At 38.3% G+C, this 60,948-nt stretch overlaps 1 protein-coding gene, 1 long non-coding RNA gene, 5 other non-coding genes and 1 gene segment (V, D, J or C); 3 read left to right on the top strand and 5 right to left on the bottom strand.

Annotated features, from left to right (window-relative positions):
• The first annotated feature begins 4,225 nt into the window (after window positions 1-4,225).
• On the top strand, window positions 4,226-5,294 carry LOC134311408 (uncharacterized). Of its 2 annotated transcripts, none has more exons than XM_062993048.1 (3): window positions 4,226-4,735; window positions 4,814-4,969; window positions 5,063-5,294. In XM_062993048.1, exons 1-3 carry the CDS (start codon window positions 4,465-4,467, stop codon window positions 5,284-5,286), a joined length of 651 nt encoding a protein of 216 aa, XP_062849118.1. In that variant the 5' UTR covers window positions 4,226-4,464; the 3' UTR covers window positions 5,287-5,294. The 2 variants fall into 2 exon arrangements, with proteins under 2 accessions (XP_062849118.1, XP_062849117.1); XM_062993047.1 differs by having other exon boundaries at window positions 4,811-4,969.
• A 562-nt stretch (window positions 5,295-5,856) lies between these two features.
• LOC134311822 (T cell receptor alpha variable 14/delta variable 4-like) lies at window positions 5,857-10,864 on the top strand. The segment is given in 4 exon segments: window positions 5,857-5,860; window positions 7,016-7,029; window positions 8,914-9,082; window positions 10,509-10,864. Coding segments are annotated over 4 exon segments (543 nt in total).
• On the bottom strand, window positions 5,869-5,940 carry trnap-ugg (transfer RNA proline (anticodon UGG)). Its single transcript has one exon. It is a non-coding gene; the product is annotated as a tRNA-Pro (tRNA).
• On the bottom strand, window positions 6,547-6,618 carry trnap-cgg (transfer RNA proline (anticodon CGG)). The gene has a single exon. It is a non-coding gene; the product is annotated as a tRNA-Pro (tRNA).
• Window positions 10,865-31,114: 20,250 nt separating the features above from the next.
• trnap-agg (transfer RNA proline (anticodon AGG)) lies at window positions 31,115-31,186 on the bottom strand. The gene has a single exon. It is a non-coding gene; the product is annotated as a tRNA-Pro (tRNA).
• A 1,070-nt stretch (window positions 31,187-32,256) lies between these two features.
• trnap-agg (transfer RNA proline (anticodon AGG)) lies at window positions 32,257-32,328 on the bottom strand. Its single transcript has one exon. It is a non-coding gene; the product is annotated as a tRNA-Pro (tRNA).
• Window positions 32,329-36,965: 4,637 nt separating this feature from the next.
• Window positions 36,966-37,047, top strand: trnas-gcu (transfer RNA serine (anticodon GCU)). The gene has a single exon. It is a non-coding gene; the product is annotated as a tRNA-Ser (tRNA).
• An 8,619-nt stretch (window positions 37,048-45,666) lies between these two features.
• LOC134311407 (uncharacterized) lies at window positions 45,667-46,551 on the bottom strand. Its single transcript, XR_010011410.1, has 3 exons — window positions 46,464-46,551; window positions 45,809-45,958; window positions 45,667-45,706 (listed from the first exon to the last, which is right to left on the bottom strand). It is a non-coding gene; the product is annotated as an uncharacterized LOC134311407 (long non-coding RNA).
• Between the last annotated feature and the right edge of the window lie 14,397 nt (window positions 46,552-60,948).

Raw genomic sequence — 60,948 nt, 5'->3', positions numbered from 1 at the left:
TGAGAACAGTGTCTACTCCACTTTCAAAAAACACAAAGTAAAATACACAAGGACCACAACTGGAAGAGATTTAAGTCAGAAATTATTGGTTGCCATCATTGGTTTTTATCGACCACTGTGTTCCTAAGGATGATAACACATGGGAAATTGTCCTGCTTGTTAAAGACATTGTTGAGCTAGCTATGGCACCAAGGCGTACTAAAGAGACACTGCATTTCCTGGACTGGAAGATAGCAGAACACAGAGATCTGCTGCAGTCAACATGTCCAGGTTTTCATTTAAAGCCAAAGCATCACTATTTAGAACATTACCCTCAGCTTGTAAGGAAAATCAGTCCTCTGTCTGGGGTGTGGACAATGCGCTTTGAGAGAAAGCACAAGTTTTTTAAAAAGGCAATTCGAGATGCTAAAAATTTCAAAAATGTTGCTATGACACTTGCTACCAAACACCAGAAAGCACTCAGTTACCACCTTGACTGCAGCTCATTTCTCAGGCCATCAATTGAGTTAACAAAGGCTGTCCCAGCTTTGCTTTCTTCATTCCCACTGAGTGTTCAGAAGGTAATCACTCAAAACTGTCCAAAGCCAGGGTCGGTTCTTGTTGCACCATCTGTCTGGGTAGATGGACTCAAATATCATCCAAGCATGATAGTCTCAGTTGGCTCCTCCTCATGTCTTCCTGGATTTGCCCAGATAAAGAAGATTCTGTCAGTAAACTCAGGAATTCAGTTTGTCTGCTATAAAATGAGAGCATGGTATTGTGAACACTTAAGATCTTATCAGCTTCAGAGTTGAATGACGTCCTCCCATTATCAGCATACCGGGTACAAGGACAACTTATGGTAACACTGAAACAATGTGTTATTTGTTAAATACCTTTGTTTATTTGTCCTAGATGGCTGTGCACCAAACATTTACCATGAGGGATATTGTCTCTGAGGGAGATATAAGAAAGATATAAATGCCAACAAGACCTGACACAGTGGAATATTTGATTGGCTGGCTCAGAGACACTCTATATGTAAACTACAGCTTCTCCCTACAACACCAAGACCCTGAATTCAACAATGAACTTTGTAAGCCTACAGATATTTCCACACTCCCAGAGAAGCCCAGCATTAAAATCATCCCAATGATCAAGCTTGTACCAATGACGTCAACAAATGAATCGGTTATTGAAACAAGCAGCCATGCAGACACTGATATCCTGTCTGCGTCTTCTGGATAGAAGTCATCACTGGCCAGAGGTATTTCACATTCCCAAATTCACTGTTGACGTGGAGTACAGGCTACATCAAGGTAACCTATTGTACCTCAGGGATGGGACCTTCTAAAGTGACAAAAGAACTGAAGCATGCTATTTTGGAGAAACTGGCTGAAACAGTGTATTAATTTAAAGCTTACCCAACAAAACAAGATTTTGAGAATGATGCAAAAGCCTTAGTACAAGCACACCCATGTCTTGCAGAATCAGGATCACCTTCTGGCTGTGAAGGTCTTAGGTATAAGATGGGTAATTATACAGTAGAACCAAAATGCTCCTGCTGGGTCGACTTGATGTTTCTGTCAATGCTGGTAAGCGTGGAAGGCACACTACAAATGGTGACCCTCCCAACAAAGACATCAAGAAGCCAGGGAAGGGGGAAATTACTCACCTACTTGAATATCCAGAGTGGATGGTTGACCATAACCTAGAAGGAGCTCGTCAGATTCTGGTGAATATAATGATGAAGGCAAAGCCAAATATGGATGTGACATTTGCTCTTTGGAGAAAAGTGGTCATAGACAAGCCTGCCATCATCCATGTGGTACATCATTGGCCACACAAAGTCAGGTTTGTATGATTGTTTTAAGTATTAGGAAAAACAAATGATATTTTTGTGTTCTAAATGGATGTAGAATTGACATACATGGTTTGCTACATTTTATGTTTCAAATATATTGTGAGTTCACCAGAGTGGTTGGAAAAAATCTTAGAGAACAGTTATTTGATGCACGTGACGACTTCTCTCCAAGGCTGATGGACCTCTTTAGAAAAAAAGGACTTACTGGCCAGCTTTTCTCATCTGACCTCTCCTTTCCCCCTGTCTATTCTGTTTCATCTGTTCTCTTACCATTTTCAATTGTCACTTGCTTTAATGTATTTTTTCTGTTTGTTTGATCAATGCACACACTGTAAATACATTTGATGTGTTTTGTGCTATATCCACTATTTCGCAGACCACTGAGCCAACAGACATCAGGTGTCTTTGTCTTTGAGGGCTGCCAGTCATTCAATCTAGCTGCACTAGATTGGCTGTTAATCTAGGGGGGTGCTGGACGGGACCTCAAAGCTGATGCAATTACGACCTCTGCTGGCTGATTGATGGCGCCTGCACAGAGACAAGGGATAATGTGTTGATCAGAGTGTGTCTCTCAGTACACAAAGCTGATCCACATATGAACTTGCCTTGTGTAGGTGAAAAAAACGCAGTCGGCTACTGCACACATGTCAGAGGGGACGTGTGTCAGTCTCGGCTCTCCTCAACCAGGGTGGAGATCAACAAATGGCCTGAAATTCGGCACAAGTTTATAGTACACATGTACATGGCTTCCCGATATTAGCAAGATGGACAGTTTGGCAACATTTGTTAAAATCTGTTTTTTAGTGGACAACACAAATTGTCACTTTCATTCTTTCTAAGGATGTGACTGACAAGGACTTGTCCAATCAAATTTCAGTGTAACTCTTTTGTGTTGATCAGAAACAACCTCAGCTAAACCCATCCAAAGTAGGGATTATCTTGGAAGGCAGTGTGGTAATGGATGACCTGGCTAACCTACCCCAGGCCTTCTGTCTTATTCTCGGCCTGATCTATGCCCTGCACCTGGACTACCCTAAATACATGAAAAACACTTTCTGCTTTATTCAGCGGGTAATGTTTAAACTGGGTAGTCGTGAGCTGCCATCCAAAATTAAAACGTTAAAAAATCATGGTTACTGTTTCACATACCATTTTCTTTTATTTTCTTCTCTAAATGTTATGGTCTACATTTTGTGGGCACACCAGTTGTAATGTTTTGAAGCCATTTTTAAGTTTTAGTAAAGTGTAAAGAGCTGTTTGTGCTTTCATCAGAACGTTTGTGCAATAACTAGAATATTACGTGTGCCCTATATGATGTGCCCTTGTATTTTATATTTCAAGTAAATACTTCTGAACTTAAATAAACCGCATATACATTAATGGTTCCATCCGTCTATATACACTGATCAGGCATAATATTATGACCATATTTCCATTGCTCCGTGGTCCAGTTTTGATGCTCTTGTGCCCATTGTTGGCACTTTTGGCAGTGGACAGGGGTAAGCATGGGCACCCTGACTGGTCTGCAGCTATACAGCCCCAAAAACAACAAACTGTGATGCATGGTGTATTCTGACATCTTTCTATCAGAACCAGCATTAACTTCTTCAGCAATTTGAGCTACAGTAGCTCGTCTGTTGTATCGGACCACACGGGCCAGCCTTCACTCCCCACGTGCATCACTGAGCCTTGGCCGCCCTTGACCCTGTTGCTGGTTTACTACTGTTCCTTTGTTGGACCACTTTTGATAGATACTGACCACTGCAGACTGGGAACAAAATCTGCAGTTTTGGAGATGCTCTGACCCGGTTGTCTAGGAATCACAATTTGGCCCTTGTCAAACTCGCCCAAATCCTTACGCTTGTCCATTTTTCCTGCTCCTAACATCAACTTTAAGGATAAAATGTTTACTTGCTGCCTAATATATCCCACCCACTAACAGGTGCTGTGATGAAGAGATAATCAGTGTTATTTACTTCACCTGTCAGTGCTCATAATGTTATGCCTGGTCTGTGTAGTTATCAGATTTTCAGATTGAACCTGTTTCACCATCCAGCTCAGATCCTAAGGATTAACACACAAACACACACACACATACAAAAATCTATTCAGGGTTTGGTCAGTAATATTAACTTCAGTTAGATTTGCAAAAAAATGCTTGTTGGTGTGTGTGTGTGGGTGTGTGTGTGTGTGTGTGTGATCTCTGGGGGTGTCCACATACTTTTATCTATACAGATCTACACTGGGCGTGTCCACATCTGAAGTGAATGTTAAAGACACTGAGTGGTGCTGTGATCATCAGCTCTGCTCTCAGCTCCAGCACACACTGTGACATCATGATGATGTCACAACATTCTACAAGCTCTGATTTGAGCTCCTGTGCTGGTGCTGCTTCACTTTGAGACGGAGCATCAAAGCAGCAGCAGCTAAAATGTTCTGGTTTAAGAAGTTGTGGTGTTGTAGCGCCCCGGCCGACGAGGATGAGGAGCCACACAGACCCAAACCTGAAAAGAAGGAGAAGAAGAAGAAGAAATGGTGGCGGAGACTCAAAAAGAAGGCGAGGCAGGAGGACACAAATGTGGAGGAACAACAGGTAAATAGGAAACAAAGAGAACGCAGGGATGAGTACCCAGTTTCTGCAGGACCAAGGGCAGGAACCAGAGGTACAGGTGGTACAGATGGAAGAGAAGAACCAGGTGGAGCCGAGCATGGAGGAGAATCAGATGATGCTAAACGAGGAGAACGCAGGGATGAGTACACAGGTTCTACCCGACCAAGGGCAGGAATCAGAGGTACAGATGGTACAGATGAACCAGGTGGAGCCGAGCATGGAGGAGAAGAACATGGAGAAGAAGCCAGAAGAGCAGAACCCGGTTATAGAAGGGATTGAAGGTACATCTTGAAGTGGGGTTTGAGCTGTGTGGTGTTTAATCCATCATGGTGCTGAATCAGGTTTCATTTCTCCAGCAGATCCACTTCAGGCTGTTCTGGAAAAGATCTTCAGGTCCTCTGATGAAGTGGTGCAGCAGCAGAACGTTCAGGACGAGCACGTTCTGATTGCTCCCACATTTATAAGCCAACTTGAAGAGTGTGAAAAACTGATGGAGACCACAATGGAGAATCAAGGTGGATTATTTTCAGATTTAGATCTTTATTCTAGTGAGCAGGTGAAGGCTGGAGTGTTCCTGTAACGTGTGTGTGTGTGTGTGTGTTGTATAGGCATGTTGGACCCCGCCGGCGCCCCTGTGTCCCCCCTCTACATGCTGAAGATAAATAGAACGAGCCGCTGGACCGTGCGCCCTGTAATGGTGCTGCCATCCTCACAATACGTCTCATCGGCTCTGCTGTGTTCTGCACTGCTGTGGCGTCCTTCAGAACGTCCTCGCTCCACAGGGATCGTCCAGAAACTTTTCCGTCATCAAAATAAAAATAAAGTTCATTAAAAAATAAACTGCTGGATTTAGTTCTGGTGCTTATTAAAGGTGAATTGAGGAATGTTTACTGGCTCCTGGGATCATAAACAAGGTGAAAACATCTAAAGAACATGGAGGAACCAAACTGAACTGCCATCTTCAGATGTTCTTCTGCAATTTTCTCAGACATTTAAATCCCTAATTATTGTTTAATATTCTTGTTATAATTTTCACACTTTTACACACAGAACATTTAGCTGCATTTTTGGTTTCACTTACGTTCGAGCTGTTGTTCACGTGACACATCTCGTTTTACGGCCTGTCGTCCAATGTGTCTACAACTGGAAGATGTGGATGTCAATCAAATGCGATAGACCAATTAGAATTGACGCAGAGTTGAGATTTCCTGTTAAAGTTCTGTCACGTTTGTAGATTAATAAACCCTGCTGGATTTTGAAGAGGATGTCTGTGGCTAAACGGGAAACTGTGTGGTTTGGCATCCATGTGGAAAGCTGTTCAAGTTTTGTCATTTAATCGCCCCATTTTATTTCCATTTGCACAGTGGGATTAGAACCTGAAGAGGCAGTTGATGAATTAAACATGGGTAAACAAGGGCTCGTCCGGGATTTGAACCCTGGACCTCTCGCACCCAAAGTGAGAATCATACCCCTAGACCAACGAGCCAGCCAGGACTCACGCTTCTGTGGCTAAGCGTCAAAACCATGTCGACAGGTTGCACTGGGAAGTGTATTCATGACAAAACAAATTTCAGTGCAGAGCTTCATTAAAGAATTTCTAACAGTTTAAGCATGAGGTGTCATTAAAGACTCGCTTTGTCACATTAAAAGACTTGGAAGCATTTGACAGAAGCTGTGTGCAGTCCCACTGACTTTATGCTTCACACTGTTTACGTTATGTATCATGTTTATCCACCCAAACTGTGCAATACAAACGTTGTGACGCTGTCTTTAATCGGTTAGTTATACAAGAGATTTTGCAACATTTACATTACCATGATATTTTATCTTGTCGTTTTGACTTCATTCTCCTTGCTGTTTGGATTTCGTAACATTTTCAATGCTTTGAATTTGCCCAAAGTTTCTAAAATCTGTAGAAGAAAAAAAAACTTGAAGCTGACTGGAAGAATTGTTATGAAAGGTATTTACATCCACATAAGCTCACCAACTTCAACCAGTGTATCAGCATGTGTCATTTTTGTTTGATCATTAGATTTTAACGGGACACTTGATAAGTTTTTTGTATAGTTCAACAAAGCATTTAACTTAATGAGGGCTCATCCAGGATTTGAACCCAGGACCTCTCGCACCCGAAGCGAGAATCATACCCCTAGACCAACGAGCCAGCAGGACCAACAGACTTTGTGTTACTTTGATCTGTGTGACTGACCTTCAAAACTATGTTGTCTGGTTGAGCTGGTGTGGTCGGTGCTTGCATTACAAAACTATCAAAACCTCCAGTATCAGTACATAGACTGGTTATAACCTCTTTTTTAAGAGTTACAACATGAAAAATATTTAAATTAATTAATTAAAAATGACCATGACAATCAGTTGCTAGTAGGAATTTCTTGAAGCTTTTGACAGAAGCTGTCTGTTTTTTGTTTGTTTTGTATTTAATGCTTTGTTGCATTGTAACATTATCTCAGATTTAACGTCTATCAAATTTACGTGAATATTAAAATAACCGAATTGATCAGTTGTAGAACAGCTAAAAACTGTTTTTTTTTTTCTGCACACAGATGTAGGAAGGAAAGTAAACACATGATGACAGACTCCATCTACATTTTACTAAACACTGTAACAGAGCTGCACTGTTGGAAAGAGAAGCTGAAGAAAGGAATTGATTCAAACATGTATAAGAATGATAACAGGCTTTAAGCTGCACTAGTCTGCAGTTCAGTCATGGCATTGCTTGGTTTTGTTTGCCTTCTTTCAGTCATTTTAGATGAGAAATAATATTATATCTAATGTATTGTTAATAATCTACTGTTTTTTGTTTTTAATTAAATTAACATTTATTTTCCTTTTTTTAAAGTTTATACAGTGGGGCCAAAAAGTATTTAGTCAGCCACTGATTGTGCAAGTTCTCCTACTTAGAAAGATGAGAGAGGTCTGTAATTTTCATCATAGGTACACTTCAACTATGAGAGACAAAATGAGAAAAACAAATCCAGGAAATCACATTGTAGGATTTTTAAAGAATTTATTTGTAAATTATGGTGGAAAATAAGTATTTGGTCACCCACAAACAAGCAAGATTTCTGGCTCTCACAGACCTGTAACTTCTTCTTTAAGAAGCTCTTCTGTCCTCCACTCGTTACCTGTATTAATGGCACCTGTTTGACCTTGTTATCTGTATAAAAGACACCAGTCCACAGCCTCAAACAGTCAGATTCCAAACTCAACCATGGCCAAGACCAAAGAGCTGTCGAAGGACACCAGGAAGAAAATTGTAGACCTGCACCAGGCTGGGAAGAGTGAATCTACAATAGGCAAGCAGGTTGGTGTGAATAAATCCACTGTGGGAGCAACTGTAAGAAAATGGAAGACATACAAGACCATTGATAATCTCCCTTGGGGTCAAGATCTCATCCCGTGGGGTCAAAATTATAATGAGAACGGTGAGCAAAAATCCCAGAACTACACGGAGGGACCTGATGAATGACCTGCAGAGAGCTGGGAACAAAGTAACAAAGGCTACCATCAGTAACACACTACGCCGAGAGGGACTCAAATCCTGCAGTGCCAAGCGTGTCCCCCTGCTTAAGCCAGTACATGTCCAAACCCGTCTGAAGTTTGCCAGAGAGCATATGGATGATCCAGAGGAGGATTGGGAGAATATCATGTGGTCAGATGAAACCAAAATGGAACTTTTTGGTAAAAACTCAACTCGTCGTGTTTGGAGGAAGAAGAATGCTGAGTTGCATCCCAAGAACACCATACCTACTGTGAAGCATGGGGGTGGAAACATCATGCTTTGGGGCTGTTTTTCTGCAAAGGGGACAGGACAACTGATCCGTGTTAAGGGAAGAATGAACGGGGCCATGTATCGTGAGATTTTAAGCCAAAACCTCCTTCCATCAGTGAGAGCATTGAAGATGGAACGTGGCTGGGTCTTCCAGCATGACAATGATCCCAAACACACCGAAGGAGTGGCTCCGTAAAAAGCATTTCAAGGTCCTGGAGTGGCCTAGCCAGTCTCCAGACCTCAACCCCATAGAAAATTTGTGGAGGGAGTTGAAAGTCCGTGTTGCCCAGCGACAGCCCCAAAACATCACTGCTCTTGAGGAGATCTGCATGGAGGAATGGGCCAAAATACCAGCTACAGTGTGTGCAAACCTGGTGAAGACTTACAGGAAACATTTGACCTCTGTCATTGCCAACAAAGGTCATGTTACAAAGTATTGAGTTAAACTTTTGTTATTGACCAAATACTTATTTTCCACCATAATTTACAAATAAATTCTTTAAAAATCCTACAATGTGATTTCCTGGATTTTTTTTTCTCATTTTGTCTCTCATAGTTGAAGTGTACCTATTATGAAAATTACAGACCTCTCTCATCTTTCTAAGTAGGAGAACTTGCACAATCAGTGGCTGACTAAATACTTTTTGGCCCCACTGTACCTCTGCACAGACTATTACACCAGTTTCTACCACTGAAAATGTCTTGGAGGGAAACTCTGTTACTTTATCCTGTAATTACAGTGGATCTGGAAGAGATGAGCTGCAGTGGTATCGTCAGTACTCCACATTCAGACCAGAGTTCATTATTCTGGTTGCTGAATATAATAAAGAAGCTGCAGGTTTTCTGCAAAGATAAATGAAGCTAAAAATCGAGTGGATCTGAACATCTCCTCTGCTGCAGTATCAGATTCTGCTCTCTACTACTGTGCTCTGCGGCCCACAGTGACAGGAAATCATAACATACTGTACAAAAACCAAACACCTACATTACATGTACAATATTCTGAATAAAACTTGATATCATAATATTATATTAATGTGATATAGATTGTACACTTATTAGAGATTTATTTTATAGTTCTATATATAATGTTAACCATAATATAACCTTATTCTGTGCTTACAGAGCACTGTAATAATATCATATTTTTAGATATTAAATTGTATCTGTTATTAATTAATGAGTAATTATGAATAATTTTTTAGTCCTACATTAGGTTTTGTGTTTTTTCTTATTGGTGTAGTTGTATGTCTGTTGTCTGAACAAAATGAATGTTAATTATGTATTTTTAATGCTAACTGCATAATTATAAGGCAGGAACATGTAGCACATGGACCCTCTTTAATGTATGCATTTATTCATTTTAAGAATTAATTTATGTGGTTCAGCCTCCCAAAAGCCCTGGGCAGAAAAAAAAAAAGTGTAATCCAATCTAATACTGTTGCTTAATGTAAATAACACTTAATGTAAATAACACTTAATGTAAATAACACTCACTCTTGATGACATCATTAACATGTGCTACTGATCTACAACTCATCCGCAACAGCCATTCAGACATTAAAACACACTGATCTACTTAAACTTTTATCATTTTAAAAAATCATCTACTGCTGCCACATCTAAAAACACTGTTTAAACACAATAAAAATCACTTTATAAATTATAAAGTCTGCTTCACAAATATTAAGAGGCATGAATGCACCTAGTCATGTACAAATATGATGTAAGTCACTATTTATTTATTGTAAATAACACAATTATGTGAAATAATAGTAGCATGACAGTCATTTGTCAAGAGTCAACATACTTGTTCCTGCATTAGGTTGTGATGTAAATACAGCTAAAAAATTATAAAGTGCAGCATTTGCATTTAAAACACTAATGATTAATTACATTGGTTTCCAAAAGTTCGTGGCATGGATTACTTAAGATGTTGGAAACAGATGCATCTAGATGCATGACATATGAAGGCAGGGTTAACATAAATGCACATGGATTGGGGGTGGGGTGGGGTTATGTTCTTTCATACAGTATAGACAATTTTTAGTATGCCAGATGTGAATCTGATACTCAGCACAATGATGTTAGTCCTTCTCTTCGTTTTACTCATTACTGATGAAAATGGTAAGTGTTATATAATAAGTATCATATTTCAGTGAGTTTGTATTAAATCCACCATAACAAGCATAATAGCAATTTTTACCTAAATGTTTTTAATTCAGAATGAAATAAATGTTCTATATTGTTAACATGTTTTATAGCAGAAGCTGCTGAGAGTATTACAGCAGATAAACCCAGCTTATTATCAAATGAAGGCAACAACATCACACTATCCTGCACATATGAATCATCAGTTAATAGACTCCACTGGTATCGACAAAAACCTGGATCAACACCAGAGTTTCTTCTGCTGATTTATGAGGGTTTTGTCACCAAGGCTTCATCACCTGACCCAAGAATGTCCATCAAAACTAAAGAGAACAAGAAGGTAGAACTGGAGATCGACTCTGCTGCAGTATCTGACTCTGCTCTGTACTATTGCGCTCTGAAGCCCACAGTAGCAGGAAATTCAGCTATACTGTACAAAAACCTTCTCTCAGAGGAGGAGGAGCTATAAGCATGCTTAAAATTTTTTTTTTTTCATTTGCTTTCTCAGTTCTTAGCCTATGATCTCATATAACTATAAAGCTTAAGCACAATCTTTCTACTGTTAATTTGAAATTAGATCCAAGCAAAAATATTAAATAGGCAGGTATAGAATAGAACTTTTTTTCTCAATTAACATAAGATAAATCTAAATCAAAGCAATATTTGGTGTGATTACTCTTTTCCAAAACAGCATCAATTCTTCTCTATACACTTGCACAGAGTCAGGGATTTTGTAGGATTATAGTCTGGTGTATGATTAACCAATTATACCAAACAGGTGATAATGCCCTTGTGAAAAGAGTATACTTAAGTATACTAGTTTTTAATATACTACAGTGCACTAAAGTGTATTATTGTCACACTAATGATTAATACACTTAAAGTGTGCTAAAACTGAACCACTATGTTTGTACTTAATATACCATAGTTTGGTTGTACAAAAATACAAAAGTTCAACTTTAATTGTGTTTAATGAACTAAACTGGGGCGGAACGGTGGCTCGGTGGGTAGCACTGTCACCTCACAGCAAGAAGGTCCTGGGTTCGATCCAGGCAGAAGGTCCGGGTCCTTTCTGCGCAGAGTTTGCATGTTCTCCCCGTGTCTGTGTGTGTTTCCTCCAGGAGCTTCGGTTTCCTACCATAGTCCAAAAACATGAAGTCAGGTTAATTGAAGACACTGAATTGTCCTATAGGTGAAAGGGTGTGTGGATGTGTTACTGTGTGCCTTGCGCCCATTGAAAAGCTGGGATAGGCTCCAGCACCCTCTCTCGACCCTGATTGGATAAGCGGTTAAGAAAGTGAGTGAGTGAGTAAGTGAGTGTACTAAATTGAGACTATTTTAAGTATATTTAATTAAACGTAAGTTTACTACAGCATGTGTATCTACCTCCATGTTTAACATACACTTAAAGTGAAATTAAAGCACATTTAATCAGTATTCTAAGTGCATTTTAAATATAGACTTTAAATATATTTACTTTAGAGTAAAATATACTTCTACTTCATGTCTTTCTAGACCTGATTCTTTGTCAAGCATAGCAATATATTTATAAGCCAAGCACTGATCTCTGTTTTTCAATTTTTGCATGAAGGCACCATCAACCAACCAGCAGGGGTCGCTATTACATTAGTTTTAAGAAATTGTTCTATATTTGTTGTTCTCTCTCATAATTTAGCTAATTTTTAATGAACTGTCTTATGCTGCTCTCTTTGTTTTTATCTTAATTATTCTTGATGTTGATGTACTATTTTGATTTTGTACTATGATTTGTATGGTGTATGTACGTATTTGTTTTGATTATTTGTCTTATGTAAAGCGTCTTTGAGTATCTTGAAAAGCGCTATATAAATAAAATGTGTTATTATTATTATTATTATTAGTTTTGAGGAGCCAGTAGCAGACATGAGATTTGAACGCATGAGTTAGACATGTCAGTTCTTATGTGTTAACATGTTGTTGAAGTGAATGTTTTTACATGTTTTTTTTTATCTGCTTTAATTGGTAAGTGAAATTGATTTGTCATAATAAAGGTTTGTTAAATAAACTGTTTAGCATTATTTTGAGCTCTAGTCACTTAAAAATACACTTGAAATGTATATTTTAACTTGTTCATTCATCAGATTCTTATCAGAAAAAAAGTTGCAGAGCTCATTAGGTGAAACACAGGATAACACCTAATTAGTTTGATTTTTAAAAACATTTATCTAATGCAGTTTACACAGGTTACTATTTGAACTATGTAAGTACATGTGTAAATGAGTATTTATGTAGTGAATTGTTTGCAAGTATAATTACTGCATCATGCGAAATCCATTAATTCCATGCAAAGTAAAAATACATAACAGTATTTAAAAAGTACCTGAATATGTTCTTGTATTTGATTAATTTAAGAAGAGCTTCAGTTACTTTTCATATCTAACATGAAATTAACATTTCATCTGAAATTTTATTAAAGTTATCTGATTGACTTTGACTGTCATGGTTGTTGGTGCTGGATGGGGGGATTTAAGCATGTTAGAAACTGTCTAACAAACACGACTGTCTAGATACAAAAAAAGTTATTGTAGAAGCTCTACAGGCAGAAACAGATTGGCATAAATGATCAGTTAGCAATGTGTTTATTTTTGCACACACAGATGTATGGAGGGAAAATAAACACATAATGGCAAACTTCATCTACCTTTTGCCTAACACAGTGGCAAAGCTGTACTGTTTGGGGAATAGAAGAAAGGAAATGGTTCAGACAAACATAAGAATGATAGCAGTCTTTTGGCTGAGTGATTCTGCAGCACAAATATGGAATTACTTGGATTTGTTTGCCTTTTTTCATTCATCCATTAAGTGGGAAATAACATTTAATGTGCATTAAATACCATTTCATATATGATGATGATATTCTGGTCTTCAAATAAGAGGACACTTGGCAGGGTGGCAGCATGGGCCAGATGGACACCTGCACTGGGTTGAAAGTTTGGTTTTGGGGGAGGGGGTGCTGGCAAAGTAATTTCATGTTTTCGTTGGCACCATGGCAATGTGTATAAAGTAGGGTTTTAGCTATTTGATAAATGCATCAATAACCATGAAACCATGTTACTGAAAAAAAATTACTAAAAAACTTTTAACAAGACAACTAACAAATGCATTTATGGTCAGATAATCTCATTACTTTTGTGCTGATGTTAATACCAGAGGAGGTACTGAGTCAGCAAAGCGTTGGGGTACGTAAATATATTATATATTTATATAACAGACCAGCAAAACCAAAGCGTAGTGTTTATTTCAGCATTTAACAGAACGATACAGATTAAAATCAGCAGCAGTGTATGACAAAAATTACTGTAAACAACAAACCAGAGAAAAAGCATCAGTGCACATAAAAACTACTACAGTATCTGTGACTTGTGAATGAAGGAGTAAGTAGGTAAGCAAGTAAAAAATATACCTGGTCTATAAGGTGCCGCAGATCTTAAAATGATGATAAAATGCATCAGGACCTGTTACTTAATTAGAGGAACAATTGAGAAAATATAATTTGTTGACAAATGAATGGCTTCCATTTGCAGTATATATAACAGGTAGTTAGACAAATAGAATATTTTATCTATGTGAAGTGAAAACAGTGTATTTGATTAAAATATTAAATATGGCTGTGACTGATTAATGTAAAGCCTCACTTTCGTTCCCCACTCAAATCAACTGAAAATAGGAGGAGTTTGTATAGAACTGTAAAGAAGCACAATCACCCCGTCCTTCCTTCACTTCTCTCAATACAAACATGATGTTCCTGTGTTCTCTTCTTCTCTTCTCAGCTATACAATGTAAGTACATCTCATTATTTTTATGCAGTCACAGTACACAATGTGTTTTACTTTTACTGTATTTATTTATTACATCACATAAAGCATATTTATCTGATTTGCAGGGAAGAGTTTGGCACAGTCAATAAAACCACTGAATGAGGTATTAAATGCAGCAGTGGGTCACAGCATTGTTCTCTCTTGTGAATATAAGAGTGCTGATTATCTGCAGTGGTATCGTCAGTATCCTGGATCTACACCAGAGTTTATTGTTTCTATCTTTAAAAGTGAGACCTTTAAATAATCTAACATTCCTGGTTTAGCAGCTACAATTAATGGATCAGAAAACCTTGTGAATCTGAAGATCTCCTCTGCTGCAGTATCAGATTCTGCTCTGTACTACTGTGCCGTGAAGCCCACAGTAACAGGAAACTTCACTACGCTGTACAAAAACCAGTGTATACAGATCACAGACTGAGTATCACATGCTTTAGCTTCTGAGCTTTAGGTTCACCTACCCTGTAGTCCTTTATTTGGCCATGTTATAAGCTAAACCAACAACATAAATAAATGTTGTGGGTATACAATTACTGATTACTGTAAAAGACTCACTAAGAAGATGCAAGTTCTTACAAAGATTTAATTGCAGTTGGTACTGCAAAGGGTGACACAACCAGTTACAGGGTGACAGGTTTTGAATTGAAGTCTTATCTTTAATAAATTGAATAAATGCATTTTGTGCCATGTTGTCTTTCGCTTACATAAAAATAGTGGGATCTGAGACATTAAAATGTGACAAATTAGCAAAAATATCAGGGGAAAGAAATCTGTACAAGATTATTATTAGAATTCTCCAGATAGCCAATCATGTTGCAGCTGTATGCATTGTACAGACATTGGTCAACAGCTACAGTTAATGACTTTGTCTCTGGCATGATTGTTGGTGTTGAATGGGCTACTTTAAGAACAGCTGCAATCAAAATTGTTTAACCCCCAATGCAAATTTGATTTATTAGCACCATTTGTAAACTTTCAGTTGTCTGCGATAAACCAATCAAAATTAAACAAACAATTAAGTAGCTCAATATAACATCAACACAAAATGCTACTGCTGTCTCAGAATTATTTAACCCCCTGAATACAATCCCTCACAAGAGCACATTTACAAATCAGATATTGTCTCCATAATAATCTCTGCTTCCCTCTTCATAAAGGGGTGCGCATCATCCACAATGGGCATAAGATAGTAAAGGTTTACATGATTTTGTGCAGTTTGAATAAGCTAATCAGCTCAGGCCCTGTGTGGTATAGTCTGTTAGCCCCAAACTACTGGAGTTTGTTTCTGAATATTATACATTTACATTTTCAGCATTTAGCAGACGCTTTTATCCAAAGCGACTTACACAATGAGCTGAACACGATGAGCAATTGAGGGTTAAGGGCCTTGCTCAGGGACCCAACAGTGGCAACTTGGTGGTGGCGGGGCTTGAACCGGCAACCTTCTGTTTACTAGTCCAGTACCTTAACCACTGAGCTACCACTGGCCCACATTATAAATGTGAGAACTTGCAAACCAATACAAACCACAAGAAGTAGTGATGTGTTTTCTACATGTGAAAAGAGAATTATTCACACAACAACGCTGTTTACAAAATTATACACAAGATGGCAGAATCATCTACATACAAAACACTGAAACAGCTGCACAGTTTAAACAGGAAGTCAAGTTAAATGGTTAGAATGCAGAAGAAATGATTGCAGGCTGAGCAAAGTCATACTGCACTTCAACCATGACACTGTTTGCTCATCTTTGCCTTTTTCATATTCTGTTAGGTAAGAAATAACTTTAACTTGTGGTAAAAATGTGTTGTTGTTTCTTTTTTTGTAATTTTTACACTATACTTCAAAGAAAGCAAGATTAAACTGATACTACTGTGCTCTGCAGCCCACAGTGACAGAAAATCATTCTATACTGTACAAAAACCAAACACCTCAATTAAATGTTTTTTTTTGTTGTTGCATGAAAGGGAAATTGTTTTAATTTTATCAGGTTTAAAGTTGAACCTGAATGGCATTACTGGTGCACATATAGTTCTTTATTATTTCTCTAGTTCTGTTTTATAATACAGTACAGGCTAGTTCTCTATTAATGACTCAACCTAAAATTAAATAACAAAAAATATATCTGGGGATGTCCTATTCTTTAATCTGAGTTTGTTAGTATTGCTTAGATTATGGTATATTACAGTTTTTCTGAATTGATAAAACACTAAATCCTATTCTTAAAACACATCTGTCAACTGCCTCTTTTCACAAAACCTTAAACAATTTTCACCAGTGTCCAATCAGTGATTAGGGTTGAACTTGTTTGGTAAACAGGATAAAAAATCAGTTCAAATTCATGTGGCATTTCTGCTATATTGTGACTTTAGCAATAGAGGGCAACAATAGAAGAGGAAGATTACGGCATGTCAGAGGTGGTGGGCGAGGAGAAAGACGAGAGTGACCAAGAACAAGTGCAGTCATATCAAATGAAATTAGAGCAACAACTATAGATCATGTTTTGGTCCATGGCATGACTATGAGGGAAGCAGGACAACATGTGCAACCAAATTTGAGTAGATTCTCTGTGGCATAGTCAGGACGTTCAGAGAAGAAAACAGGTACAGTAATGTGTTTTTGGGACCTGAAAGTTACAGTGCAGTACAACTATACAGGAGGATAGCTCAGTACATTGATGTAGCAAGTATTACAGTATGTATACCTCTAATATTGTAAAATGACCTCTATTTGTAGAATTGAAAGACAGCCACATGAGGGTGGAAGGTCACGTCTGTTCTCAGAACAACAGGAGACTCATACTCCAGTCAATGGATGCAGCATGCAAGAAGCTCGGAAATGCTAAAAGTCTCCAGCATTATTTTGGTAAAGAATAAATAATATAAAATGATGTGTGTACAGTGTTGCTGCAGCACCTGCACTTCCTGTGTGTGACTTCCTAGAGACTTGTTTCCTCATGTGATGAGTTCAGCACTATTATACAGAGTCCTCACAAAGCTGTGATCAGAAATGGCTCCACTATGTAACTTACTGCGCATTGTGAGATACACAGCACTGATTCTCACTGTAGCATCAGGTAATTTATAATCATTTTAATCAACACCCATGTTATTAAAATGTGTTTAATTTCTTTACAATTTAAGTATTATTTAAAAACATTTTTTTTTCTTTTAACAGGTGGTTTTGCAGGTAGAATTTGGCCAATAAATTCTGACATTGTTGCTAAAGAAACAGAAACTGTTACTCTTCAATGTTCATATGAGTCAAGCAGCAGCAACACTTGGCTTTACTGGTACAAACAAAGTCCTAACAGCGCACCTCAGTATTTACAGCGCAAACAAGAATCAGGTTCTACTGTATTTACTATCAGCAATGTAAAGCTGACAGATTCTGCTCTCTATCACTGTGCACTAAGAGAAGCAGCCCAGTGATACAAAGCTATTGAGATGCTGTACAAAAACTCTCTTATATGAAGTTACAAGATCAAAGTTATTTTCACACCTTATCAGTTAACCACACACACACACACACACACACACACAGAGAGAGAGGGTGTTTAGGTATAAACACTGACAGGTGAAGTTAATAACACTGATTATCTCTTCATCACAGCACCTGTTAGTAGGTGGGATATATGTATTAGGCAGCAAATGAACATTTTATACTTAAAGTTGATGTGTTAGAAGCAGGGAAAATGGTCAAGTGTAAGGATTTAAGCGCGATTGACAAATCGAGCAGCTGTGGGATGTTCTGGACAAACAAGTCCGATCGATGGAGGCCCCACCTCACAACTTACAGGAGTTAAAGGATCTGCTGCCAACATCTTGGTGCCAGATACCCCAGCACACCTTCAGGGGTCTAGTGGAGTCCATGCCTCGACGGGTCAGGGCTGTTTTGGCAGCAAAAGGGGGACCAACACAATATTAGGATGGTGGTCATACCCGATTAGTGTAGTATCAAGAATAAACTGTAAACATTGTGTCACTTCTGAGTTGTTTATTCTGGAATTTTTATGGTTGTGTTTTATGGCAGTGGAATCTCATGAGTTAAGGCACTGGACTAGTAATTAGAAGGTTGCTGGTTCAATCTCCACCACCAAGGTGCCACTGCTGCCATGAGCAAGGCACCTAAACCTCAATTGCTTGCAGTGTAAGAAAGTGTGAGAAAGTTTAGAGGATGGAATATTCTGTGTATTGTGATGTTCAGCTTTTCATAAGTGTAATGACATGTGGAAGCTTCTCAGTAGCCTGGTCATCTTGTTCCCTATTTGGCTAAAGCGCTGGACAGGGTGTGATGGGTCAGTAATGATTTACTCCAGCAGTGTGGGCAACTTAACACTAATGTTCTTCTCTGCAGACCCTGATAATGTTCTGCAGTCTGTGAGTGTCGCGCTTGGTGGCTGAGCTGTACCACACTGTAATGGACATGGTGATGACATTGACTTTATGATGGCAGTTTATTTTATTATTATATTATTATAGCTCCTGGGGCAGCTTAAACTTTCTTAGCTGATGCAAGATTCAGTAACAAGTGTAAGTCACTTCAGATAAAAGCATCTTCTAAATGGCATAAACATAAAATGCCACCTTTCACTGATTGGTCTACAATTTCACCCAAGTAATAAGTTGAGCGTTAACTGAACAAACTGTAACTTTTGGACCCAGCGATCCAATAAATCATTTCTTCAGCTGCACATGCACAAACATATAAATCCCATAGCAAGTCAAATACCCAATTACATGATTTGAATAATCAAGTTACTGGCCAGAAATCCAGGTATCTTAATCAGATTGTTCATCAGATAAATATTATTAAGGCGGACAAGCATCTACAACCCCAAATCAGAAAAAGTTGGGACAGCATGAAAAATGCAAATAATTATAAAAAAAAAAAAAAAACAGGGTTTCTACTTTGACTTTTACACTGCCTGGCCAAAAAAAAAGGTCACCACCTGGATTTAACTAAGCAAATAGGTAAGAGCCTCCCATTGGATAATTACTGCATGGGTGATTATGTTTCAGCTTGCAACAAGTTATTTAACCCTAACTGATGCAGTGAGTAGCTTCTCATTTGTTAAACAACCATGTGGAAAGACACATCCTGTGGTCGTGGAAAAGATGTTAATCTGTTTCAGAAGGTGCCACAGCGAATGCGTGCCGTAATCAAAGCTAAAAGCGGTCCAACGAAATATTAGAGTGTGTGACCTTTTTTTTGGCCAGGCAGTGTATAACAAACAATAGTAATGACCTGTGTAATAGTATAGCATTTTGCATTTAATGCAAAATTAATGCAAAACTTGCTAACTATTTATTTATTTATTTATTCTGACAGTGTTGCAGCAGAGATCGAAAACCCGAGAAAGAAGACACAAACAGTGTAGTCTAAACAGGAAGTGATAGCTGTGATGAAACATTTTAAGCCTCATATAACCAAAGGAAAACTGGCCACCTTGGCAGAATGTCAGCAGTGCAAGGATGCTGAGGAGCCTGTGTTAGCAAGCTGAACTGTACAAAATATAAGAGATTTGGTTAGAAATAGAGGGGTCACATTTAAAAGAAAAACCCAGTCGAACTAAAGAATGTTTTTTGGAGAGATGCCAGAGTGCAGTTTTGTTTCCATTATGTATTTTTTTATTTTTTTATTTAGGAGTCTAAGAAAAGAGAGAGTTTTTTTTTCCCAGCAGCCTAGTAGCTGTTTTGAAGATCCTTTTAGTTTTAAGGATATTATTAATATTGTTAAACTGAAGTTGTAGTTCAGTACTACAGTATATACATTGTGTCTTGAGATTTGGACCTGTTCTGCTTAATCATGCATGTCTTGACAATGCACCAAGCAGTCAGGTTTGTGTTTGTGTATAGTCATGAACCAGTAAAGCATTGCTTTCCTTCTAATACATTTCTGTCCATGTTTGTGTATTGTTAAATCAGTGTCCTAGTAAAAACTAAAGTATTTGAGTTCTGCATTAAAAAAAAAAAAAAAAAAAAAAAAAAAAGATGTTTCCAGCATCTCTTTAAAGCAAAGGGAAAGGTGGGTCCCTCTAAACCATGTTATAACTGGTTTGCAGGTAGAGGCCTGATAGGACATAAAAACCCGTAAGTGTGTGTGTGTGTGTGTGTGTGTGTGTGTGTGTGTGTGTGTGTGTGAACTAATTTGTGTCATGTTCAGGAAATAAATGGTGAAGATCTCCAGTTCTGACCAGGTGTGGTTGGTTATTGTGTCCTCAGCTGTCCGACCTGTTGACGTCTGCTACATTAGCAACATCTGGTGAACCAGTAATGGGTGTAAAAGGCCCATCCCCTCTAATGGAACTTAAGAATTTTAATATTATCACAGGTTTCGTTCCTGAGTACCAACACATGGTCTGCTTAGGAACCACTAGACAGCTTGCATCTCTCTGGCTAGACAGTAAGCACCATGAGAAAGACTGGTGGTACTTGGGCACAAAAACCAGATTTATAGACAAGCAACTGCTTGCCATTAAATCACCAGTAGAGGTCACAAGGGCACCAAGGTCAATATTGAAAAGCAAGTGAATGGAGGTCATTTTTGCTCTGTTATGCAATGCCTGTCTTGAACAACATTTTGAGATATAATAAATATTGGAATCATCTATTTTTATTAGTGTTTGCACTGCACATTCTTCTCAAGGATGCCATCAAAGTGAGTCAAGTAGATATGGAGATATGTTTTAAGTTTGTTTAACTTAAAAAAATTATATGGTGCTGCTAATGTTTCTTTTAATGTTCATTTGTTGATGCACCTGACAGAAAGTGTGCAGAACTGGGGACCACTGTGGACAACATCAACATTTCCATTTAAATCATTTAATTTCTTCTTTCTTCTCTTCTTAGGTTTTTAATGGAACAACCCATGTGTTTGGAATTATTTTGAGCTCTAGTAACTTGAAAATACACTTGAAATGTATATTTTAACTCGTTCATTCATCAGATTCTTATCATAATTAGGGTCATGGGGGTGCTAAAGATTAACCCAGAGCCAATTAGGTGAAACGCAGGGAGACACATAATTAGTTTTATTTTTAAAAGCATTTATTAAATGAAGTTTGTACAGGTTACTATTTAAACTCCACAAGTACACTGAATGAATATTATGTAGTGAATTGTTTGCAGGTATAATTACAGCATCATGTGAAATCCATTAATTCCATGAGAAGTAAAAATACATAACATAGTATTAAAACAGTACCTGAATATGTTCTTTAATTTGATTAATTTAAGAAGCGCTTCAGTTACTTTTCATATCCAACATTTAAATAACATTCCAGATAAAATGTTAATTTCGTTATCTGATTGACTTTGATTCTGGCAAGGTTGTTGGTGCTGGATGGGCTGAATAAAGCATGTCAGAAACTGTCTAACAAACACGACTGTCTAGAGTTTACATACAAAGATTTAAAAAAAAGATCTTGTAGAGTCTCTACAGTCAGAAACAACCTGGCATTGTTTATTTTTGCACATAGATGTAGGGAGGGGAAGTAAACACATGATGGCAGACTCCATCTACCTTTTGCCAAACACAGTGACAAAGCTGTACTGTTGGGGAAGGAGAGGAAATGGTTCAGACAAACATAATAATGAAAGCAGTCTTTGGGCTGTGTGATTCTGCAGCTCAAATATGGCATTACTTAGATTTGTTTGCCTTTTTTCATTGTTCCATTGGATGTGAAATAACACTCAATGTGCATTAAATACCAATTCATATAGGTTGATTATATTTTGGTTTTCAAATAAGAGGACACTTGGCAGGATGGCAGCATGGGCCAGATGGACACCTGCACTGGGTTGAAAGTTTGGGGGAGGGGGGATTGGCAAAGTAATTTCATGTAATTGGTGGCACCATAGCAATGTGTATAAAGCAGGGTGAGTAAGTGAGCGAGTAAAAAATAAACCTGCTCTGTAAGGTTCCTCAGAACTAAAACTGATGAGCAAATGCATCAGGACCTGTTACTTAATTAGAGCAACAATTGAGAAAATGCAATTTGTTGACTCCCATTTGCAGCATATACAACAGGTAATTAGATATAATGTTTTTTTTTTTATCTATGTGAAGTGAATACATATTCAGTATGGCTGTGAGTGATTACTGTAAAGCTCTGCTTTCGTTCCCCACTCATATCAACTAAATATAGGAGGAGTTTGTATAGAACTGTAAAGAAGCAGAATCACCCCGTCCTTCCTTCAATTCTCACAATACAAACATGATGTTCCTGTGTTCTCTTCTTCTCTTCTCAACTATACAATGCAAGTACATTATTTTTTACGTCACAGTACACAATGTGTTTTCCTTTTACTGTATGACTATTTATTTATTACATCACTTAAAACATATTTATCTGATTTGCAGGGAAGAGTTTGGCACAGTCAATAAAACCACTGAATGATGTATTAAATGCAGCAGTGGGTCACAGCATTGTTCTCTCTTGTAAATATCAGAGTGCAAATAATCTGCAGTGGTATCGTCAGTATCCTGGATCTACACCAGAGTTTATAGTTTCTATCCTCAAAAGTGAAACCTTCAAACCATCTAACATTCCTGGTTTATCAGCTACAGTTGATGGAACAAAAAACCTTGTGAATCTGGAGATCAACTTTGCTGCAGTATCAGATTCTGCTCTGTACTACTGTGCCATGCAGCCCACAGTAACAGGAAACTCCTCTACACTGTACAAAAACCAGTGTATACAGATCACAGACTGAGTATCACATGGTTTAGTTTTTTAGATTCATGACAGACTTATAAAGTCATGTTATTCATATTAAACACACAGATGTTTTTACTGACAAACTTTGTAGCATAAAGTATAAAAATAATAAAATTCTGCATCAAAAAAGGGGACACACTTTATACATTTTATACACTTTATTACACATTATAATCATTTGGAAACTGAAAATACTAATTGTTGCAGTTTTGTAAATGAAATTTTTGCCCATTCTTGCTTGATATAAAAGCTTCATCTGGAATAAAAGCAGGTCAGTTAAACACAAGCACTCACAGTCTACAAACCTTCACTGTTGTAGCACATGCAGAACGAGGCCTGGGATTGTCTTGCTAAAATAACTATGAACCTGCTGGTAAATTATGTCACCATGATGGCAGCACACGTCTCTCTACAATCTCAATATACACCTCAGTGAAGAATGTGAAGAAAGATGTGAAGTAATGATGGAGGGGTAAATTTCATGTACATGGACAGAGTCTGACAGCTTTAGAGCCAAAAAGGCACAAATGTATTGAATAATGACATTATCAAGTACAAATAATTTATCTTACATGTTTTATCTGCAATATAGACTGTTTTTGGAGGTCTTTGGAAACCAACATGGACTCTTTTACTCCAGCTTCAATAAACCAGATCAGATTTTGAAGCTAAACATTTGGGATGGTGACTGTAAACAACATTTGCCACATGAATACAATGTTGGTAACGGGATTTCAGACCTGCATTCCCACTTACACTCACTGAAACTTTTAATAAAACAATGTAAAAAGCACCATATTTTTTGTTTTGCAGCTTTATAACTTTTAAACTTGTGTTATAGCTCGGGGTGCTGAGAAATTGAGAAAATCAGCTTTTCAGAGAGTCTAAAACGCTTATCATTAAAAAAAATGTGACTTAATGTATTAAAAGAACAACATAGAAACACTAAACCTCTCTTAATTATTACTGCTCATCAATTCTCTTCACTAATGGCAGTAGTTGGGCAGCTGTAGCCTAGCAAGTAAGGTACTGGACTAGTAATCAAAAGGTCACTGGTTCAAGCCCCACTACTGCCAGGTTGCCATTGTTGGACCCTTGAGCAAGGCCCTTAACTCTCGATTGCTTAGACAGTATACTGTCACAGCACTGTAAGTCGTTTCGGATCAAAGCGTAAATGTAATGAAACTCCTCGCTTGTTTTAGTACAATAAGTCACATTAAGCTTTGTGCGCCGCCACACTTCATAGAAATGAACTGCACAGCCAGTGCAAAAGTGCTCATGTGAATGCACACTTACTGACCTCGCTAAGGAATACAGTATTCCAAGATCAAGCATCTCCACAATTAATTTTTATTGTATTTTTATATTGATTTTTAACTGTTTTGCAATTGTATTGCAGTGTTTTTATATTATATTTGTGTTATTTGTAGTGTATGTGTCAAAAACAACCCCATTATTTTACATTAAACTAAAATATTTGCAGTTCTACGGGACCATGGAACATATTAACATGTTTCCCATACATCCTTATGGGGAAAAAATACCTTGAAACTCAACGCCTTTTAAACTCAATGCCACTCCCAGAACAAACTGATATTGAGTTTCAAGGTACCACTGTACTATCTTGGTACCAGATACCACAGGAGATCTTTAGATGTCTTGTGGAGTTCATGACTCGACTGGTAAGAGCTGTTTTGACATTTTAGGTGAAGCCACAGTCCTCACTAGCTCATTTTAATTTAGCTCACTAATCAAAAATAAGTAGCTCAAATAAGTGGCTGACATAAACTCTATGTGTAAATACACTTTTCATACACTATTTTTGCACAATTAATAGGTGTCACACAGCTGTCAGTCATAAGACTTTATAAATAAATATACAAAACGCAGAGCTTATAAAGCAGTTCTGCAGACAGAAAGAAGTAAATAACTGCATAAATGATCAGTTGTACAAATGCACACAGATGTAGAGAGAGAAAGTAAACACATGATGGCTCCATGACTCCATCTACATTTTACTAAACACTGTAACTGCTGTATTGTTAGGAAGGGAGGTTACTGAGAGGAAACGGTTCATGTATTACAGCAGGCTATGAGCTTTATGGTTCTGTAGTTCAGCCATGTCACTGCTTGGAGTTGTTTTCCTTCTGTCCATTGTTACAGGTAAGAAATAACATCACATTTACCATGTTTTAAAGATCTATTTGTTTATACATATTTGTCAGCAGAACATTACTTAATCAATTTAAACTTTAAAATATGAATTAAAGTGTTTCTTTAAATAGTATCTGATGGTTTGATCTGATCTTTACAAGGTTTCTTCTCACATTACTGGTCTGGATAAACAAAGATGTCCACAATACTTCTCTTTCTCTTTCTTAACAGGTTTTATCTCCACACAGACAATTAAACCAGTTTATACCACTGAAAATGGCATGGAAGGAAACTATGTCACTTTATCCTGCAATTACAGTGGAGATATTGGAAATAATTACCTGCTGTGGTATCGTCAGTTCTCCACATTCAGACCAGAGTTCATCATACTGGTTGAGGAATATAACAAAGAAGCTGCAGTTTCTGGGTTTTCTGCAAAAATAAATGAAGCTAAAAATCGAGTGGATCTGAAGATCTGCTCTGCTGCAGTATCAGATTCTGCTCTCTACTACTGTGCTCTGCGGTCCACAGTGACAGGAAATCATTCTATACTGTACAAAAACAAGCCTAGTTAGATGATTCAGTTCCTTTAAAATTCTTCTCATGATTACATGAATAAATTACATAATTCTTACTGGTATAAGTAGGCACAGAAATATACAGTGGATATACACTGATCAGCCATAACATTAAAACCACCTCCTTGTTTCTACACTCACTGTCCATTTTATCAGCTCCACTTACCATATAGAAGCACTTTGTAGTTCCACAATTACTGACTGTAGTCCATCTGTTTCTTTTCATGCTTTGTTAGCCCCCTTTCATGCTGTTCTTCAATGGTCAGGACCCCCACAGGACCACCACAGAGTAGGCATTATTTGGGTGGTGGATCATTCTCAGCACTGCAGTGACACTGACATGGTGGTGGTGTGTTAGTGTGTGTTGTGCTGGTATGAGTGAATAAGACACAGCATTGCCGATGGAGTTTTTAAATACCGTGTCCACTCACTGTCCACTCTATTAGACACTCCTACCTAGTTGTTTCATCTTGGAGATGTAAAGTCAGAGATGATCTTCTAGACCTTCATCAGAGGTCATAAGGACGCTGCCCACAGGGCACTGCTGGCTGGATGTTTTTGGTTGGTGGACTATTCTCAGTCCAGCAGTGACAGTGAGTTGTTTAAAAACTCCATCAGCATTGCTGTTTCTTATCCACTCATACCAGCACAACACACACTAACACACCATCACCATGTCAGTGTCACTGCAGTGCTGAAAATCATCCACTAAATAATACCTACTCTGTAGTGGTCCTGAGGGGGTCCTGACCATTGAAGAACAGGGTAAAAGGGGGCTAACAAAGCATTTAGAGAAATAGATGGACTACAGTCAATAATTATAGAAGTGCTTCTATATGGTAAGTGGAGCTGATAAAATGAACAGTGAGTGTAGAAACAAGGAGGTGGTTTTAATGTTATAAAACATTTACACACTAGTGGTGTGCATTACTGCAAAATGTGGTATCGATTCGATACCATATAAATACAGGGCCAGTATTGCTGATACCGATACTGTTTAATAATTAAGGTAGATGCATCATCAAATTGCTAAATGTGAATGAACTCTCATGATCTTTAAGTGTTTTTGTGATTTTTCCTTTGGTTTATTAATTAGTTAAAATCCAAGACTGAATTTATGCAAAATTTATAAGTAAATAAAAAATATTTATCATCATATATCATATAATAATTATCATAATAATAGTTTTTGTTCAGAAACAATAGAACAGTAACAAAACTATTTTTCCTCATACATTGTCATGTCTGGATTATTTCTTAAATAAATAAAGTGCACAAAAGTATCACTCGAGAACAAATTAAAATACATTCTTTTTTTCAGGTACAAAAATTAAATAAAGTATAAATAACTAAACAATCCCCAAAGCCTTGAGTTCAAAGAAATATTCCCATAAGTCCCCCTGTGGGCCCTGTCCCCCTGTGCAGAACAGAGGTTTTGGTTCAGGAACAGTATCATGTTCACATTTTTTGCTTTTACTGCACATCACCTGTGACTTAGTAACTGTCCTGCCTTTGAAAAAATCCTCTCGGCTGGCACTGATGTTGCAACCGCTCCCGGATGTTTCTTGGCAAGTTTGCTCAGAGAGGGGAATGTTTTTGGGGTGCATTGTTTTTCCACCAAAGTAGTGGATCCTGATCCCGAGGAATTGGCCTCTCTTCTGAGTACCTGCGCATTTCAGTTAGGGCATCAGTCCCAGTTGTCCGATGCTGCTGAGATGCAAGGACTTGAGAGTCAAATTCTGTCCATATCCCACCAGGTGGGGATGCAGCAAAGTGTTTGAGCTTAATGCAGATGATGAAGATGCTGAGGTCTGACTCACTGACTGCATTTCAGTGACAAGTCAAGCTTTTACAGGCTCAACATTCGCAGAGTCACAGAATCCCAGGTTTATTAGTCTAATGTCCAGGTAGGTGCTGACAGTAAGACCATAAAACGTCTCAATAGCCCCGAAACGACATGGCATTCTAGGTATACTGTGTAATTTTGATGTGTAGCACAATGGAGTGAATGGCAGCATGTTCGGTCCAGTCTTGGATTTCTGCTAGCTTGCATCAGCCCTTCAGACCAAATACAGTATTTGCTAATGACATCTGTATTTCTATGCACCTGAAAGCAAATCAGATCTTAGGAGAAAGTCAGTAGATCATGGACTTTAAAGAACTATACTTGATTCATGGGTGCGGCTGCTTAAGTGCTACCATGTATGGTGATACTGCAGAAGCCATGCATAGGTGCTTTGTTTACGCTTGATGAGATATTAAACTGATGCTGGCAGGATGTTGTGATGTGACACAAGAAAAGAGGCTTTGTCCAAAATTAACAAACTAAAGTGTATATTAGTATCTTATTTTGGAAATTACAAGGGAAGCCATTGTCTGTCTACATTACAATTAGAAATACAGCTGTTACCAGGTGCAAAAAAATTCATGCTTTTACCACCTCTCCTTTTAATTACAGCAACACCTTATTTTCCAGAAGTTTGAGGGAGGGATGGATGGATGGATGGATGGATGGATGGATGGATGGCTGGCTGGCTGGATGGATGGATGGATGGATGGATGGATGGATGGATGGATGGATGGATGGATGGATGGATAGATAGATAGATAGATAGATAGATAGATAGATAGATAGATAGATAGATAGATAGATAGATAGATAGATAGATAGATAGATAGATAGAGAAAACTGAGTCAGGAAGGGCATCTAGTTTAAAAACTGTGCATCAAATATGCAGATGAGAAGTCAGATTTACATACTTGGTCGAGGCCCCTGTTAAATTATGGCTACTTGTACTGCAGGGTACCGGTAGAACTATGCTACTGTTAGACCAATGATGAAACAGAGGAAGAAGAAGAATTACTGATGAGTCCATGTTTACCATGGTCTTTCAGCCTCTCATTCATAAACTACTGCTTGAATCTCTAACATTTCTTTACAGTACTTGTAACTTCACTGTTATTATTGTTATACTAAGATTTCTGAATCTCACAGTCTAGTGTCGGTCTCAGAGGAGGTTTGGTTGTGAGCTTGGTTACTATCAAGATTTCAGGTTTGTGCAGTTAGAATCTTGCAACAAATGTATAACCTAAACAAAAAGAGAGAGTTTAATATACACTAATATTTAAATACTGACTAATAACAGGGCACATAAACTTCATACATAAAATTCTCCACCAGTGTTTTGGTAAAGAATAAATAGTTTAAAATGACTAAAGTTATAAAGTTGCAGCAACACCTGCACTTCCTGTGTGTGACTTCCTAGAAACTTGATTCCTCATGTGATGAGTTCAGCACTATTATACAGAGTCCTCACAAAGCTGTGATCAGAAATGGCTCCACTGTGTTACTTACTGCACATTGGGAGATACACAGCACTGATTCTCACTGTAGCATCAGGTAATTCATTACCATTCTAATTAATGCCATGTTATTAAAAATTAAGATTCTAGTTTAGTTTTCTTACAACATTTTTGTCTTTATAACAGGTGGTTTTGCCGCTGTAATTGGTCCAACAGACAAAGATTCTAACATTGTTTCAAAGGAAACAGAAACTGTTACTCTAAAATGTTCATATGAATCAAGCAGCAGCTACATTCAGCTTTACTGGTACAAACAAAATCCTAACAGTGCACCACAGTTTTTACTGTATAAAGGTGCAAAAACCTACAGTGGGTATCAGAGCACTCCTGATGACCCTCGATTAAAAACAGAAACAACTGGGGACTCCACCATACTGACCATCAACAATCTAAAGCTGTCAGATTCTGCTCTCTATCACTGTGCTTTTACTGAAGAAGCCCAGTGATACAAAGCTATTGAGATGCTGTACAAAAACTCACATATTTGAAGTTCCTCAAAGCTCAGAAGATCAAAGTTATTTATTCTTACACCTTGTTATCAGTTAACAGCATTCACTCACATAAAAACCACATGCACACAGACAAGATTTTTATTGTTTCTCTCTCTCTCTCTGTAGAAGTGCATACTGGGAGCAAGTGAGCGGAGTGGCAATGGCAGCAGGTGCAGGTGATTTTAGTTTCTTCACGTGGCGTCAAACAGTTAAGGTGGCGTCAGAAGTTGTTGGACATGACTGTGTTATATCTGGGTCTAGAATGAACAGCACGATTGTTGTTTTCCTAAGTACAAAAGAAAAACAAACTAGTAAAGAACGGTGTAGTTATAAGTGGCTCACATGTTAGTGTTCTTCCCCTTCTTAGGCCGGCAAAAAGAATCACCATATCAAACGTACCGCCGTTCATTAAAGACGAACAGCTGATAGAAGTTTTATCCAGATATGGAAAAATGGTTTCCCCAATGAAAAAGATCTTGATTGGGAGCAAATCTCCACTTTTAAAACATGTAGTTTCATTTACATGTGGTGTGTACATGGTTCTTAATGATAATAATACAGATTTGAACCTGTCCTTTAGTTTCCATATGGATTATACAGTAGTACAGTAGCTACTACTGACACAATTAAATGTGTTGCGTGTGGCAGACCTGGGCATCTTATTAGAGCATGCCCAATAAAAAATAGAGTCAAGTCAAGAGTCAAGTCAGGAGAGTCTTTATTGTAATTTCAGCTATATACAAGTACATATTGAAACGAAACAACGTTCCTCCAGGACCAGGGTGCAACATAGAACAAAAGTGCAAGACAGTACAGTACACAGTGCAGATAGACAACAGTACAATAAATACAAAAAGACGTTTCTAATCTAAAGAGACAAGTGTTGGAGTAAATGGTACGTGAGGTTGAAAAGCATATTCTGATATGCAGTTAGCAGCATAGGGTTTTTATAGTGTTGTGTAGGCATGTCCATTCCCCCGGTCTACATGCTGAAGCTGAAGAGAACGAGCCGCTGGACCGTGCGCCCTGTACTGGTGCTGCCGTCCTCACAATACGTCTCATCGGCTCTGCTGTGTTCTGCGGCGAGGATTCGTTCAGTCGGCTTTCAGTGAGAGAAGAATCTCTGATTTTAAAGCAGTAGCATCCATCTCCGGGGTGTCTGAGAAAGACATGGACGATTGAGTGGAGAGCCGGAGGAACTTGCAGCCGAGGCTGCACAAGGCCTAGTACTTGGAGGTCTGGTGTATTTATATTTATGCAGATTCGCTGCCATTGACTAATACAGTATATACACCACCAGTGAACTTCAGCAGCAATGAGGTCTGGAATGACATGAGTTACGTTGACATGAGATTTTCCTTGTCGTGTTGACTTCATACTCTGCACTGTTTGACTTTCCTTCACAATGACAGTGCTTTACATTTAAAGCTGTTCAAATTTTGCCATTTAATCACCCCGTTTCATTTCCATTTGCACACTGGGATTAGAACCTGAAGAGGCAGTTGATGAATTAACGATGTTTACAGAACTATGAAATAGGATGTGGATAAACAAGGGCTCGTCCAGGATTTGAACCCGGGACCTCTCGCACCCTAAGCGAGAATCATACCCCTAGACCAATGAGCCAGCCAGAACAGACACCAGGGCATTTCTTTGACCTCCGTGGCTTAGCGTCAAAACCATGTTGACTGGTTGCACTGGGAAGTTTATTCATGACAAAACAAAATTCCATGCAGAGCTTAACAAAACTTAACAACGAACTACCTAAATACAGTATTTAGGTAGTTCGTTGTTAAGTTTTGCTCTGTTAAAGTCTCCTAAGATGATGAAAACAGAGTCTGTGTGTTTGTGCTCCACGCTGAGAATCTGATCAGCGAGTGCGCTCAGTGCCTCGCGCGCGCACGCTTGAGGTGGAATGTAAACAGCAACAAGCACAACTGATGAAAACTCCCGCGGACAATAAAACGGTCTACAGTTCAAGAAAAGTGATTCCAGATTAGGGCTGCATGTTCTCATTAACACTGTCACATCTGTACACCAGCCTTGGTTGATATAAAAGCAAATTCCGCCGCCTTTTTTCTTGCCGGAAAGCTCTGCGTTTTGGTCCGCTCGGTGGAGATGAAAGCCGTGCAGGTGGAGCGCGCTGTCCGGGACGGAATCGGTGAGCCAGGTCTCAGTGAAGCACAGTACAGCAGAGAGAGAAAAGTCCTTGTTGGTACGGTTTAACAGTGAAAGTTCGTCCATTTTATTTCCTAAAGAGCGAAGGTTTGTCATATGGATGCTGGGTAGCGGTGTACGAAGTCCGCGCTGTCGGAGTTTGACGAGCGCTCCGGCGCGCTTCCCACGTCTGCGCATCCGCCTGCGTCTGCTCAGGAGCGCAGCCGCTCCGCTGACCAAAATGTCCAAAAAACTGTCCGAAAATGAAAAATCAGGAAATATACCTGGTGGCATGAGCTGCCTAATGTTCAGCAGATATTCTGCGCTGTATTGGAGTGTGTTTGGATCACACATGCCATAACAAACAAACAAAAACAAACAAAGCACTACGGAGCTCCTAACCAGTGTCGCCATCTTGGATGATGGCTCACCAACTTCTGCCAGTGTATCAGCATGTGTTATTTTTGTTTGATCATTAGATTTTAACAGAACACTTGATAAGTTTTTTGTATAGTTCAACGAAGCATTCGACTAAGCAAGGGCTCATCCGGGATTTGAACCCGGGACCTCTCGCACCCTAAGCGAGAATCATACCCCTAGACCAACGAGCCAGTGGGAACAAGAGGCTTTTTGACAAGTCAACATTCTTTAGTGAAAGAGCAGGGAATTGTGGGTCTAGCTGGACAGTCTGGAGGTAGTATGTGAGAGGAGAACAAAGGACAAAATTAGGGCTATCCTGGATAATCCTTCTCACCCTCTCAATGAGGAACTATGGCAGTTCTTTCAGTCATAGACAAATTCCACCGAAGAGCAAGATGGAGCGCTTCAGATGTTCTTTTGTGCCAACAGACTGTATAACAATAGCAGAATACACAGGCTGTCCTCACACTGTTGAACCATAGTAGTATAATAGTAATTTTTTATAATTTCCTTATTTTTTATTTTATTATACTCTATTTTATTTACTCTATTTACTGTACTTACACTGTACTGGAGCTGCTGTAACACTCGAATTTCCCCCATGTGGATCAATAAAGGAATCTTATCTTATTAAAGAAGGGATCAACCCGGATTTTATCAGGAAACCTACACAACCTTAACTTTTGCAGGATAAACGTTTTTAATGACTCATTAGTAAATCGTAACACAACACCCTGTCCATAGATCTGTATTTTTACATTTCTGTGGAAGAGATGCGTCTCGCTTTAAACCCAAAACTTGCATGTTTGCTAATAGACGCCGGGGAAAATCACCCAAGTATGACTGATTTCAGAGAGAAAATCAGGCATGGACACATTTTTTTGACACACACGTTTTATACTGTATTCATTAAAGTGATAATGGAAAGTGAGACTTTTGGAATAACCATATCTGATTGGTTGACACTATGGCAGGACTTCTAGTTGCTGCAATTTGATCAGACAAAGAGTTAGAAGAGTTTTCACAGGTCAGTACTGCAATCTGATTGACTGTTAAAATGTCATGAAACACATCTGTTCTGTTCACATTGTAACACTGGACACAGGGAATAATGCTGAAATCCTTATAAACAGTGACCAGAGGTAAAACTTTAATCTAGATCTCCAGGAGTCCTTTTGCTGTGCTGTATTCAATCAATCAGCTACACCATCCTGCCATTCTATATTGTAACAGTGACATTCTATGAAGTTTTTAATCAAATACATCCAGACATATATTATACTTTTTGTGATCTGGATCAGTTGTCTGTGTTAATTAGTATTGAATAAAACAGTCAGTTAGTGAGCTGTTCAATCAGAAGAATTATATAGGAAAATAAACAGAAGGTGGCAGCATCCATCTACATTTTACTATAATCTGACCAGCTGCAGATGTGAAGAGGAAGTCGAAGTAAAGACGTTAAAGAGTTCAAACCTACATAACTGCAAGATGAACAATGTAACACTGTAATTCAGTCATGACACTGCTTACACATCTCTGTGTTCTTCACATTATTTTAGGTAAGACATCATGAGCTCTTGTTCAATATTTTTATTTATGTTTATATTCAACATCAGCTAAATACACACTAATATTTTACATTAATCTTACATTTATATCTGATAGGAATAAAGAAAAGAAAGAAATCTGATTTATCTTTTTCCTTTTATACAGGTTATAATTCTGCAGCAAAAATTCAGCCACTTTCTACAACTGAAAATGTCCTGGAGAAAACTTCTGTTACTTTATCCTGTAATTACAGTGATGGTGGTGCTGATGATTATCTGTTCTGGTATCGTCAGTACTCAACATCCAGACCAGAATTCCTCATTTTGATTACTGAACTAAAAACTGAAATAAAAGCTGATCCTCCAGTTCCAGGAATATCTGTAAAGATAAATAAAGATAAAGATCGAGTGGATCTGAACGTCTCTGCTTCAGTATCAGATTCTGCTCTCTACTACTGTGCTCTGCGGCCCACAGTGACAGGAAATCTTTCTATACTGTACAAAAACCAAACATGTAAATAAACTTTGTCATTTCATTAAGGGTATTCTCTTTTGTCTGAGTTTCAATACAAGCTTAAACTTTAGGTCCACAACAAAACAAAACATTTATTCTACTGATGCTTCACTCTTTCTTCTGAATTTGTCACTTTTCTTCTTTTAGTGGTATTCTTTAGATAATAGTAAGGCAATGGTAAAATCATGTATTATTTAAGCATTTAGCCATACGTACATTTGGAATACATTCTTTGTGGTAATACTGAACAATTAACAACACTTAAATACTTTTAACAGAATAATGACAATGTACAAATCAGCAAAATATTTTAATTTTATGTTCATAGACCAAGTCTGATAAGTCTTGTGGTTTGTGACATGGTGCATTACAATGCAGTAGTCATTATACACACAATACATTAAAAAATATCATTAGGGTTCCACATTATATTCTAAGCTAAACCGACTAAGAAATAATAATAGATTCTTTATATGGTCATTGTACTTTTGTCATTGTCACATTTTTTGTTTTAAAATTCTCCACACATTCTCTATTGGGGACAGGTCAGGCCTACAGACAGGCCAGTCCAGTACCTGTACCCTCTTCTTCCACAGCCATGCCTTTGTAATGTGTGCATCATGTGGTTTTGCAGCGTATGTTGCTGTAGTTATACTTATCTGCATCAAAGCTGCCATCACAGAAGTGTAAATTACCTTTGCCAAGAGCACTGAGACACCCTCATACCATGATAAAACCTACCATTTGAACTTGTTGCCGATATCAGTGGTTTTTGTAAATGTAACTCTGGATTGTACGGAAGCGTATTGCTGCCACACAGATAAAAAAAAATACCATAAGTATGTCGTTATAACGAGAAAGTATGTTGTTATAATGAGAAAGTATGTTGTTATAACGAGAAAGTATGTCGTTATAATGAGAAAGTATGTTGTTATAACGAGAAAGTATGTCGTTATAACGAAAAGGTATGTTGTTATAACGAGAAAGTATGTCATTATAACGAGAAAGTATGTTGTTATAACGAGAAAGTATGTCGTTATAATGAGAAAAGATGTCGTTATAACGAAAAAGTATGTCGTTATAACGAGAAAGTATCTTGTTATAACAAGAAAGTATGACGTTATAATGAGAAAATATGTCGTTATAATGAGAAAGTATGTCGTTATAACGAGAAAGTATGTCGTTATAACGAGAAAAGATGTTGTTATAACGAGAAAGGATGTCGTTATAATGAGAAAAGGATGTCGTTATAACGAGAAAGTATGTCGTTATAACGATAAAGTATGTTGTTATAACGAGAAAAGATGTCGTTATTGTTATAATGAGAAGGCGTTGGACCCAAAGATGCAGAGAATAATGTTTTTATTGGTAATAATAATAAACAATAAACAAAGACAAAATAGAGAAAACAGCAACAAAAAACAATTCGGGAGAATCCCGAACGAAGCCGCTGGCGCCGCAGGCAACTGAAAAACAGAAAAACAAACACAAGAGAAAATCGAGCGCGAGACGCGAACCCGGGTCACCCAGACACGAGGCGTTCGCATATCTCGATGCACTACAATAGAGCGAGAATTAAGGGAGCCCGAGCGCTTATAAAGAGCGCCACGGGAATGGCTCGCTGATTATTCACACAAAAATGAAAACTAAGGAATGCAAGAAACGGCTTATGATAAAAGCCGATCCGGCCAAGTCACCAGTAAACTAAAGAACTGGGAAGGAGCCGGAATAAAAAGGGAAAAGGTTATGGAAGTCAAACAGCGGATTCGAAGCCGGAGCTGAGGAGAAAAGCACTGAAGCTAAAGAGCTGATTCGAACCGATGCTGAGGGGAGCGTAAGCACGGAGCACGTAACCCACTCAGCCAATCGGGACACGATGAATCTGCTAATCCTCTGGCTTAAGAGGTGCTGAGGAAAGGCAGTTAGCCTAGCCGTTAGCCCGTCGCTAATGTTGCAAGCGGTGAGGCTGGCAGTGAACGCCAAAATAAACAGCGGCACGGGGACCGCACGTAATCGCACCAGCTATCCCTGACAGAGAGAACCAAAACCCTAATTAACCTCGGCCTTACGACCTACACACCCCAACGCCCTAAAAAGCGCCAGGGGTACCAGGCTGTCCCTACAAAAGACCAGCTATGTGCTACAGCCAAAACAAAGGAAAAGGTGCGACACCTGCAGCCTGGCGACGCCCCCTTAAATAGGGAGATCGCAGGTGCAGGTCGTTCGCCCCTAACAAGCTGGCCTACTATTTGAGGCCAAGCTCTTTGTTGTTCTGTAACGCCTGCGACGCTGGGAACTGGTGGTGTGTTCACCAGACGTCGCAGGCACCCTAACAGTTATAATGAGAAAGTATGTCGTTATAACGAGAAAGTATGTTGTTATAACGAGAAAGTATGTCGTTATAACGAGAAAAGATGTTGTTATAACGAGAAAGGATGTCGTTATAACGAGAAAAGTTCATTACCTCGAATGCTGCATAGCTGATGGAAGCGTAGCTTTTAAAAGTGCAGGCAAATCCCATCCTCGTGGAGGTGAAAGTACTTTTAAAAACTCTCTCAAATGACCTCAGTCTGCTTTGAGAACATTGCAGCCTATTGACCATATGTGGAAAAGCAAACGGACATAAGAGTAGTAGTTTAGATCATCTGGGTTGCCTCTTTCCACCTGTTTTCAGGCCAATCCAGCCCTCTGAAGCTCCTCCTGCCACACTTGATTACAAATGACACACCTGCAATAGCACTCCCGGTAACACCGCATAGCTTGACCAGACGAGGTGGCCGAGTGGTTAAGGCGATGGACTGCTAATCCATTGTGCTCTGCACGCGTGGGTTCGAATCCCATCCTCGTCGAAAACAATACCTTGTAAACTCTTAATGTATGTTCAATAATCCAGTTCCACAAAGTGGAGACCATTAAACAATGTGTGGTTACTAATCTGTATGTAATTAACATTGTATTAAAAGAACGGCTGTATAAGATGAACTGTTTCTATTTGGTGTTACAGTTGTGATTTTTTTGTGAGTAGTGCCAATATGTTGTAAAGGTGAGAGCTTAATTATCAGAGCTGAAAGCAAGAATTTCAGGGGTTGTATGTGTTTGAAATGTGTTTCTGGGCCGATTGGTCGGATTGATCAACCCAGACGGCTTGAACAGCTACATTGCCTTTAAATAAATATCTGGGTGTTTACCAGAATGTGCACGCACACTGCATTAGTACATTATTTGTTAACAGTCAGTTTTTTCTTATATATATATATATTCTTTGATATGCTACATGACCATCGTCCCATTGGAAAAACTTGCCCTTGATCCAATATGGCGGCTTTCAAGATGGCGGCCATGTTCCAGACATAGCCTAAAAGATAGACCCCCTCACCCATTACTTGCTGGGGTATTTAGATATATCATTTTCCCTTTCGTTTCTGAAATAAAAGAGTGTCCTGAGACTTTTGACTCACCCTGTACATATTTTACAGTAAGTACAGTGCTGTTGTGATTATATGGTAAGCCTTCTATTTTTCCTTCTAAATGCTTGTGTGCAGATTTTTGACGAGTCTTTCAGTGCACTTTTTGCAAGTGTCTTCTGGCGTATTGCTTACCATGATAAATACTTCACTTATTATTAACCAAATGTACTAACAGTTATGTGCCGGTAGTGCAATACATTAAATACATAATAAGACATAAATCAAGAGTTTAAGTTAATGTTTACATCAAATATAAAATAGACAGCAGTTCTGTAAGAATAAACAGATTACATATAATATTTGCATAAATGTCACACCAAGCCTCTGTGTGCTCTGGTGCTTTGATGTGCCACGCCCCTCTCTCCATGAGCACACTAAATCTCCTGCCACGCCCCAGCACATGATTGGTTCATTTGAACTAATTGGCTCCAGCTGCCCTGTATTTAAGAGGTGCACTGGAGCACACACACTGGGAACTGTTTTGTTATAATGTTGCTATGTTGAACTGCTCTGGTGTGGACTTTTGGTCAGGACTCGGTTATGCTCTGTTATGCTCTGTTATGCTCTGTTATGCTCTGTTATGCTCTGTTATGCTCTGTTATGCTCTGTAAGGCTCTGTAAGGCTCTGTAAGGCTCTGTAAGGCTCTGTAAGGCTCTGTTAGTTCTGTAAGGCTCTGTTAGTTCTGTAAGGCTCTGTTAGTTCTGTAAGGCTCTGTTAGTTCTGTAAGGTATGTTACTAGCTCTTGTGTTTAGCTCTCGTTACTAGCTATGTTACTAGCTCTTGTGTTTGGCTCTCGTTACTAGCTATGTTACTAGCTCTTGTGTTTGGCTCTCGTTGCTAGCTATGTTGCTGGCTCTTGTGTTTGGCTCTCGTTGCTAGCTATGTTACTAGCTCTTGTGTTTGGCTCTCGTTACTAGCTGTTGTGTTTAGCTCTCGTTACTAGCTATGTTATTAGCTCCTGTGTTCAGCTCGCGTTACTAGCTATGTTCCTAGCCCTTGTGATTAGCTTTTGTTACTAATAAATTCTTAGTGTTTGCATCTCTGCGTGTGTGTCCGCCCCATTGTCTTGCCTTAGCCCCCGAGCGTGACATAAATAATCAGTTATACAGTACAAATAGATGGTAGGTTTTGTTCCACACAGATGTAGTGAGTGTAAGTGTGCACATGATGGCAGGCTCCATCTACATGTTACTAAACTATGTAACAGGGCTGTACTGTTGGAAAAGGAAGTTAAAGAGAGGAAATGGTTTAATTATGCATAAGATATGATAGCAGGTGTTGAGCTACATTATTCTGCAGATCAGTCATGGCATTGTTTGGATTTCTCTGTTTTCTTTCCATTGTTTTAGGTGAGAAATAACATCACATAAAACATGAGAACCTTTATCCAAACCTTAAACAGAAGTTACAATGTATCTGCTGCTAGATTCTTTTTTTACACTCATATCTTTTAATAATTAAACATTGTTCTTTCTCTGTCCACAGGTTTTAATCACGCACAGGAAATTAATTCAGTTTCAGCCAATAAAACTGTCTTGGAGAGAGACCCTGTTACTTTATCCTGCAATTACAAAGGATCTGGTACAAATTACTTGCAGTGGTATCGTCAGTTCTCCACATTCAGACCAGAGTTCATTATTCTGGTTAGTGAGCTTGATAAAGAAGCTGCAGTTTCTGGGTTTTCTGTAAAAATAAATGAAGATAAAAATCGAGTGGATCTGAACATCTTCTCTGCTGCAGTATCAGATTCTGCTCTCTACTACTGTGCTCTGAGGCCCACAGTGACAGGAAAGCATACTATACTGTACAAAAACCAACACCTAAGTTACATATTTTAGTTCCTTTAGATAAAATATGTATATTTCGGTAGCATCTTACATTACAGATCGATTAATAAGTGGGTAATGATACGCTAATATTAAGGCAACAAATCGTATTTACTCAGAAATTAAATGTCAGTTTACTAGAAGTTAATTAATAATAATGCAGTAGCTGTAACTAGTTGATTATGAAATCATAAAGTTGTATTTATCTCAAAATAAATCTAAAACTTTTTAATGAATAATAAGTCAGTAATTGTTGCCGAAATAAGTCAATAATAAAATGGTAAAATAAGGGCTCTTATTTAGTTTTGGTATAAGTTTGAAGCACATGGCAAGGTTGAGCTACAAGTCAACCCCAACCACTGCTCATTTAATGACAGACACTAAATCTTCACCACCCTTCCTATAGGGCAACTGTAGCCTAGTGGTTAAGGCTAGTAATCAGAAGGTTGCTAGTTCAATCCCCACCACTGCCAGGTTGCCACTGTTGGGCTCTTATGCAAGGCCCTTAACCCTCAATTGCTCAGACTGTATACTGTCACAACTGTAGGTCGCTTTGGATAAAAGCATCTGCTAAATGAGCCCTTCCAACGAAAAACCATATATCAACCATTTGTCCTGTTTGGGAGAAATCAATTTTTTTAATTTTTTTTTCTGTGGACAACTTTTTTTACATTAAAAAACTAAAATGTGCTTTATGCAGACTTGCATTTCTTCATTCATGAAAGTGATTAGAAATAACACTTATAATAATGCTTTATATTATTGGTTTTATTTAATAGAATGTGGAAGAACAGTATCTCCACTGCCAAAATCAATTCATGGAAAAACAGTATATGTGACATTAACAAATATATTAGTTCTAATCTTTATTTTGATTCTTTGCATTTAATTAACTATTAATATTTTATATATGACATATCATGCATATATAGTCAGTTTTAAGTATGATTTCTGTAGATGATTAACTTATTTGCATTCAGAAATACATCATGAAAACATACTAGGCACTTTCTTTTCAATAGAACTCTATATAATCTATATTTAATTTAGGATTCTTACATTACATAAACAATACATAAAACACCCCCACTAAAACCCCCATGAAACATAACTAATATAAAACAATGTAATATTAAGTAAAATTTAGATCAATCTGATTATTATTCACATTCCAGAGATTCATAAAAAGATCGAGCAGAAGTTGGTAAGTAGTTCAGCATTGTCATGAGGTCCTTGTGCTTCTCATTCTTGATTGGCAATGAACTCTCATATGCCCTGGGATAGTGTCTGCTGAAAACTGGTGCTTGAGGCCTAGCTCCTCGTTTTGATTTAGTGACTGTCCATGTCTTCCACCCTTCATACTGACTATGGCTCTGTCTGGTATGCACATTCCAAGGATCATCAGCTGAAATGCATATTGCAGATAAATATAAGTAGACTAGATAGATAGTTAGATAGTTAGACAGACAGACAGACAGACAGATAGATAGAACTATATATAACTATAAATACCGGTAGAGAAATTGGACTGATAACCATAAAAATAGTGCAAGTATGCAGAAAAGTAAATAGCAGTGCAAATATGCAAATAAGTGGTGGACAGTAGGACAGTAAGTAAGTAAGTAAATTTGATTCATAAAGCACTCTTAAAACAACTTACGTTGACCAAAGTGCTGTACATCGAATAAGCATACATAACATTAAGCGCTTTAAAAACAAATAAAAGCACTTTAAACTGAATCCTGTGCTGAACAGGCAGCCAATGTAGTGAGGCAAGGACGGGTGTAATATGGTTTCTTTTCTTGGTATTAGTCAGTAACCTTGCTGCTGCATTCTGGACTACCTGCAAGCGACGCAACAGAGACTGACTAATCCCAATAGTAGTATGTACATGTAAAGATTGTAAGGTGCTGCATAATGTAATAGGCATAGTTATAGTTACAGTAATAGTATAAACTAATATATACTAATATATTAACTATTACAGTGTAATATAATAGTAGAAATATAAATAAATATAATATAGTGGGCATGTATACAGGGCTATGCTAATATAATATGTGGTAGTGCATGATATTAAGTTAATATAATATACAATGGTATATTAGATAGTATTATAACATTATATTACCACATATATAATATATATATATAAAAAAAAAGTATTACTATGTGTAATAATGCTAATGTTGTGCATAAAACATGTTCTAAAGGCAGAAGTACACACACATAGAAACACATAGTTACATTATCAGATACCTGTGAGTTTGAACCACATCACTGAGGTGATCTGTAGTCCAGTGGTTCGTTTAAGGACAGAGTCTGGTAGTAGCCTGAAATCATCACACTTCATCTCAATGACTTTAAATGGGTTTTGTGTTCTTGCTTGTTTGATTATCTCAGTGACATCAGAGGGTGTATAAAGTGTAGACACTTTGCGTCTTCTTTCAATTACAGAGAAGGCACGATCACATGGAAGAAAAGAATGACCAGAGACCATGAACTTCTGTTCAATCTGAGTAAAGTAACACCGTGATATGAGCATTGACATTAAATTGAGCATCCTCCAGTTGTTGTTTTGGCCACAACACCTGTCGCTATATATGACAAGCTTGCGCTCCTTGGATATGGGCAGTTGAGTAAAATTTGTCTGCACCCACTTATAAACACAGCTAGCAACTTCAACAGATCCTCTGTGTGCAATCCCCTCATGCCACACACACATGGTTGCTGGTTCTTCTGTCCCAAGTTCTTGGATACACAAGTTGTAATTTGCCAACTGCCTCTGGTAGTAGATGTTGGAATGGGTCAGATTGGGTGTGTAAATGACACCTTGTAAATCAATACAAATTACATGGCAATTACTGTTTACTTTAGCCCACTCTGTATCAACCTGAAGTTGGGTGTAGGCTTTCTCAGCTTTCCGATGGTGCAGCTCACTTTCAGTTAACACTTTTTTCCTTTCCTCTTCGGATGATACAGACGACAATTTCATAAAAAAAGCATCACATCTTGAACATGTGTCACTTCTGGGTTGGCCAAATGTAAGGTTCTGCTGCTTGAAAATGTCACGATACAGCCAGAATTTAGCTGGAGACAAGGAATTCTTCTCTTTATACAATTTGTACATACGTAATAAATTCAGATCAGGACTTAGATATTCCCTTTCAACATCACCCCGAAGTCTCGAATAGTGGTTCTGCTGCCTTGGAAAAGACAATATGTGCTCACTGATGCTTTGTTTTACTGTAGACTGTATCCGATGTGGCCTAAAGGTCAATATGATACACATGCATTAGGTTCAGGATGATTTTAGAATTTTAGTTGTATGCATAAGTTTGAACACTCCTGGCCAAAATACAGTGTATCACAAAAGTGAGTACACCCCTCACATTTCTGCAAATATTTTATTATATCTTTTCATGGGACAACACTATAGACATGAAACTTGGATATAACTTAGAGTGGTCAGTGTACAACTTGTATAGCAGTGTAGATTTACTGTCTTCTGAAAATAACTCAACACACAGCCATTAATGTCTAAATAGCTGGCAACATAAGTGAGTACACCCCACAGTGAACATGTCCAAATTGTGCCCAAAGTGTCAATATTTTGTGTGACCACCATTATTATCCAGCACTGCCTTAACCCTCCTGGGCATGGAATTCACCAGAGCTGCACAGGTTGCTACTGGAATCCTCTTCCACTCCTCCATGATGACATCACGGAGCTGGTGGATGTTAGACACCTTGAACTCCTCCACCTTCCACTTGAGGATGCGCCACAGGTGCTCAATTGGGTTTAGTCCATCACCTTTACCTTCAGCTTCCTCAGCAAGGCAGTTGTCATCTTGGAGGTTGTGTTTGGGGTCGTTATCCTGTTGGAAAACTGGCATGAGGCCTAGTTTTCGAAGGGAGGGGATCATGCTCTGTTTCAGAATGTCACAGCACATGTTGGAATTCATGTTTCCCTCAATGAACCGCAGCTCCCCAGTGCCAGCAACACTCATGCAGCCCAAGACCATGATGCTACCACCACCATGCTTGACTGTAGGCAAGATACAGTTGTCTTGGTACTTCTCACCAGGGCGCCGCCACACATGCTGGACACCATCTGAGCCAAACAAGTTTATCTTGGTCTCGTCAGACCACAGGGCATTCCAGTAATCCATGTTCTTGGACTGCTTGTTTTCAGCAAACTGTTTGCTGGCTTTCTTGTGCGTCAGCTTCCTTCTGGGATGACGACCATGCAGACCGAGTTGATGCAGTGTGCGGCGTATGGTCTGAGCACTGACAGGCTGACCTCCCACGTCTTCAACCTCTGCAGCAATGCTGGCAGCACTCATGTGTCTATTTTTTAAAGCCAACCTCTGGATATGACGCCGAACACGTGGACTCAACTTCTTTGGTCGACCCTGGCAAAGCCTGTTCCGAGTGGAACCTGTCCTGGAAAACCGCTGTATGACCTTGGCCACCATGCTGTAGCTCAGTTTCAGGGTGTTAGCAATCTTCTTATAGCCCAGGCCATCTTTGTGGAGAGCAACAATTCTATTTCTCACATCCTCAGAGAGTTCTTTGCCATGAGGTGCCATGTTGAATATCCAGTGGCCAGTATGAGAGAATTGCACCCAAAACACCAAATTTAACAGCCCTGCTCCCCATTTACACCTGGGACCTTGACACATGACACCAGGGAGGGACAACGACACATTTGGGCACAATTTGGACATGTTCACTGTGGGGTGTACTCACTTATGTTGCCAGCTATTTAGACATTAATGGCTGTGTGTTGAGTTATTTTCAGAAGACAGTAAATCTACACTGCTATACAAGCTGTACACTGACTACTCTAAGTTATATCCAAGTTTCATGTCTATAGTGTTGTCCCATGAAAAGATATAATGAAATATTTGCAGAAATGTGAGGGGTGTACTCACTTTTGTGATACACTGTACATGTTCTTCTACAGAGGAGACATGACGATTTTCAGAAAATCTTAGAGCATTTCTATTTACTTACTTTTACTTTACTTTAGCATTTGGAGAAAAAATAAGAAATAAAAAATTTAATATGGCAGAACATTTAGACAGAACATTTAGACAGAACATTTATTATCTTTTTAAATTTCTATGTTTCTGATGGAGGGCTTGATGATGGCTACACATTAACAAATGGGCAGCATGCTATAACTGTACATCAGCAAGGTGAGTTGTTATTGGTGGAGCTAAACCCCACTCAAATAATAACTGATAAAATGGCCAGAGAGCGTAGAAGGAAGGTGTACATAATAACCTGGCAACTCAGTATACACAGTGAAGTAGCAAAAAAACTGGTACACCAGTCTAATACTTGGGAGGTCTCCCACAGGACATGGACTCCACAAGCTTGTGAAAATAGTCTGTAGGCAATGAACACCATACGTTCTGCAGAACAGTCCACAATTCTGCACCACAGCACGTTGCATAGTATCACTTAGGTGGGAATGGCAAAACCCCAAACTCAGATAAATGTTCCTCTAACCATAATTTGCTGTTCTAGATGTGTTTGTCGGCACATTGTCCTTTTAGGAAAAGGCCAGACCCATATGAATGAATGCAGTACATGAACGGATGTAACTCATCAAAAAGGCACACATAGTGTTCACCTGTCAGAGATGTTTGTAGATGTACCAGGGTGCCAGCTAAACAAACCCCATACCATTATGGAGCCACCACCAGCCTATGTATTTTAAAGTGATTGTTCGTGATCTATTTGCCTACTGTGCTTACACACAGAGGAATTTGTCCTCAGCATTTAACCCATCCATGCAGTGAAACACACATATAAACATACACTAGTGAAGTGAGCACACGTGCCCAGAGCGGTGGGCAGGCCTGTCCACAGCACCCGGGGAGCAGTAGGGGTTAGGTGCCAAGGGCACTTCAGCCGTATAATTGGCGGGACCAGGAATCGAACCGGGGACCTTCAGGTCGCAAGGCTTGTTCCTTAACCCCAAGCCTACGACTGCCCCTTTTGCATCTGTACCAGCTTTTTTGCGCACTACAATGTATACACTCACTTATTATAACACTCACAATAACAAGTGAAAGGTGCATTACCTATTCTTATGTTTGCCTCGTCCATCTTCTAAAGGAAACCTAGCCTCAGTAGCCTGGTCTGACTCAAGTCCTTCATTTTGCCCTAACTCACATTTGTGCAACTTTTCCTGAATAACCTGTCCAAACAATAAACTAGGAACATAATATCTATATAATTTCCTATTGTTACTAATAGGAACATTAAATTAACAATATAAAGCTTATATAGTCTAACATACCTGTAAGCGACTGTTTGTCAGCTGATACACTGACATGAATGTTGTTTTGCAAACATTTAGTCTCTGCCCTGCTTGCTGAATATAATAGAAAAAACTCTGATGTTTTCTGTGTTCACTGTTTTCCTTGGAGCGTCTTCGCCTCACTTGGTGCTAGAATGCAGGCAGCACTAATGTTACATTAATGGCATGATTGCTGTTCTTAAATTAAACTATGTAAATCGTCATTTTAATCTTAGGTCAGTTTGGGGTCTGATCACTGGACCTGAAATCCCATGTACTGCACTATTTTCTGTGTGCCAACACACTTCAACTGACCAGATCAGTACCAAGCTTTTATCTGAGTTGAGTTGTTTTAAGCAGGGAAGACTGAAGGGCAGGGATGTTCAAGACTGAGGGTATACTTACTATTACTATAAAGAAATACATATTCTAAGTAGTTTGAGGATCACCTGAATCTTTTAAATGCAATATGCCATGTATTCTTTTCAGGACAGCGACACAACCAGACAGTTTTTACAATGTAACTGTTCACGTTTACTTTACTTTCACTTTCATTTCCTAAAGCATTGCTTTACAGCCTATGCACAACATCAACGGAGTAACAATGTATGCAAAGTTGTCAGCATTGATTAAAGATTGCAATTACATGGCTCACCTGTTCCATGCCCGAGAGAATCAAAGCTTGCTGCTTCTCATATGTACTGGAGTAAAACAGCGTGAAAAGTTGTAACTTGCGTGTATCAGTGAGTCTGACACACTGCCGCTTACAGCCACTCCCACACACTTTGCCCTTGCGAGCATAATACATTACAACAAGTTAGAAACAAGTAACATCCAGATAAACGCTAATCGTTTGTGCGTAAACACAATGTATAACGTTATATTAATGTTGCCACGTGAGAGTAGTTTTATAAGTAGAGTAAAAAATTCGCCAGCCTCTAGCTGTTCAGCTTCATGAGGTACTTATACGGTTATTCCACTTACGTCTTTCGGTGGATTTTTCCCTGGTTTTTCTTCGCCCTTTCTGTTAATATATGGTTTTCCTGCATTGCGTAACATCTTTCTTTCTTTGTCTTTCCATGTGTTCATTTTCAGCTTTCTTTTTTTCCCTATATTTAACCGATTTTCGTCAGCCGCACTTAGTACCACTGCTTGTCCGTCCATTTTTGGCAGCGGAGATAAACGGTTTTTCCGCGTGAGCACTATTTAAAATTTAAATTATGACCCTAATTAACGGACTATGTTGTAGCGACTGCCTTAATATTAAATAAAGAACATCAAACAATGCCATGCCATGCCGAAGTGATTTTTACAAAAAATGTCACATGTACGGTTTTTCGTTGGAAGGGCTCAATTAAATAATGGGAAAAGCCCTGGGCTAGACGGTTTTACTTCAGAATTTTATAAAACTTTTAAAAGTATTTTAACACCAATTTTACACATGGTTTTTACAGAAATCAAATGCACCCAACAACTTTCTGAAAGTATGAAAAAAGGACTAATTAAAATAATATACAAAAAGAAAGGAAACAAAAATAATCTTAAAAATTATAGACCAATCAGCTGCCTCAACACGGATTACAAGATTTTAGCAAAAATTTTAGCAAACAGACTAAAAGAGGTTTTACCAGATATTATTAAAACAAACCAAGCGTACGGTATCCTAAACAGAAATATTTCAGATAATATAAACAATATAAGAGACACCCTGTGGTTTATGAAAGAAAAGCAAATCAAAGGGTATCTTATTAGTATCGATTTCAAAAAAGCTTTTGACCATGTAGAACACAATTACCTTTATAATATACTAGAAAAATATGGATTTGGAGAAAATTTTATCAACTGGCTGAGATGTCTCTATTCAGATTGTCTTAGCTGTATAAAGTTAAACGGGTTTTTAACTGATTTTATCAAGATTACGAGGTCAATTAGACAAGGATGTCCTCTATCCGCTCTACTATACTCGCTAGCAGCTGAACCATTAGGGTTAACAATCGGAATAGACAAAGAAATAAAAGGAATACAAATAAAAAATAATGAACAAAAAATCTATCAATATGCGGACGATACCACTCTAATACTAAGAGACATTGAGAGCGTAAAAAAGGCTATAGAAACTCTGCAAAAATTCTGCGAAGGTTCAGGAGCAAAAGTAAATAAAGAAAAAACAATATATATGAAAATCAGTGATGCTATAAACTTGCCAGAACATATTCCCTTTAAACCAGTGACAAGTTTTAAAATTTTAGGAATAAGAATGGGAGATAATGAAAAACAAAATAGTGACAGGATATGGAGTGAGATTTTAAATAAAATGAAAACAAAATTAAATTTCTGGAAAGCAAGACAGCTATTTTTAAAGGGCAAAGTTTTAATATTAAACAGCTTGTTTTTATCCAAAGCATGGTATAGTGCGTACAAAACGACCGTTTTAGACTTTTTATGGGAAGGTAAACCACCAAAAATAGCCTACAATACCATAATAGGTCCAATGAACAAAGGAGGCTTAGGTTTAATAGATATAAAAACAAGAGTGAATGCAGCAAGAGTCAAAATGATAAGCACCTTTTTTAACAACCAAGAACAGGGCTGGAAAGACTATCTTGAAAGTATTTTTAATAGAATTGGAAAAGGAAATATGGGAGCAAATATTTTATGTATGAAACTTAAAAAAGAAATGATAAAAGACATACCGGAATTCTACAAAGAGGTTTTTTTTAGCATGGAATTATTTTATGGATTTTACTGTTTTTATGATAAAAGGAAGGAACCAGCTCCTGAATCAACCTTTGTTTTTAAATCCATCTATAAAACACGAAAATGAAATGATGTATTTCAGGAGCTGGTTCCAAGCAGGGATTTACCAAATAAAAGACATTCTATATGAAGTGATCCCAGGTTTTTTGCCTACACAAGCAATAACTGATGCGATACAAGAAAATCAAAACAGAATAAATAAAACAGAAATCGAAACACAATACCAAACACTAAAACAAGCAATACCCAAAAATTGGATAAAAGAAATTGAAAAAAAAAAGAGACGAATCCGAACAACCCAAATATAGAAATCAAAATACAATCAAATAAAAAAATTGACTCTGATAAATGAAAACAAATTAAAAACCTTCTATAAATTATTGTTAACAAAAGTGTGGGCAGAAGCTAAATCTAAACAATACTGGAAAAGGCTGTTTCCTGATTTCAAAGCGGAAAACATGTGGCAAAACACTTTCCAAAACTACAAAAACCTCCAACTACAAAATTTCAATTTTTTTATTAAAACAGACTTTTTAAAATAAATATGGAGACAGATCCGAGATGCAAAATTTGTTTTAAAGAAGACGAAGGTTTTAAACATATGTTTTGTAATCGTGAAGATTTAAAAAGTTTTACACAAAAATTGGAAAATATTATCATACAGTTTTTTGACAAAGAACCAGAGAAACAACCTGAGTGGAAATCCCTGTTTTTATTCAGTTTTAAGGGAAAAGCCAAAAATACTTTCCCTTTAAACCTTATTTTAACAATTGCGAGATTTACAATATACAAAAGGAGAACAATTTTAAAACAAGGAGTCATTTTATCATTATGTCAACTTTTTAAAACAAAAATGGAAAAAACAATAAAGGAGCTTTTTGATTATTTTAATAATGAATCAAAGTTGGATATTTTTGAAGAATTGATTAGAAATAACTCCTTAATAGAGTTTAACTGGAGAACATGTAAAGTTGTTTTACCTGATTTCTTTTAAATATTGTATCTGCTTGTTACCTATTATCATGTATTTTTAAATGTAAATACTATGTGCTTGTGTAAATTATGTCTATTGTAAATGTTGTTATAAAAAAAAAAGTAAAAAATAAAAAATAAAAAATAAAAAAAAAAGCCTGATCTCGTCCGATCTCAGAAGCTAAGCAAGGTTGGGCTCAGTCAGTACTTGGATGGGAGACCGCCTGGGAATACTGAGTGCTGTAAGCTTTTTATTTTTTGTTTAGCTCCATTCATTTAGTGTCATTTAGCTTTTAGTTACCATCTATCTATCCATCCATCCATCCATCCATCCATCCATCTATCTAAAGGCCTTCCTGTCACTCCCGGCACAGGTAGCTAGCTAGCAGGCTGTTAGCTGTATAACAGGCCTTGAAATCCAGCCTCTTTCGCTTACGGCCACACCACCTTGAGAACGCCTGATCTCTGAGCGCCTCCTAGTGGTGACAGGAAGCAACCTTTTACCTTTGCAGTTCGGGAGGGAAAGGCTCTCCCAGTGTGTTTGGGACTGTTGAACAAAAAAGACATTAATAAGACAAATATATATAAAATTTTGTTTTGTATAACGTTTTGTACTCCCCAGCAGCTTTGCTGACTGGGGAGAGTTGGATATTTTTGCTTTTTTTCAACACAACAATGGATAATAATACAAAGAAGAAGAACACTATGGATCATACAGAAATCAATACACGCATGGAAAATACCAGTGGACAACATAAAACTGAAAAGTATTGTAAGGAACAAACTGTTATACTGGATACTGCTGGCTTGGCAAACGTCAGCCCGATGGAAATCATGAAGGAAATAATTAAAGAAATTGGACATGGAAAACTACTGGCGTTCAGACCTCGACAATCAAATGAGTTTGAACTTACACTGATCGACAAAAAAACAACTGAAGAACTTCTGGATGGACTACAAATAAATGGAAAGCTGTATGAAGTGAGACAGCTGCATACAACGGATATAGTTGTCTCATTCCTACACCTACCAGCATACATATCGGATGATGACATTTTACAAAAACTAAGACTGTGGTGGGTTGTACCACTACAACCAATAAGGAGACGTTTTTACCCAGGAACGGACATAACAGATGGAACTAGGATTGTCAAAGTCCGGTTTCCAAAAGAAGTTGTGTCACTACCCTACAGTACACGCTTTTCAACAAAGGGTCCCCAGTACTTTCGGGTGATCCACAGCCGGCAGGTCAAGACTTGTAGGTTGTGCATGAGCCCGGAAAATGTGTCAGAAGCAAGGACATTATGCACATGAGTGCAGAGCTGGGAGATGTCTGGACTGTGGAAATGGTAAAACAAATTGCAGGTGCCAAAAGGAAACAGAGACGGACGAAATGGAGAGACAAAAAGAAGACAGGGATGAACCAGGAGCAAAAACACAAGACGATGAGGAGAACATGGAGGAGAATGCAGGACTATACCAAGAAGCAAACATAGAAGAAATGGAGGAGGAACAAAGTTCGAAGACAAGAGAGGAACAAGGGAAGGAGCAAATGGACAATGAACTGATCTCTGGGAATAACAACAACAGTGCAGAGATGAAAAAAATGACTGAGGACAAGGCTGAAGCAGGACCATCTGAACAGCAGCAACAACAAGCGGACGAAATGGAGCTGCAAGAGGAAGAAGGCGGAAAGGACAGTAAACTGGAGGTACTTAGAAATAAAATAGAATGTATAAGAAAAAGAAAAATGGCTATAAAACCCAATATAACTAATGCTTTAGAAAGGCAGAAAGAAGGGGAGATAAGAACAGAAAGATTTGAATTATTAGAAGAAGAAGAACTGGAATAAATAATTAAGCTAAATGAAAAAGTTGATACTTTCCTTTCATCTTGTTCCACTTGTAATGCTTGCAGCAACAGTGGTTAGTATAAATGCAAGGGGTTTACATAAAAATGAGAAATTTCAAATGATCATAGCCAATAACAGTAATGCTGAAATAATATGTTTTCAAGAGACATGTTGGGATAAAGAATGTGTTAAAAAATATAAGCCACAGTGGGATGGAAATATTTATTTTAATAATGGGCATAAGAAACAAAGAGGGGTGGCAATTCTAATCCGGAGAAACACGTGAAAAAGAAAAGGTTATTTTCAGTGATGGGGAAGGAAAAAGCATAGCTGTGCAGGGGGAAAAAGATGGAAGGAAATTAATACTGCATAATATACATGCTCCGAATGAGGAAAAAGAAAAAGCTGAATTTTTTAAAAGGATTATGGTAAATTTGTCTACATGGGAAAATGTGTTTTTATTGGGGGATTTCAACACAGTGTTAAGCAAGCTAGATGTTAATAATGAAATGGTATTTCATTATTAAAAAATATAAAAGTGCTTGTAACTTTGTGATCATTGGTATTCCTGGGTGAGGTAGGCTATTGGTTAAAGTATATTATTTGCTGTAACTTGTTTTAGAATAACTTGTCTTAGAATTTATCTCTGCAACTTTGATTATTAACTTGCTTAACTGTGGCTGCATTAATCTGTGTTCTGCTGATTGGTTAAAGTGGTTTCAGGTGACACTTGTTAGGCCTGTTGTTAGAGGCCTAGGTGTGAATTGAGGGGCAGGGCTAAGCTTAGTATAAAATTAAAGCTCAATAGGTTTTAATATCTGTCTGAATTGTCTAACCTATCTATCTTTTTTACTACTAATCTAAACTAACTTGGGTAAGTACTATCACTCTCTGACATTGTCTAAACTATCTACTTTTCTCAGCATGTGCTACTCAAACATTCCTGTGCTTATATCTCACAGACCCTGCAGACATCAGAGGGCACATTATAGAAACAGCAACGCCAGCAACCTCATCTACCCCCAACTGTTGCAACAGTCTCAAACAGTGGTGGTAGGTGGGGTCTGGAACTGTCAATCAGCCGTCCAAAAAGCTGACTTCATCTCAGCTTATGCACTTTCTCACAGCCTTGACTTCCTGGCACTGACTGAGACGTGGATCACCACCGAGAACTCAGCAACACCAGCTGCCTTATCCTCTGCCTACACCTTCTCTCATACACCGAGAGGATCTGGTAGGGGTGGTGGTACAGGTTTGCTCCTGACCAAGAAATGGCAATTCACTACTGTGAATGTTTCTCACCTTAACATTTCATCTTTTGAATTTCATGCTATTACTGTTACTTTTCCGATTACTCTTAATGTCATTGTTATTTACAGACCACCTGGCGCACTGGGAGACTTCATAGGAGAGCTGGATGTTCTTCTGAGTTTCTTCCCTTCAGATGGTACTCCTCTGACTCTTCTTGGTGACTTTAATCTCCCTACACTTCAGTCCTCCTGTCTTCTTCCTCTTCTTTCATCTTTCGACCTCCTCTTTAATCACAGCCCTCCGACACACAAAGGAGGCAATCTTCTGGACCTGGTCTTCAGCCGTGCAGCTTCTGTTCTGGACCTCACTGTCACCCCACTGCACCTCTCTGACCATCACTTTGTGTCCTTCTCTCTCTGTCTCCCAACTCTTCCTACCTCCAACCACACTTTCACCCTTACAACACGCCCCAATCTTCACTCTTTATCTTCCTCCCTGTTGATCTCCACCATCCTAACTTCACTACCTAACCCTGACATTCTTGCTACCCTTCCACTTAACTCTGCAACTAATACTCTACTTTCTTCTCTTTCAACATCCCTCGATCAGCTCTGTCCTCCTACCCTCAAACGAGGAAAACCTTCTCACCCTGCTCCTTGGCTTGCAGACGCATTGCGCAGCAACAGAAGAGAATTGAGGGCAGCTGAGAGAAAGTGGAGGAAATCTAAGCTTGGTGTTGATCTCCACTCCTACCACGATCTGCTGTCCAGGTTCTCATCTGATGTGACTGCTGCAAAAACATCTTTTTACAAAGCCAAGCTTGAACAATCTGCTGCTGACCCACGTAAGCTTCATGCTATCTTTTCCTCTCTTCTGAACCCTCCTCCTCCTCCCCCTTCTGCCTCTCTCACTGCTACTGACTTTGCAACATTCTTCCAGGACAAGATTGACAAAATCAATCAATCCTTGTCTCCGACTGACCCACTTTCAACTGACCCTCAACCCACCAACACACTCACCAGCTTCACCCCACTCACCATGGATGAGGTTACACAGCTCCTCTCATCCAGCAATCCCACTACATGCACACTTGACCCTATACCATCCACCATCCTCAAAGACCTCTCGCAGGACCTAATCCCCTTCATCACACCCATCATCAACAACTCCCTGACATCAGGTGTTGTCCCTACTGCTTTTAAGAAGGCTCAGGTCATTCCCCTTCTTAAGAAACCTACACTAGACACTACAGACATCAACAACTACAGACCTGTCTCACTCCTCTCTTTTCTATCCAAAATTCTTGAACGTGCTGTCTATAACCAACTATCTGCCTTTCTTACTCAGAATGACCTCCACGATCAGTACCAGTCTGGCTTCAAGGCAGCACATTCTACAGAAACAGCACTTGTAGCTGTTACTGAGAAGCTTCATGCAGCCAAAGCAGCCAAACTGTCATCTGTTCTTATTCTTCTTGACCTTTCTGCAGCCTTCGACACAGTGAATCACGGCATTCTCCTGACCACACTCTCCAACCTTGGAGTAACAGGTTCAGCATGGCAATGGATGGCCTCCTACCTGGAAGGGCGCTCCTACCAAGTGTCATGGAGGGGATCCATATCTACCCCATGCACTCTCTCAACCGGTGTTCCTCAGGGCTCTGTACTTGGCCCACTTCTCTTCTCTATCTACACCCGCTCTCTGGGTAAGGTCATAGCCTCCCATGGCTTCTCCTACCACTCCTATGCAGATGACACTCAGCTTGTTCTGTCATTTCCTTCTTCAGACACACAAGTCTCAGCTCGCATCTCAGCATGTCTGCGAGATATCTCACAATGGATGTCAGCTCATCATCTAAAACTTAATCCCAGCAAGACAGAGATGTTGCTCATTCCTGGAGATCTGTCTCCAACCCAGGACCTAGTCATTTCTCTGGATGACTTCCAGATTAGACCATCTGATAAGGTAAGAAGTCTTGGTGTTGTCCTGGATAACCAGCTGACCTTTTCTCCTTATATAGCCAACATGACGAGATCGTGCCGGTTCCTCCTGTATAACATCAGGAAGATTCGGCCATTTCTCTCCAGAGAAGCTACCCAGATTCTGGTGCAATCACTTGTAATCTCTCGGTTGGACTACTGCAACTCCCTCCTGGCAGGAGCTCCCATGGCCACTATTAAACCCTTACAGCTCATTCAAAATGCAGCTGCCCGTCTGGTCTTTAACCAACCTAAACACTGCCACATCACCCCACTGCTGCGTTCTCTTCACTGGCTTCCTGTAGCTGCACGCATTCAGTTTAAAACACTGACGCTCGCCTACAAAGCCAAAAATGGACCAGCCCCAAGCTACCTTCGGGGTCTAATCAAACCCCGCTCTGTACCACGCAACCTCCGAGCCTCTAGTCTCGCTCGACTTGATCCTCCACCCAGGACTAAAGGAAGACAAGCATCAAGGCTGTTCTCTGTTCTAGCGCCCAAATTGTGGAACGAACTTCCTCTGTCTGTCCGAACAGCTGAGTCTCTTGCTGTCTTTAAAAAACGATTAAAAACACACCTTTTTACTAAACACTTAGGCTGATTTGTACTTATTTACTAACACTTTATTCCAATCTTTTCCATTAAAAAAAAAAAAAAAAAAAAAAAAAAAAAAAAGACACTTTGGTTCTAACAGGTTTTAGCAGAGTTGTGTTCTTCGACTGTTGTCTATCTAAACTTAAGGAATGAAATGTTCACTGTGGAAGCACTTCTGTAAGTCGCTCTGGATAAGAGCGTCTGCTAAATGCTGAAAATGTAAATGTAAAATGTAAATGTATTTAGAGCAGATAAAGGAAGGGAACAAATACAAATTCTAATGGAAAAGTATGGTTTGATAGAAGTATGGCGATTAAGAAATGAGCAGAAAAGGAGTATTCCAGAGAACAAAATGTTCAAACAACAATAAAGCAAAGTAGAATAGACTTGCTTCTGTGTACTAAAGAGATGGAAGGAAAAATAAGAGGGATCTACTATAAAAGAACAACTTTTAGTGATCACAACTATTTAATCTGGAAAATAGACTTTAGAGGTGGAAAAGGGCCCAGGAGTGTGGGTTTTAAACTCAGCAATTTTAAAAGATAAATTATATAATGGACTAGTAAAAGACATGATAATATGGAGTAAAAATGACCATTTATATAATGTAGATAAAACAATTTGGTGGGATAATTTAAAGTTTGATATTAAAAAGTTGTCAATTAAACAGTCGATTAGTGCAGAAAATAAAGAAAAATACAGAAAATGAAGTGAGAAGAGAACTAGAAAACGAGCTTAGAAACCTTGAGAACAATAGAAGTACAGGAAGTATAGAAAAGGTAAAAGCATTACAAGATAAAATGAAAACCATTGAAGAAGAAAAATGCAGAGGTTTAATACTGAGGAGTAAAGTAAGATATGCAGTAGAAGGTGAAAGAAGTACTAAATTATTTTATGCATTAGGAAAAAGTAGACAAGCTGCAGCTACAATCAAGGAAGTGCAAAATATTACAGGGGAAACTAAAAAAGGAACAAAATAAGTTTTAAATGCTATTAAGGATTTTTATGAGGACCTGTTTAGAGGAAGAGGTATTGATAGACCAGCAGAACAGAAACTACTGGATCAAATTAAAACTGAAGTCTCCAAGGAAGACAAGGAGGAGTGTGATAATGAGAAATCAGAAGATGAAATTTTAACTGCAATAGAACAACTGAAGACAGGGAAAAGTCCAGGTATAGATGGGTTAACAAATGAATTTTATAAAAATTGTAAAGATATTTTAGTACCGATTCTAAAAGAAATTTATGATGAAATTTTTAACAGAGCAGAATTAAGTGAAAGAATGAAAATGGGAATGATACAATTAACATTTAAGAAAAGAGGGAAGGTTACTGAAATTAAGAACTATAGACCTATAACAATGTTAAATACAGATGTAAACATTTTAGCAAAAATAATTGCAAACAGACTAAAAAAGGTTATACCAACTATTATACAAACAACTCAAGCATATGGGGTAGAAGGAAGAGATATTGCTGATACGATAGGTAGCATAAGAGACATAATACTGTACATGAAGGAGAAAAACATAAACGGATACTTAATAAATATAGATATTGAAAAGGCCTTTGATAGGGTAGAGCATCAGTTTCTGTTTGACGTCATAAAGAAATTTGGTTTTGGGGATAAATTTATAAAATGGATTAAAATTTTTTACTATGAAGTTTTAACATGTGTTAAGTGCAACGGTTTTATAACAAACTATTTTAAAGTTACAAGATCTATAAGACAAGGATGTCCGCTGTCTGCACTCTTGTACACAATGGTAGCTAAACCATTAGGACTAGCAATTAAAGAAAATAGAGACATTAGAGGTATTAAAATTGAAGGAAATGAAAACAGTGAACCAATATACCAATACGCAGATGATACAACACTTGTACTCCAAGATACTGCTAGCATAGAAAAAGCAGTTGAAATACTAGAAATGTACTGTCGAGGAACAGAAGCGAAGGTAAATATGGGAAAAAGTCAGTATATGAGAATAGGTCAAATAGATACAATACCTGAGAACATACCCTTCAAAGAAGAAAAAGAAAGTGTTAAGGTGCTAGGAGTTTTAATAAGTCAAAACATAAGAAAAACCAATGAAATAATGTGGGAAAGTGCCATAAAAGGGATGGAACAAAGATTAGAATTTTGGAAAACAAGGAACTTGACATTGAAAGGAAAAGTACTGGTTATAAATGCACTAATGTTATCCAAAATATGGTATTTATTAAGTGTCAATTCAATACCAGTATCAGCTATTAAAAAAATAAAAGACATTGTGATAGGCTTTATTTGGGGAAAAGGAAGATGTAAAATAGCGTATGAGACACTAATTGGAGCAGTGGAAGAAGGGGGACTGGGATTACAAGATACTGTCATTAAAATAAAAAGTTTTAGAGTCAAAACAGTTAGGAAGTTTTTAAATGAAGGAATTAAAACAACTTGGAAAAAGGTAATGGAATACTTTCTAAACAAATGTGGGGATAGCAATTTAGGCGTGAATATCTTGTTGATGAGAACGAAAAACTACATGAAGGAATTAAATCCCATGCTTTTACAGAGAAGTACTGGAATCTTGGGGAGAGTTTTTAAGCAAAACAGAGATTGTACCGAAGGGCAGAAAACAATTATTGGAATTTCCACTTTTTTTTTAAATAATAATATTTTACATAATAATGAGATGCGATTTTACAGAAAATGGTGGGAAGGAGGGATTAGACAAATAAAGGATATTCTGTATGAGGTAAAAGAAGGATTTTTACCAACACAAGTAATTCTGGATGCCCTAGAGTCGATAGGAGAGGAATATAAAAAGGAAACAATACAGAAACAATACGAAAACCTGAAAAAAGCTGTACCAAAGGAATGGATACAAACAATAAACAAAAAAGAGGTCCATGAAAACATGATCCCTGAAGTTTACGTAAAAGGAAAAAAGAGTTTAAACAAATTTGAGTCTGAAACAACAAAAAACTTTTATGTAACTTTCAGAGACAAGGCTTTTACTAAACCAGCTGCAAATAGATATTGGAATGAAAAATATGACAAGATTGAAGAAAGTAATTTATGGAAAAATGTTAGACTAAAATACATTGAACCAGTGGTGGAGAATTTTAACTTCTTATTGAGGCACAATTGTATTTTAACAGAAATGAGGCTACAAAAAATAGGAATAGAACAGAACGCATTGTGCAAAGTGTGCATGCAAGAGGATGAGGGATTAAAACACATTCTTTTATTGTAGGGAACTAAATGAAAAAACTTAAAAGTATGATGAAAGGGATTTTAATAAAAGAATATAATGAAAAAATGCAACCAGAAGAGTGGGAGATGCTACTTATATTTGGTTTTAAAGGGAAAAAATCTAATAACTACATGGTTAACTTATGTGTGATAGTAGCTAAATATGTCACTTGGATAAGAAGAAACACTGCAAGGTATAAAAAAAGCAAACTCGATGTATGGAAAATGTTTAAATATAAAATGGAACAAGTGGTAGATGGTACTGTACATGTACTGTGAAATGAATGATAAAATGGAAGATTTTAACAAGAAGATATTAGAAAAAAACCCTTTTGTTATTAAAACAATAGAGAAAATAGAGTGGAAGTGGGAAGAGGTGTGAAGATTACTAAAAAAATAATTGATAAAGTATTTTTAAATGTATGTTATGTATATGTATGTTAATAATATTATTTAAATGTATATTAATACATAGAAATGGATCTATTTGAACCTGGTGAATGTATAAATGTATATGAAATATATGTATGTGTGTGTGTTTGTGACAAACTTTAAAAAAAAAAAAAAAAAAAAAAAAAAAAAAAAAAAAAGAAAGAACACCTGATCTCGTCCGATCTCAGAAGCTAAGCAAGGTTGGGCTCAGTCAGTACTTGGATGGGAGACCGCCTGGGAATACTGAGTGCTGTAAGCTTTTTATTTTTGGTTTAGCTCTATTCATTCAGTGTCATTTAGCTTTTAGCTAGCATAATAAAGATCTGTCACAGATGGATTAAAAGACAACGAAAACAGCGAGGAACAAACGACAACGGAAAAGATAAACGATGAAGGAAAGAGAAAGGAACAAGAAGCACGAGATATGCATGACGGAAAAAAAGGATACCAGAAAGAAAGAAGGAATAACGCGCAAAAGCCGAGATATGCAAAGGAATACAGTCGAATCCGGTTAATTGGACCACCGGTTAATCGGACCAGCCGCTTATTCGGACCGAATCCTAAAGTACCGAAACAAATCCTATTATGTACGTGTAATGTTATTCGCTTATTTGGACCAAAATTCCGTTTAATCGGACCAAAGAACGTGAGAGCGAATAAGAAAAAGAAGCCACAAGTCGCCACTTAGAGCGGATGCAAAGCGGGTCAGCGAGATATGCGAGGATTCCTGGGCTCCCCGGGAGAATTTATGCTTTTATCAAAGGTCAGGAAATCCGAAAAGTTGTGTTGACAAGAGCAAAACCAGCGGGAGGTGAACACGCCCACCACTTTCTTTCCCACAACGAAGCACCCAGTAGCCAGCAGCGTGGTTATTGGATCCATCTGCATCTCCGCTTTTCGGCGAAATGAAGTCAAGCGTAAACAAGAGTGTCCGGCAACACGTGCAAGGAATTCCCTCCTGTCAATCACGATTAAAGTCTACACGAGAAAGCTATCATTCCACCACCATTTTGCTTCAAGAAAGTCAAAGTTTATCTCTGTTGGATGGTTTTAGAGCCCAAACTTTGAATGGCGAGCATTTTGTCTCCCTCCTCCATATCTTATTGACCCCGAAACACCAAGGTTTCATCAGAACGCTTTAGTCAGTGAACTGTGCGTGTCTTGTCTCCCCTGCCAAAATGCCACGGCAAGACTTGACGTTAGCTGAAAAAATTGGTTTCCTGGATAAGATCAAGCAACAACCATCAAACACTAGTCAGCGTCGGTTGGTGGAAATTACCGTCTTGGCAAAGACGAGAAAGCACATGGTAAGAAAGAAAGTGCTGATGGTGCCAGTGCTGAAGAATGGAAATCAACAAAACTGCCTGAGTTTCTTGAGAAATTTTCAGCAGATGACATCTACAACGCCGATGAAACCGGGCTGTATTATCGTGCTACACCGGACGGTTCCTTAAGTTACAAACATGTTGCACTCTCTGGTTCCAAAAAAGCGATGGATCGCGTAACTGTTTTGTGCTGCTCAAACATGTCAGGAACGGACAAGAGGAAGCTGTTGGTTATAGGAAAAAGCGCTAATCCTCGCTGCTTTAAGGGACTTAGAATGGACAGTTTACCAGTTGTGTATCGTGCGAACAGAAATGCATGGATGACCTCTGAACTTTTTAAAGAATGGCTGAAGGATGGCTACAACGCCAGTCGAGAACAGTGTTGCTCCTTCTCGACAATTGCGCAGCACATCCTCATCTAGATTGCTTGAAGAACATTCAACTGGAATTTTTACCTCCCAGGACAACAGCTTTGGTGCAAAAGGTAAATTATGTTCTTGAAGCAATTGAAGAAAGTTTGCTGACCTCATCGTCACCAGCCAGAGAAGTCAGTGCAAAGGTCAACATCTTACAAGCAGTTACATTTGTGGCCGACAGCTGGCGAAAAATAAGCAGCGAGACAATTCAGAACTGTTTTTCTCACTGTGGCTTTAAGCATTTGGTCTTGGAGATGGATGTTGACATGCCGATTGAAAGTGAAAATGACGACGGAAATGTGGAACTTCAACAGGTCGAAAATTACG

Source organism: Trichomycterus rosablanca, chromosome 4 (assembly GCF_030014385.1).
Source record: "Trichomycterus rosablanca isolate fTriRos1 chromosome 4, fTriRos1.hap1, whole genome shotgun sequence".
Taxonomy (NCBI): domain Eukaryota; kingdom Metazoa; phylum Chordata; class Actinopteri; order Siluriformes; family Trichomycteridae; genus Trichomycterus; species Trichomycterus rosablanca.
This window is presented reverse-complemented; position numbering and strand designations above follow the sequence as displayed.

Coding starts and splice junctions, on each gene's coding strand:
- LOC134311408 (XM_062993047.1), top strand. CDS start 4,465: ATGAGTACCCAGTTTCTGCAGGACCAAGGGCAGGAACCAGAGGTACAG. Junction 4,736..4,810: donor GGTTATAGAAGGGATTGAAG/GTACATCTTGAA, acceptor TCATTTCTCCAG/CAGATCCACTTCAGGCTGTT. Junction 4,970..5,062: donor GACCACAATGGAGAATCAAG/GTGGATTATTTT, acceptor TGTGTTGTATAG/GCATGTTGGACCCCGCCGGC.